The following is a 60,948-nucleotide window of genomic DNA, read 5'->3' as shown; positions in this document are numbered from 1 at the left end:
TTCACGTGCCGACCTGTATTATACGTGTAAAATGTCATGATAACATCTCGTAATTTTGTACAATACATAATAGGCAGATCCCCTTTTTATTGTTACTTCATAGAAATTAAAATATATTTTACATGTGCATACGCCTTAACTTTATTAATAGCATGGCACTATAGACCAACTTATTCTCTAAGGCATTAGGCGTATAAGCATTCCTTAAGTGCCTTCTGTATTATTCAATTCATATAACATAATGATAAACATTTATTTACGAATGACAATTGAATGTAATTCTAATATTTAGAGTTTATTTTTGTTCATGTACAATACCGGTACAAAAATAAACTCTAAATATTAATTCCAACCTGTACACAAAAACACATTGCTTGGCATTAAAATATGTTTACTTGATGGTAGGGCTTTGTACAAGTCCGCCTGGGTAGGTACCACATACCCATCAGTTATTCTACCGCCAAATAACGGAACTCAGTATTGTTGTGTTTCGGTTTGAAGGGTGAGTGAGCCAGTGTGACTACAGGCACAAGGGACATAATATCTTAGTTCCCAAGGTTGGTGGCACATTGGCGATGTAAGGAATAGTTAATATTTCTTACAGCGTCATTATCTATGGGTGATGGTGACCACTTACCAGTAGGTGGCCCATTTGCTCGTCCGCTAACCTATACCATAAAAAAATGCCCCTCCTTTACCAGAAGGTGCAAGTTTAACTAGACACCAACTATTTAAAATAATCAAGCTCTAAATCATGTCTTAAATAAACAACAAATACTATTCTTTTATTTCATACATAATGGCACTTTTTCACCTTACGTTTGTTAAACCTTTAATTTTAAAAGCCCTAAAAAGATTGTCATAAGAGTTAGAGTTTAGAGTCATTCTAAGTACGCCTTTACAAGCACTTTTGAATCGTAATTTTACAGAACTATATTAAGTGAAGTTAAAACCGGTTCAGAATGTAAATTCTGCTGAGAAGTACCGGCAAGAAACTCAGTAGTTACTCTTTTCCAACATTTGAAAGACAAAGTTATGTCACTCAAATACAATTATATATGAATCCCTCCGGAAGTCAAAAAGTATTAATTCTACGCCATTCTATGTTTAATTCTGTATTGAATAAAATAATTTTACTGTAAATGTATTCTTTACAAATGATTTGAGTTCACGGATTAGTAAATAAAACAAAAGAGAGTATTACAAATATTTATTATATAAAATAAAAAATATATCATTAGGAACAAGAAATAGGCTGGTCATGAAGAGTTAGGATAAGATCTCATGTCATATATATATTACAAATCAAATTGAACTTTATCTTGTCGTTTCATTCTAACATATTGTCATTTATATTGGTTGTCTCACTTTCATTGATTTTATTTAAAGGTCGATCATATAATTTATTAAATTGTCAAAAAGCCTTCAGTTATTACATATGATTCCGAATGATCAATGTAATGAATATATATTTTTTTAATTCAATAAAAATATATCAAAAATAATCATTGCCGTTTCTATCACATTCTTCGATCTATGGAAAACAATAAAACGTCACGTACAATAGAGATCTTAAGTTTGTCAAAGAAGTAAAAACTAACATATCACACATAGAACTGTTTGTCTGCCACTTTCAAAGTCCTGTAATCACCGTGTATTTCTTCATCCAAATCACCTTGCCTCTGTAGTGACCTGCACGAATGTGTGCGCGTGAGCATGTCGTATGACGCATTCCTGTGTAGATTCCGGACGCTTTTGTGTCGTGTACGATATTTGATTTCCGGTTTTAGCTCGGTTTCGTAGTATTTACGTTCCTCTAATTGCAACCACTTAGAGTTTAATAGCAGTTTTTTTGTCCATTCGTCTGTAATAAATTATAATAATATTGCTTAAGATAGTTGTAGAGTAACTCTGCATTGCTTCAGTGGATAGTGTTAATACATAATATAAATACACACAAAACGGTCTCAGTCTCTAAAGGGATCGTATGGACCGTTGGAAACACTAAGACATAATTAATAAAACTCCTTAGTAGGTCAAGTTAGGAATAAAGTTTGTAATGTAATTCGTCATTTTTAATAAGCTTCTTTTAATTAGTAAAAGAGCAACCTTTCTGTTAGGATATTTTTTTGGTACACGGCTTGATTTATTATAAAATCAAAATACACTGGTGTGTCGGTGATTTTAGATAATGGCTCTCACGATAAGTGAAACAGAACGCAACGTCTAGCAAAAAGAAATGGCAAGAAACTGGCATCGTTGCTCTTTTCAGATAGCCTGATATTTTTTCATTATCACGATTGGCATAACGTAGGTAATGTAGGTTAATACTGTTTTAAATCTTCTAAAGATAACAATGAGATATAATATTAAAACCATTTAAAATAAGTTGCTTGTCACCCACATGTGGAATTACACTCACCATTCAAGTCCTTCATAGCTCCAGCCTTACCACCGTATTCGTACGGTAGACCTTCAAGAGAGAAGAAATCCGCGCCCATTGCCTCATTGATGTGTTCCGCGTGTGAATGAACGTGGACGATCTTGCGTCGCCATGGGTACAAGCCAATATGCAGAAGTAGAAGCGTCATCGCTTTCAAACGATGCGTGTTAATTACGTGTACTTCGGTAAACCGGGTGGGGTAAGCCGTCTGAAAGTAAATTGACCAATAAGGACCAAATTGACTAATAAAGGACCGAATTAACTAATAAAATGTCAATATTGCAAGTTTGACAAAAGGAATATGGCTGGTGATATTTTCTTGTCCTCCTGTCTTGCTTTAGACTTTCTTATGTCGATTATTTGCTTAATTTAGGTCATTGTTAAATTCATAATTGACGTTATTTCTTTTTTATTCTGCCGAAGTCATCTATTCTAAATTTTAAGCTAGATTGCTAGTTTGGTGGAGCCATTAGCAAGCATATCTATTTATCTATATTAATATTATAAATGTGAAAGTAACTCTATTAGTCTGTCGCTCTTTCACGACCAAACGGCTGAATCGAATTTGATGGCATTTGTTATCAAGTAAACTGGAAATCCAAGAAAGGATATAGGTTACTTTTTTGCCTAGCACATAACAATTAAGAACCTAAAACACGAGCGAAGCCGCATGAGACTACTAGTCATAAATAATTTTTAAATAATAAGGAGAAAATGTTACCTAAAGACGGTTTGTATATCAAATATAATATCCATTATGAGCTATTTACGATATGATACGATGCAAATTCTTAAAAAAAATTATAACAGGAATATGTTCTAATTTAATGATGGCTTTCAGAGAAATCAAATTTCTCTGAAAGCCATTACGAGAAAAATCACTTACAATTAAATATTGTTATTATTATTTTCGACGCCTGCAAAAAACTTTTAGCAAAAGTATATTGTGACAAGAATGCTCGCGACAGAAACACAGGAACATAATTAAAACTTTTGCTTTTATATAAAGTCGCCTACCTTCATACACCGCATAAAGTCTTTCCAATATGAACCCCGGAAATGATTTTTGAGATGTGATGGTTGTAAATCAGAAACATCTATGAACACTATTTCTTCTCCGGGAGTTGGATCTTCACGTAATCTGGAAAAACGGTGTTTTATCTATTAAATGTTTTAATATTCTAATCCATTAATATTATAAATGTGAAAGTAACTCTGTCTGTCTGTATGTCTATGGCCCTTAAATGACCAAACCGCTGAACCTAATTTGATGAAATTTGTTATGAGGCAAACTTGAACTACAAGAAAGGTTATAGGCTGTAGGTCTTTTGCCTGACACATGGCAACCAAGTCTTTAAAACGTGAGCTAAGCCGCGCCCGACTACTTGTATTATATATGCGACATTAACTTTGTCTCTTATTTCTTCAAGATTAAGTCTGATCCATATTATCATCATCTGTATAAAATTGGTGTGCTGATGAACAATATTGGCAATTCTTTTTAATTTACCCCTCAAGGGGCTAAAATGAGGGTGACGGTTTGTGCGCCATAGGTAAAATTTTATACATTACACGCGGGTAAAGCCGCAGGTTCAGTTAATAGAATATCTTTTGAGTCGCGCTTGTGAAAGTTTCTTACACCATAACAATGAGACAGCTATAAGTATAAGCTATAGTGAACTGGAAAAACTTTGATAATAAGGAAAGTTTTACTCTTTTGTAACGGCGACATAAAGAAAATAATACGGCTACTCCTCAAGTAACTGCTTATACAAATATAGTTATTTCAAGTATGCTTTTGTTACAATTCTTAACCTACATACTATGCACACTTCTCAAGGTACGTTGAGATTTTTTTTTAATTGTGCCGAGTAAAACCTCTTTGAATGTTTATTTGGCGTTAATGGTACTTATGAAAATGTAAATTGGTTCATGAATGTGTCGCAGGTTCATATCGTAGAAACTAGAAAGTTTTTTAATCTAGTCAAAGCTAATCTAAGCCAGACATAGATAGCAGTGTTTGGCACCACCTAGGTGGTCTGGTACTTGTTATAGACAATTAAATGCATTCAACTTTCCTCGTGAGGTCTTCTGCCCTCCCGATTAAGTATAAAAACAAAATGGTTATCTTATACTAATCGTCCCTTATCAACGACTTTATATTCAAGGTCAAATAGGAAAAATAATTATATCAGTCAATAATATATGCATGTAATTATAAAAGCACTTATATACTACAATAGCTTTTCCTAAAAAAATATTAAAATTAGTTTTATAGTTATATGTATATGTTATATAAGCACTTCTTTGAAAATTATGAAAATCAGAACAGGGCTTTTTTGTTTGTGAGATGTTAAACTGTCCATTTAAAAATAAAACAAAACAAAAAAATTAGCGAACGTAAAGTTTGCTTCCAATCTTTTCGATTTTTAAAAACAAATTTATGAATATAGCTGTATTACGAATATCAGTTTTATTATAAGCAGCTTCAAATTACCTTATGTCTAATATCATCAGCCACCTCGCCAACAAAGCCCTTGCAGACAAGGGCCGGTCCAAGGCCGTGGGCGCGGGCAAGCAAACGATGGTCACTCGCTTACCACCGACGCTGCGTGTGCGCAATGGTACTATGTATCTGAAATAATTCATTGTTATATAATCAAATCAAATTATTTTTTGGGGATTTTTATGGGGTTCCCCTACATCAGTTTACATGGGACACAATCCGTTAATGATAAAAAACATAAAAAAAATTAGGACAACTTTTGGGCTGCAGACCTGATTCGACATATTTTTGATTCAAGTAAACTTCTCAATTAAGCGTTTTTGAACCGTCGATAATTAAATACTACCACCGTTTCGGAAAGCAGCCTCTAGCGAGAAGAAACGGCAGGATATACTGATTGATGGCTATATTATCATTGTATTTATATGATAGGACAAGTAAATAGTTGATATAGGATATTTTATTTTTATTGAAGTTTAAAATAAAAATAATTTTAAACGAGATATCACATCCAATATGCTTTGCCAATGAGCTTTCCGTCCGTGTGTCTGCAGCGTTCATATTTTCGTTCAATTTATACAGAAAAAATTGAAAATCATATCAAAAATTCGCTTCAGAGCGAATTTTTGATATGATTTTCAATTTAGATAACATTTTTCGATGTAGACCATTTTCATGGAACATTTCAAGAGAATTTATGATGATGAGATATAAGATGATGTCGTCTGGCCACAGAGACTTCACTTGGTCTGGGTAGGTACCACCCACTTATCAGTTATTCTACCACCAAATAAGAGTACTCAGTATTGTTGTGTTCCGGTTTGAAGGGTGAGTGAACCAGTGTAACTACAGGCAAAAGGGATATGACATCTTAGTTCCCAAGGTTGGTGGCACATTGACGATGTAAACAATTGTAATATTGAAATAAAACTAGTTATAACGGATTTGAATCGCGTATATTAATTATTTTTAAAATCCTGACGTTTCGAGCACTTTACAGCGTTCGTGGTCACGTTTCTTACAGCGTCATTGTCTATGGGTGATGGTGACCTCTTACCGTTAGGTGAACCATATGCTCGTCCGCCAAACTATATCCAAAAAAAAGACCAATCTCAAGGTAGACTAGTCATATAAAAGTGCATAAGTGTGCGTGAGCGCAAGTTAACTATAGGTATCCTATAATCCCAGGAAACCAAATCGGAAACAGCGAGAAGAGTTGACATTAAAGTTAGCCACTAATGACTAAACCAATGAGACACGAATATGTCAGATAACTCTATACATAAAGTTATACAGAAGTATGTGTAGTAATTTTTTTTCTTATCTTATCAACGCATTGCGGTAAATAGATTAGACAATAATGAAAGCATTTTAAACCATTCTTGGTCGGGTAGTCTTTGACGCTCTTTGACAGGGAATTATGCACTAGATCCATTTCTTTAATAATTCTTTAGTATAATTGACGTTGAAGACTAATATATATATAAGTTAAATGGCATCAATACATATAATAAAATTGGAGTGTCTGTTTGTATTATTGAAATAGACCTTTTTTACTCAATGGATATGTATGTATACATGATACATATAACAAGATACTATTTTTGTCTGTCTGGGACTTTCACTGGCAGATAACTTATATTATAGGGAGTAACTTAGGCTACAATTTTCTTTTTTGTTAAATTCAAACGCGTACATGGTCTTGGGCACAGCTCGTATCAAATAAAATAAATACTTACACGTCTTGGCAACTGGACAGGATATCCTCATCGTCTGGGTGTCTCTTGTGCCAGAGGTCTGATAGACCCCCGGGTCCTCTAGATGTGTAGTATCTCCTGGCTCTTTTAGCAGCTTCTTCCTCATCTCCATCGCAGGTGATTGGAAAAAGTTCTAAGTTCAGGATCTCTTCAGGTGTTGCTTCTCTTGTCAGGTTGTCGCGAGCCCATCGTTGTGCAAACGACGCTGCTGGAGACATCCTGGACCTAGATAAGATTCCCTCGTTATACATTTTATTTATACATAAAGATTCATCACTATACAAGTGATGCTCGACCCAGTCGTAAAATATGGGGTTATGGATATATTACAACAACAACAACAGCCTGTAAATTCCCACTGCTGGGCTAAAGGCCTCCTCTACCTTTGAGGAGAAGGTTTTTGGAGAGGTTTAGGAGAACATATTCCACCAAGCTGTTCCAATGCGGCTTGGTGGAATACACATGTGGCAGAATTTCTATGAAATTTGTCACATGCAGGTTTCCTCACGATGTTTTCCTTCACCGCTGAGCACGAGATGAATTATAAAGACAAATTAAGCACATGAATCAGCGGTGCTTGCCTGGGTTTGAACCCGCAATCATCGGTTAAGATGCACGCGTTCTATCCACTGGGCCATCTCGACTCCTTCTGGAGATATTAATGGATATATTATTTAAATAATGGAATTGTTATAGATAAAGACGAGTAATTTGTCTGGGTTTTGTATTGTTTTATGGGAATAGTAATCCTAGAGCATTGTAGTTTTTATCGACACCATTGGAAGATATATACTAAAAAATATACATAGGTACTTAATTCGTTTGTTATTTCTTCTTATATCTTTCTTCTTTTATCTATCTCTATCATAGAAACGATAATAATGAAGTATTTAATGAAAAAAGCTCAGTACTTTCTTCTTGATTCCCTCTGGTCTTTTAAAAACATTTCTATAAAGCAAAATTCTCTGCGATGTTAACTGTACTTATGAAAACTAGTAACAGCATACGGTACAAGTGAGATGATAAACGCGAGTTTCTTTGCGAAAATATATTTAAATTTGGAACAGGTTTTTCATACAAACAATGTAAGAAAATCGTTGGTTTTATATCACGATTTTTTTTAATGCGATGTTTTTGCGACAAAGCTAAATGTCAGGTTCAAATTTCCTTTAACTTCCAAAAATAATAATAACGTCATTATCACATCTCTTTTTAACTTAAACTGATAAATCATTTTGGCTACATCTGGGTAGGGTACAGTTACATGAAACAATGCCTCAACTCCTGCCTTCAGGCAACATTGCGAATACATTCCACTAAGAAATGGTGTACATCCTCAATCCTACTAAAATCACAGTTTTTACATTATCTTTTGTTAAGATAAAGTATTATTATCTATTGTTAAGTAAAATTTTTATTTAATAAAAAATTTAGTTGGGTGAAGATTATGATTACCCAAAAAGTATAGCATCGAAATTCTAACGATGGCCAGTTGTGTGATTCTGTGATAACTCACTTCGTGTCTACTGTGTGATTCCGTAAGTCGACTCACTTGACAAAATACTGACAAGAGACTTTCGACGATACGCTATTTTGACTCATGTATCGTATAAATTTTATAACTATTGTTGTGAATGCTGCAACATTTGACGTTGTTTTCTGCGGTGAGTTTCGACTCTTACAGAATACCTCTACCGGTTCATGAAATTGTGACAACCGAGTCACAATGATACGTGTATTCTATATAATAATAACATTTTGAAACGCTCGTGTTAGGATGAGTACCGAGTTTCGATGAGTGCAAACCTTATCCTTAAGAGAAAAGACAACTGACTTTCCTTTTTTATTATTATAACAAAAACAAAGCAACCACTTTACAGTTCATTTTTGTTAACTTGTTATTTTTTTCTTTGATTTACCATAATAATGCAATTCTCATTTTACATCTAATTATATTTAATAGATATAGATTAAATAAAATTAGATGCAAAATTTATTTGTTAATAGTTTTGTAAGTTAGTTATTTTTTGTTTATTTTACTTTCTACGTCATAAATTAACTTAAATTCTGTGTTACTTTTGTCATTTCTTTTTTCTCTTCTTATTTTTACTCATGTGGTGTGATCCAAATAAAGACTTTATCTATCTATCTATCTTATCTATCAAACAGTAACATATATAATATATATATAAACTCTAAAAGTAAATTAATAAGAGCCGCTCTCGAATGCCTTTGACTTGGACCAAAAAAAAATCGTTTTCAATATTCTTCGGGAAAAAGTTGCGCAACGTTCTTTTTTTCTTTCATTATTTAAGGCTCACGTCGTACAGATGGGCTAAACTATATTGTAGCTATACATTAAATTCGAAATTATACTTTATATTTCTTAAACTTCAGTTTTGTTCCGTGTTCATGTATAAGATACATTAAATTAATAGTGGAATGTATGTTCGACGGAAAACAACCTTCAAGTAACTCAGTACTTACATTTTTTATGAATTCTATATGTCTAATAATAATGTACATATATGCGTATGTAATCACTGCGGCTTGTTTTTTATATAAAAACTAATAGTCGTCCGCGGGTTCGGACGCGTTTTAGGGTGTTGGTTCTCATCTCTTAAGCGAAAAAAGGGAAGAATTGGATGTATGGGTGTTGGTTGTCATGTGTCAGCCAAAAAAGTAGCTTATGTCCTGTCTTGGAATTCATCTTTGCTTCATACCAAATTTCATCAAAGTCGGTTCAGCGGTTTGGTTGTGAAAGAGCAACAGATAAACAGATAGAGTTACATATATAATAGAGTATTAATATACATTTTTTTAATTTGCACGATATTTGTTATTGAATTCAATTGATGCAAAGTCTTTAGCATTTATTATTATCAAAATAAATAAGATATAAATTTCAAATTTGTGTATAGATAAATATATATGTAGATACACAGGATACATAATCTATACTTGTAATAAAAATTGAGTGTCCGTCCATTTGTAATATTAAAATAACCGCTTTTTACTAAATGCATGTACGATAAATACGGCACATGTACCAACCTAAATTGTCTGTTTGTTTCGGCTAATCTCAGTACTAATTTTGACGGGACTTGCACTGACTTATAACTGATGTAAGAAGAAGTAATTTAGGTAATAACTTTTTAGTTAAGTTGCTCATAGCCAGTTGTAAATAAATTTATCAGTGTTATATACGTTTTTAACCCAATAATTTAATTTGGGTTGAAAATTTGTCCTTACAGTTGTTGAAATTCGCTTTCAGTATACAGTGTTCTGCTGATCGAGCAACTGAGCCGACCGATGGTCAGTAGTCACTACCGGGGGCTGCTACTAGTGTACCTTATACTATGAAACATTACCCATTCCTAACAGTGCGCAACCGACCTTGATAACTAAAATGTCTTAGTTACAGTTTGAATGTATATCTTCAAACCAGAATATAATAATACTAGGTATCTTTTGCTGTTTGTTGCTTAATATACCTTTTCAGTGGGTACTTAACGGATTGCTAGCCTTACCACCGAGCAAGTTAGTCATATGTTAACATAGTAAGGTGATTATCACTTGAATAGTTAATAATTAATTGATTACTAATGTAAAGTTGTTAAGCTATGGAAATAAATATTACAGCGTAGCATTTCGTTTCAATGGAAAACATGCCTTACTATAGCGCAGGTTTTTAACTCTTCCAGTTTTTTTCGTTTGATATTTTTTCGATACATAAAAAAGATTCCTTGATTTTGTGAGTTGTGACACTTTTTATTGGACCGTTGACGCTTACTAGGGCGTAAACTTGACATTGAGATTTCGTACGTCAGACTCACTTTTCTATAAACTAATTCAGAAGATCCGATTTAAGAAAAGTTACCTAACTTTTTTCCAGAAAATGACAAGACTTATTTGAATCAATTTATTTTCTAATTACTGGAAAAAGCTAAAGAAATCCGTTGAGGGTAAAGAAATAAAATTGTGTGTACACCTGTTTTAATGAGTACACCACTCCGAGATCCCGGGTTCGATACCCGGCCGAGTCGTCGTAGAAAAAAAATCATTAGTTTTCTATGTTGTTTTGGGTGTGAGTATTTGTGGTATCGTCCTTACTTCTGATTTTCCATAACACAAGTGCTTTAGCTACTTACATTGAGATCAGAGTAATGTTTGTAATGTTGTCCAATATTTATTTATTTATACCCTTGTTGCGGTATTTATACTAGCTCACTCACCCTTACAAAACGAGTACAAAAAAAGTGCTTGATGGAAAAACATATGACGAGTGGTATCTATCCCAATGGTTGTACAAGCTGCCATTACACTTCGTAGATTCAATAAACATTTTTAGAAATAACAAAATCAGACGCTATATAAGCAGTTCAAATTGTTTTTTAAAAATGGAATGAAAATAAAACCTCTTTCGTAAAACAAACTTAAACCGACCTATTTATTTTTAAAACACGATTACAAAGCATTTCCTTTGAACTTAACTTACCCTGAGAACAATATAACATATAGTATATTTGCCCGTTCATATTGCACACGGATATATCGAGCCACGAATACCATTATCGAAATATTTCCTATTATAATCGTCACGGATCTATTTAAAGGTATCAATCGTGATATATTTACGAAACAGCACGCCATCCTATCACGTAGTCGCCTTGACTTTAAACGGAACGTTAGATTTGTGCCGCAATAGTTCATGTAAGAGGCTGGATTTGTTGACGCTTACATGTTGTATTTAGGAACTGGGGCGAGGTGGGTTTTTTGAATTTGACATATCAAATCATAATTCGCTTGGTTCACTATACTTTGTAGATGATTAAGTAATGTCAATAAGATTAAGAAGGAACAGAATTCTAGTGTATTAATAAATAGGTGTGTATTTGTTTTATATTATAGTGTATACATATGGTATATAGTATAATTTTAGTATATAGCGTAGTATTTATACGATGTACTATTTATTGGAAAATATGGATGACAAATAATTTCAGGGATCAACGTTATATCTATTTCAAAAATGGTTAATCATCATCCTCATCATCCTCCTTATCCCAATTTTATTTGGGGTAGGCGCAGCATAACTTCTCCTTCGATACTTCTCTGTCTAACGTCATCTCATAAGTAACAATCTCTCCAGCCATATCGTCTTTCACACAACCCATCGTTTCTTTGGTCACACACCCATTCTCAAGACCTTACTCAAAAATGGTAAATTTTATAAAAAATATTAAAAACAAATTTTTTAGAGAATTTTATACTCTATTACTTCTGCAATAAAAGCAAATATATTTTAAGTCATAGAGATATTTACGATATTATAAAACGTTGGACCTTTGACCTTGCATCTACAAATGGAAATACTAGACTTTATGAGGCTTTTGCGAGAATATTTAGAATAATAAAATAACGGTTTTTATTAATTTTAAAGCCTTATTTTTAAGTAACTTTACTTTATTTAATAAACACCACAAAGTAGACAAGTTTGATAACAAGAGCTTTAAGATGTCCGACTTTCTCGTGAAAATTTTGAAAAGTTTTTAAAAGCTTTTACTAAAATCACTTTTGACAGTTATTTTGTACTGTAGAATACTGAAGGTATTTTTGCTTATCTGCATTTTGTGGTTATTTTACTAAAACCCGACCTCAAGACGTTGTCTGATTAAATTCTTTTACATTCTCATTCATTTCTTTAATTTAAGAGAGATCTAAAGAAGAGACTAAAAAGTTTTCACAAAAATATAAGCTTAAAATAAATAGTGTTTTTCTCGATACGAACTATGTTCAAAGACAACAACAACAACAATAGACTGTCAATTTTCCACTGCTGAGCTAAGGTCTCCTCTTCCTTTTTCAGCAGAAGGTTTGGAACATATATGTCACGCAGTTCCAATGCAGGTTGGTGGAATACATGTGGTTTCTATTAAATTTGACACATGCAGCTTTCCTCACGATGTTTTCCTTCGCAGCCAAGCACGAGATGAAATATAAACACAGTATTAAGTGGTGATTGACTGACGCTAGAACATATCTTGAAAATTAATATATTTGCTAGAAACATACAATATATATAGTTTAAACACTTTTAATTATAACGTCTTAGAATTTGACGTTTTTGCGACGTAAATATATGTAATGTGTCCTATCTACGATTAGTCTGTCTTGATCCGTATTTATAGCAGAGATGAGCTTGATTCGTGTCAGCAAGATTAAGTTCGTGTGTTATCTCGATCCAAAGTTATTAAGAGATTAACTTCAGGTCAGTTTGAATATTGATAAGACGTTTTTCATATTGGTAGGTAGAGGATTTTTACGGAATCTCCACAGATATAAAGGTAGCTGAAGCGAGTTCAAATTCAATTAAATAAGATTTTCATCTTCATATTTTTGAAAAGTCGTTATCGTAACGTTATAGTAATTATTATGAAGAATAAATAAATTTACAATAAAAATTTTTGTGTATTTTTTTAAGACTTTTGAATTGATTTATTTTTCAAGATGGATCTGACAGCACCAGAGTCGATAACTTAACAATATCGGCTGTATAATTTTAAAATGCAATTGATATTCTAATGATTTATCATTCTTAATAATATTAATCTTAGATAAATACTTCAAGCAAATGAAAAGCTGCTGCCCCTGAGCTGAGATGGCCCAGTGGTTAGAACGCGTGCATCTTAACCGATGATTGCGGGATCAAACCCAGGCAAGCACCACTATATATATGTGCTTAATTTGTGTTTACAATTCATCTTGTACTCGGCGGTGAAGGAAAACCTCATGAGGAAACGTGCATGTGTCTAATTTCATCGAAATTCTACTACATGTGCATTCCACCAACCCGCATTGAAACAGCGTGGTGGAATATGTTCCAAACCCTCTCCTTAATGGAGGAGGAGGCCTTATCTGAGCAGTGGGAAATGTACAGGCTGCTACTTTACTTTATTTTAACATATATAAAGTTAATCAAATTTCTAAATAATTTATTGTTAATCCCCTTTTCCAATATTCTTGCAATGCTAGTCTGAGGTCAGAACCCAGAGGTGACGACAGTTCAATTTAACATAAACCAAAATAACCTTTATATCTTTTGTAATAAGTTTCATAATCATATATTTTATTTATCACGATTTTTCTGAATAGCAAAATGTACGCTGTTTTTTATTGAAATATACATTTCTAAACATAAATCGCGTGCTAAATGTATATAAGGAAATTGATTTAAATTTGAATATTTTATATTATTGAGGAAGTTTACGAGATAAATGCAATAAAGGTTCTAGTTTTATTTATAACTAGCGACCGCTCCCCGGCTTCGCACGGGTGCAATCATAAATAATACATATAGGGTGCAATGCTGATACTAAATATGCTATATTTTTCATGTACTCTTATTATATAATATACAAAACCATGAGCTGAGGTGGCCCAGTGGTTAGACCGCGTGCATCTTAACCGATGATTGCGGGTTCAAACCCAAGCAAGCACCAATATTTATATGTGCTTAATTTGTGTTTATAATTCATCTCATGCTCGGCGGTGGAGGAAAACATCGTGAGAAAACTTGCATGTGTCAAATTTCATCGAAATTCTGCCACATGTGCATTCCACCAACCCGCATTGGAACGGTTCCAAATCATTTCTTTAATGGAGAGGAGGCCTTATCTCAGCAGAGGGGAATTTAGAGGCTGTTACTTTACTTTACTTTTCTTTATACAAAAACCTTCATCTGGATATTACTGTATCTATTTAAAAAATCAGCATCAAACTCAGTTGCGTAATATTAAAGATCTAAGCATACGTAGGGATAGACAGCGGTAAGCGACTTTGTTTTATACAATGAAGTGATTAGCGGGCCAACCAATGAAATATGTATGTATGTATATGTAAAAACCTTCCTCTCGAATTACTCAGATCAATCAAACAGCGGTAAGCAACTTTGCATTGTACTATGTAATGATAATGATAATGACGATACTAAGCTAAATGATAAAAAAATAGACCAAGGATAACACGTTCTTTAAATTTGTTCGTTTAAGTTTATATATGTGTGCACAGCCTCCAGCATCTTATGGCGATTGACCATTTTACGAGTCACAACGTGTTGGCAATCAGCCGAGTAGGTTGTAAGGTCCAACCAAGGTAACTTCCTGTACTGAGTGAAATAATTAAATATTGTGTTAATGATGTTATTTATGAAACCTTTAATTGCACTTATTAAGTTTTATTGATTTTTAGAAATAGTTTATGTTACTTTTTAAAATGTTTTAATAATAAATGCATATATATATCGAAGTCAACAATTCGATAATTATAATAAATAAATAAAAAAAAATCAGTATTAATGTTATGCTTTTGAGTTCATGTGTGTCGTAATATTACATAAATATATTTATTGTAGTTTACATAAAAATATTCTATTCTGACACAATGAAGTAAATACATTAGGAAATTAAAATTTATTGCTTTATATTTTGTAATAATGCTTTATATTTTGCCGACCTCCATGGTCGAGTGGTGTGTACACCGGTTTTCATGGGTACGCCACTCTGAGGTCCCGGGTTGGATTCCCGGCCGAGTCGATGTAGATTACCATTAGTTTTCTATGTTGTCTTGGGTCTGGGCGTTTGTGGTACCGTTCGTTACTTCTGATTTCCATAACACAAGTGCTACAGCTACTTACATTGGGATCAGAGTAATGTATGTGATGTTGTCTCATATTTATTTATTTTATTTATTTGAAGCAATTGAATGTAAATAAAGTAAGAATATCAAGTGTTTTAAAACTATTTGTTTTAATAAAGAGAGTGATAGAGAGAGGGGGGGGGAGAAGAAGCTGTTCACGGTTAGAATATGTGAATCATAACTGATGATTGCGGATTCAAACCCGGACAAGCACTACTGATTTTTGCGCCTCATTTATGCTTATGTGAATTACTAGTACTCGTCCGAGGCTTTGCTTACGTTTTAAGGTTGGTTGTTATGCGTTAAGCAAAATAGTAGCCTATGTTCTTTCTCGGAGTTCGAGTTTGCTTCATACCAAATTTCACGAAATTCGATTCAGAGGTTTGCTGGCGAAGACAGACAGAGTTACTTTCACATTTATAAAATTAATATAGAGTCCAATCCAGTGGTGGAAGGAAAACATCACAAGGGATCTTGCATGTGTAAGATGTGAATCTGCCATGGCTCCATTAATCGGCATTGGAGACGTGTGGCCTAAACCCAACAGTGGTATATTTGGCACGTACATTTTTCGTTGTTTTTTTTGACAGAGCTTACTTTAAGCACAGGCGTAAATCATCATACTCATCATCATTCTCCTGCCCTTATCCCAATTTTATTTGGGGTCGGCGCAGCATGTCTTCTCCTTCCATACTTTTCTGTCACATGTAATCTCACAAGTAACATTCTTTCTTACCATATCGTCTATCACACAATCCATCCATCGTTTCCTTGGTCGCCCTCTACCTCTATATCCGTCCACATCCATGCTCAAGGCCTTCCTCACAATACGTTCCTCATTCCTCCGCAGGTATAAGTGTCATTTATTTAAAAGGATATAATAAAAGGAATAGACGTCTTTATATCGCTTAGTTGAAAAGAAAATGCTTAACTAATATACATAAAATTTATGCAAGAAGAAAAGCAATTTAAAGAAAATTTATAAAATACACAGCAGACTATGGTTGGTTAATACTTCGCTTGCAATAAAGTGTTTAAATACGATTTACTACGCGAATAGAGTCGACTTACGTCTTTTATGACTTGACTCATAGTAAAATATTTGATGGAAGATCTTCTTCATAGAATATTTATTCTTCAATATCAGTATATTATCCGTATACCGTGCGGGTCGTAAACTTCGTACCCTCGTTTTTTACGACAGTTGCTGTACAAAATATAGTTCATACTTCTTTACGTACATATTTTTATATTAAACTAGCTGTGCCCTTGATCTTGTCCGCCTTTGAATATAACAAAAAATTATATTGTAGCCTAAGTTACTCCTTCTTATATCAGTTATATGCCAGTGAAAGTCCCGTCAAAATCGGTCCAGCCGTTCCAGAGATTAGCTGGAACTAACAGACAGACAGACAGATAGACAAAAATTGTAAATAATGTCATTTTGGTATATGTACTGTGTATACATACATATGTATTGAGTAAAAAGGGCTATTTTAATATTACAAACAGACACTCCAATTTTATTATATGTATAGATTTTACGCAATGCAAATTTAATTTTTCCACTATTGAGAATTAAAGACTACGTCGTCTTAAGTTTAAAAAGAGCTCAATTTTCCTTTATTGGTACGGAAATTGAAATATAGCCTGCTTTTAGTTCCCCATTTGGGTCAGAAATATGTAAAAGGATTCAATCATGAATGCTACTTGTATGTAGTAAATAGCTACCTGCCCGGTTTGGCACGGATGCAATACTGATACTGAATGTATTACAGAATTTGTTTATTTACGACATCAAATTAGGAACTTCTAAAATTATTAGGTTCTTTACTATATCATCCACGTAACCGCATCAAAATCTGTTTTTTTATGGTATAGGTTGGCGGACGAGCATATGGGCCACCTGAAGGTAAGTGATCACCATCACCCATAGACAATGAAGCTGTAAGAAATATTAACTATTCCTTACATCGTCAATGTGCCACCAACCTTGGGAACTAAGATGTTATGTCCCTTGTACCTGTGGTTACACTGGCTCACTCCCCCTTCAAACCGGAACACAACAATACTGAGTACTGTTTGATTTGACAGTAGAATAATTGATGAATGGGTGGTACCTACCCAGGCGGGCTTGCACAAAGCCCTACCACCAAGAAACATACATTATTGAAATCTGTTCTCTGTTACATAATTTTAAAAATGTAAGCATACATAGGATCGGGTAGCGGTAAACGACTTATTTTATACTATATAATGATAATGTATTATATAAATTTTCCTAACCTAAATTTTATCTGTCAGAATTCGCTTCTTAAAGATGACAGCTACCATCTTTATTTGATTATCTGTGCTAAAGTTAATTTGGCGTAAAGAACGTGGTGTAGAAGAAAAACTTAATGAAATAAATAATGAAAAAGCAATGAGAAACACTTAATAATTTACAGACGGGTGGTACAAGTACGGTTCAATGGACGTATAGCCTGAAACTATCTCTTAATCGAACATAAACAATATCATAATAGACAGGCAGGCAGGTATCCTGTCTGTTTTCTCTAGCGCTGAGTACGAGATCGATTATAAACATGGGCATCATATATTAAACAAAAATAACACTAATATATTTACTATGTAAGGGTTATTTCTGCTTAAGATTTAACGCCTAATTTTGCGTATATTATTGGAAATATTTCGTATTCAAATGAGCTTTATTAACAACAACAACAACGACAGCCTGTAAATTCCCACTGCTGGGCTAAAGGCCTCCTCTCCCTTTGAGGAGAAGGCATGTTCCACCACGATGTTCCAATGCGGGTTGTTGGAATACACATTTGGTAGAATTTCTATGAAATTTGTCACATGCAGGTTTCCTCACGATGTTTTCCTTCGCCGCTGAGCACGAGATGAATTATAAAGACAAATTAAGCATGAATCAGCGGTGCTTGCCTGGGTTGAACCAGCAATCACCGGTTAAGATGCACTCGTTCTAACCACTGGGCAATCTCGACTATAGAGTCGAGTTGTTAATAGTAACAAGGAATGTTATAAATTCCGAAAGTATGCATTTATGTATTCAAATAGCGTTGATACTTTTACAAAACAAGGTCAATAAGAATTGCATAGACTGACAATGCAATCGGAAAGAGATAGGATTTATCATTGAATGTTTATGATATACTAGCTGAACCCGCAGCTTTACCCACACGAAATATATAAGACACAAACTTCGAAAGCCCGTTTTACCCCTTAGGAGTGGAGATTAGTAAAATCGATCTTTAGCGAATGTCTACAATCTATAAATGAATATACCTGTCAAATTTCGAGTTTATATGTGTAATTGTTTTTGGGATTGGGATTAGGAGTGGTATTTCTCTTTTATACATCGACGTTGCTCCTGCAAAAGTCGCTATGTGTTTTTTTCATATTTTTCAATCGCTGCGCTATTGATCGTTATTAAAATATATGGAAGTTTCGATGTATGAATATCGCATAGCTTAATTTGTAAACTTTTAAACTATGACAAAACTGTTTTTACAGTTCGTGCGTAATGAAATAACGATTAAAATGGTGTAACGATCGAAAAAAAAAATACATACCGTCTTTTGCAGGATGAACGACGATATATAAGATCATTGATTTTTTTGTTTAAAAAATAAATATATAATTGTACCCGAATACTACTCCTAGTGATTTAAATTATAAAATTAATTAAAGTCTAAAATATTGAAAGACGTATCTTTCCATCCTCACGGGTTATGTGTGTCTTCAAAATTAAGTTGGACCAAACTTGAGAATTATCTAAACCGGTTTATAAAAGACGGAGTTTTTTTATTTTTTGGTGTCATTTATAATAAAAGAGTGTTTTGTATGATATTAAATTAAAATATATTAATTATTTGTAAGATTTCAAAGGTATTTAAAGGATTAGCAAATGGGCTTTAGGGTAAAGATCGTGGGAAGTCCGTAAATGAGGGCAGCGCAAAGCCGACAGGTGTAGAAATATTTATTAGAATCTAATTCCCGGACCGAACCGGTGGTAGCTTTTCTCTTTATTCAATTTAATCCTCTAACAGGGCAATTGAAAAGCTCTTAAAAGAACATACTTATCATTACGTCATATTGAATAAAGGAAATGAAATCAATAAATCCTTCTTGGGGCAAGGTATCCGTTTCTATATTAAAATTTACATTTGGGAAAAAAGCCTATATATTCATTCGAAACAAATTTTTATAGATGATAAAAAAGCGTGGAGTTAATACCTGTTGACTTCCAAGCAGGATATATAAATTTAAATAATTGTATTAACTAACTTTGTATTTTTAAATGTTGAAAAAGAGTGAAGTACTGAGTTTTTTGCCGGTTATTTTCGGTAGAATCTACTTTTCGAACCGGTAGTAGCTTCACTTAATTGTAAAATGACGATTCAAAAGTGCTTGTAATAAATAGCCTACTCGAATAAAGTTTATTTTGATTTGGTTTACATATTTTAATTTTATTCAAGTGAAAACAAAGCTTAATTATTGATTCTACAGGAATGTCTTCCATCATTTTATTCAATCCCATTGAAGCCATGACCAGATATATAAACATTTTTATGTTTTATAATTTTACTTGTTAGGTTAGAGCTTTGTGTAAACCCACTTGGATACTAACCAATCAACAGTATTGCCACAAAGTAACAGTATGTATTATTGTGTTCAAGTCTGAAAGATGAGTGAGTCAATGTACAAGCACGAAGGATATAACGTCTCAGTTTCCAAGATCAGTAGCCACTAGATCGGTGGCGATGAAATGCCAGTTCTTCTACTTTTTATTAAAATAAAAATTTAAATCTCGCCTAGAAAATAACGAAATCGATACCAGTACAATTTTCTCTTTGACAAACAATTTTCATTTCATTTCACATAAAAGAATAAATTGTATATTTTATTTAATATTTTATATAAAATAAATAAGAGCAGGAAAAAAAACCAAATATAATTACATATTACAGATGAAATTGTAATATTAGTATTACAGAGATCCAAACTATTCATATTTTTTATTTCGATTCTATGTTATAGAACATACATATATATTTTATATCATCTATGCGAAAAGATTCACGAGACATAAGTCCGTTTTAATTGGCACTACTCCAACTGGTCAATGCTTTCTAAATCTGGTGGTTTCCCGCTGTCAAATGTCAACTCACCAACTAATCTGGGTGTATGTTGTAAAATTAAAACGTTAATTGAATCAAAATTAACTTAAAATAGATCAATATGAAAAACTACACGACTACTATTATATCAACGCTTATTCATTTTTGATTTTCTTATGTTTTTGCCTGAAATTAACAAACAAATATCCACACTAATATTATAAAGGCGAAAGTAACTCTGTCTGTCTATCTGCCTGTTCTGTTTGTCCGGCTTTCACGCCAAAACTACTAAATCGATTTTAATGATATTTGTTACACAAATATATAAAATATACATGAGAAAGGACAAGGATACTTTTTAATTGGAAAAAAGTTTTGTAAACAAAGAGGTCTTACCAATGTAATATTTTAAGTTAATTCGTAAACGTATTCATATTTTCTACGCTAGTATGTTATATGTACTGTTACTATCTGGGATGACATCATGATATAATGCCTGTTATACAATAAAATTTTATCTCGCATTACTTTCAATTGGACTCAAGATAATCATACACCAGAATAATAAACAACGGCTGTGAACCAAACCAACTTTGTTACATTTTTTTATGGTATGGTTGGCGGACGAGCATATGGACCACCTGATGGTAAGTGGTAATATTAACTATTACTTAAATCGTCAATGCGCCACTAACCTTGAGAACTAAGATATTATATCCCTTGTTCCCGTAGTTACAAAGCAAATTTTTAAATACAGGTTAAATAAACGCACGTAATACTTCCTTTCTTATTTCCTTAGCGTTTGTTTTATTCATTTGAAGGCAGGCAAGGAAACGTGCCACCTGACGCTACGGGATCCCCTTCATTTATAAATGGCACCGTAAAGAATATAAATCAGATGTAACAATGTAAATTGTGTATAACAATTAGGATCGTACGTTGGGAGATTTTTTTGTATATCTGATTAAACTACTTTACGACTGTTAATGTTGGCCAGTAGAATAATTTGATAATGCGGAAAATAAATTGTCACTTATTGTAATCAATGTACATTATGAGTTTAAAAATGGTTATTCACTAACGAAAGTTGAAAATAATACTTAATTTATTCAAAAATCCATAAATAAAAATGCACTTTTTTAAACGTTTGTCACGTGATACAAAACGCTCCTGATTGGCCGGGCTTATGATGAAGTCAGTTTCTTGTAAGCCTTGCTTTTCTACTAAATGTACCACAGATTAAAATACAAGAAAGTGACGCCACCGACCCCATTGCAGCGCCATATTGCCCAAGTAGCGTTTATATATATGGAATTATGAAATATATAATATGGAATTTTTAATATGATATTTTTCGGCAAATATGTGCTAGAAATAAAAAAAAAAATTTCTGGGTTCCTTAACTTCTACTAAATAATATAAAATGGATTATAAAAACCAGTCAAATAGCCCTATATAGCCCTATAATAATAATATTAAACTAAAAATAAGTAACAAAGTCAGTACGTTATCCGCCTGATGTATTTTGTGCATGCGATAAAACTAGCTCACCATTCAAGCCAGAACACAAAAGTATGTGTCGTTTTAAGCCGAGATGGCCCAGTGGAACACGTACATCATAACCGATGATAGCGGGTTCAAATTCAGGCAAACGTCACCGAATTTTCATGTGCTTATTTTGTGTTTATAATTCAGTACGAATTCGGCGGTGAAGGAAAACATGAGCGATCATTGGAACAGCTTAGTGGGAAATACTCCTAAACTTTTCCTCAAAGGGAAAGATAGCCTTACTCAACAGTGGGAAGTTTACAGGCTGCGAATGTTGTATGTTGTTGATGATTTGATACCTACCTACCTTAATGCCAGTGGCATTTACCCCTAAGTTAACATATTAAAAATACTTAAATATTTACATTTGTATTTGTTAGTATCAGTTAAAATTAAGCTCGAAACAGCCTAACGAGCTGTATAACAAACAGCAGGCTATTTGCCAGTAAGCTCGTTACTCAGACAGCGTTAATTTCACTCCGGCGTTTAAAGTGAAAGCGAATTTAATTGCAAGCGTAACAGAATAATTAAATTTAGGTAATTAATTTCTTTATTCGTTAATTTAAAATAAAAATACATTAATTTACGACAATAATGCAATTGCGGCAATATTCAAATGAGATTATTATTAATTAACGTTGTTTTATTAACGTTATAACGTTTAAAATCAAATTCGCTCGTTTCTATCGTAATTATTACAGTATGGTTCGTACTGTAACTGGTATCATGATGTAATCATGGATTTTTTTTATTTGCTTTCAATCTATGCACTAATTTGAGAGACTAAGACTTTAAGACTTTAAGACTTTTTTGAGTAAAGCTTTAAAAATATCACCAAAAGCGGTTTAACTGGACAAAAATTCATGTGTTTGTATATTTCAACTGGAATGTTTTAAGGAATAGGGCTTCAAGTTTTTGGGGAGGCAGTATTTTCTTTAACACAAGTATAATAGCTGGCCGATCCTTCACATGTACAATAAGAATCTTTATACGGGTATAATAAGTTTTATATTGAAGAATAAACGTAACGACAAAACATCTTGTTTATTTTTTCCGGCAACGTAAGTTGTAATTATCTATTATTCCCTACTATACTATGTATTTAACATATATTTCTTTATGTTATAGGGGGCAAACGAGCAGGAGGCTCACCTGATGGAAAGCGATCACTATCGCTCATGGACATCTGCAACACCGGGGGGCTTGCTGGCTCTTTTTTTGAAGGTTTCCAAATCGTATTGTTTCGGAAAAACCGCTGGTTCCACAGAGTGGTTGTGCGAGGTAGAAAATGTCTTAAAAATTGCGCTGTTGTGGATTCAATGTGGATTGACATCAAGGAATTTAATATACACACAAAACCTTCTCCTTAAATCACTCTCCAATTTGATGGAAAATCATATTAATATCCGTTGCGTAATTTAAAATATCCAAGCATAAGACGAGAAGTGACATTCTTTATATACATTGTTTGTATGTTATCTATTAAAAATATCATACAGCCTTAAATTTGACTAGTAGTATGACATTGTATAATTTGTTTCTCATAAAATTGAGTATGTTTCAAGGTCAGAATCATGAAGGCACCAGCTGTAAATTACCGTGCGAACGGTGGTAAATTACTTAGAGTCAATTATAGATTTATAACACTGATTTTGGTGTGCTAACAAAAAATATACACCGTGATTTGTAAACAACGTATAAAAACTGTCAAGAGTAAACACATTATTCTATTATTTATTTTTCGTTGTCGTTGAATACTTATTGTAATGTAATTCGTTACGCTTTATTTTGATTTTTAATCCGTAAATAACGAAAATTATAACGTTATTTAGTATTTTAATTTAATCTTTGTACATTTATGTTTATGATTTTCGTTCCTAAGTGCACCTGTATCGTTATTTTATTATGTAAATAACCTTTTTGTCTATTTACTTCAAACCGGCTGCAAGCGGCATTAGGCTTTAGATATTCCTAAATGTAGGAATTGTCATTAATGTAAATGTCATGCTCCAAGCAAGAGGTTTTCAACCTTTCATGACCTTGGACCACTTTGATAATTTAGTTCTCAAGAGTATAGAATACAATAAGATGATATGTTTTAAATAAATGTCAATTCAAATATTCAAAATATTGTGATATTAACGTATTATTTACAAGTCCAGTAATCCATTTTTATTGGTAATATATGAAGTATTTTCAAATCACACATTTTCAAACAAGGATAAAAGAAAAAGCATTTTTTTTTCTTAAAAAAAAAAACTAGCATAGCACATGTAATTTCCCTTTGATAAATACTAGAATATTTTATCTTTGATAAATTAGATGTTCTATTCTAGTTTACTCATACTGTATTAAAATAATCTGTTCCCCTAAAATTTGCAAAGCATTTGAAGTTTTCATATATTTTAAAATTTTTCACAACCTATGTAGATATGTTTTATTTGGGCTTATGTTGTGATTACGATACGTGAAATATATCAAAGTGTTCGTCCTTTTGTTTATTAGAAACGAAACTCTTGTGCGGTTTATGAGTTAGTTGACGGATGTTAGGCTTAAAAGGTCAATGTCCTTCCTTGGAAATTAAGCTTGCTTTAAATCAAATTTCATCATATTTGGTTTAGTCGTTTGTGATTATAATACCATTATATATAAATTGTTAATATAATTGATAAAATACTTTATTGTACACAACAAACAATAAACAGAAATCGTCAAATAATGCTCAAAACAAAAATTATAACAATTATTTTATCTGCTGTACAAAGGACGTAGTTATGGCTAATTACAAATCTCTTCCAGACTGGAAGAGATAACTTGTGTCATTTTGAAGGAATATGGGTCATTGCTGTCTTTTTTCATTTATTTTTTTACCAGAAAAAAATAATATAAGTCCTTGACCCCTAGATACCATGTGCTGCCTTATCGTATATGACGGTGACACAAACATTAATCCGAAGAAGATAACTCGAGTTGACTACAAAGGCAATAATCCCATAAGTCATATACCATAATAGACGCTATCTTCTCTTGAACTCAGGTTAATCCCACCATTGTTAAGGGGCAATGCCGTGTGACAATATCAATTTAAGTATTTTTTTTGTTTTCGACCTGAATTTGATGACAATTTGCGTTGGATATGATATTAAACAAATTTGTACCTAATTCTGTCTGTCTGTCGGTCTTTCACGACCTTTGATGAAATTTGTTATGAAGCAAACTTCAGCTTTCTTGGTGTTAGGGCTTTGTGCAAGCCCGTCTGGGTAGGTACTACCCACTCATCAGTTATTCTACCGCCAAATAACAGTACTCAGTATTATTTTGTTCCCTCAGTGAAGGGTGAGTGAGCCAGTGTAACAGGCACAAGGGACATAACGTCTTAGTTCCCAAGGTTGGTGGCACATTGAGGATGTAAGGAATAGTTAATATTTCTTACAGCTTCATTGTCTATGGGTGATGGTGACCGCTAACCATCAGGTGACCTATATACTCGTCCGCCAACCTATACCATAAAAAAAAAACTTAAACTCCAAGAAAGGACATAGAGTACTTTTTTACCTGACACATGCAACCAACAACATAAAACGAGCGAAACCGCGGTCGACTACTGGTATTGATATATGACGACGACAAGACGGTTATTAGATTTTCATAATTAAAAAAAGGTTAAGGTTTTATTGCAATATCTGTTCATAATATTTTATGAAATTTAAACATCGAACGATGAATTTCACGTACAGTACGACACAACTTAGATGTAGCATCGGCAAAATTCGTAAAACCAATCACATCCGAATTAAGTACGCTCTCCCAAATTATCAATACTAATTTGTTAGGTGAATATGATCTTTACACAAACGCAATAACCTAATATATTTGACACGTCGATTTACATGCACCAGCTTTCTCGCGAAAGGGAGCTATATCTATCGGTTGTGTAAATCGACAGGAATCGGTTTTATTGAATTTGCCGATGCTACATTTAAGTTGTGTCGCACTATACGTAAAATTCATTGTTCGAAATTTAAATTCAATAAAATATTATGAACGAATATTACAATAAAACCTTAACCTTTTTTGATCAGAATTGCAACATCGGCCGGAAAATGCGTGTCCGACGCGCATTGCATTTGTTTCGTCGCTTTTATCTCGTAACGACCAGACGTAATAATTGCTCGCTCCAAATTAATGTTATTAAAACCGCTTAGAAACTGAAACGAAGAATTATCTCAAATTAGAAACGCACCATGATTTTTTTCGCAAGTTTACGTAATTGTTTTGCGAATCATCATTACAGCGCATAAAACAAAGTCGCTCACCGCTGTCTGTCGCTATGTATGCTTAGATCTTTAAAATTACGCAACAGATATTGATGCGATTTTTTGTAATAGATAGACCGTTTCAAGAGGAAAGTTTTTGTATATAATACATGTATAATATAGTAAAGAAATATTCATAATTTTAGAAGTTTCTAATATGATGTCGTAAATAAACTAATTCTATAATATATCTAGTGTGAGCGTTGCACACGTGCGAAGCCGGGTCGCTAGAAACATAAAACTATGTCGCAATTCAATACAATACATTCAACGTATAATGTTATTCATATTCGTATACGAAATAATTCGACAAAGTTCTAATTCGTCACCATTCAGTGTATTGACTTCATTTCATCATGAACCGTTATTTCTTATGATGGGACGATTTCATACAAGTCAGTGACATTTACGAGACAAAAGATGTCCTCAATACAAATGACGCGTAAATATTGTTTCCGTATTTGTCAATTTAAATATAATAATAATAGAATTGGATTAAATTAAATTTCGAATCAAATTAAAACAAATAAAATTTAAATAACTTAAGTTTTGTGTATTTTGTTTTCTATCCCTTGTTTTTATTCATTGTTTATTTTATTTGAAATGAATATGTATACGTATGTATTCATTTAAAATTTTAGTAATTATTATTAAATTTAAATATAGAAAATTTGTTTGTATGTAAGGAGGTAATCTTTGGAATTCTAAAGTATTTTTCATTGGTAGAAAGCAACATTTTTCCCGAGGGCACAAATTGTATTAATATAATATTATTTTCTTTATTAAAAAATCGCATCCGTATAAATTTGTAACAGGTCATTAGTTGTATGTAAAAAAAAAGATATCTATGTGGGATCAACAGATTTCGAATTCGTTAAATAAATATCAAAAATCAAAATATTCTTTTTTCAAGTAGGCTTTTACAAGCACTTTTGAATCGTCATTTAACAATTAAGTGAAGCTACCACCGGTTCGGAAAGTAGATTTTACCTAGAAGAACCGGCAAGAAACTCAGTAGTTACTCTTTTTCAACATTTAAAAAATACAGTCATATTAGTAAAATACAATATATGTATGTACTGCATCCTGCCTGGAAGTCAACAGATATTAATACCACGCTTTTTTATCATCTAAAAAATCTTGTATCGAATAATATGCCTTTTCTACCAATGTATTTTTTACAAACGATTTGAATTTACAAAACGGCTACGTTAAAAATGTGTATCATGAAAGTTAGTATAGATAATTTTTATTTAATAAGACCCATTATACTTATATTTACAGGTAGTTTTATCGGAATAAATCCTATACACCCTCAAAGTTCACTGACTGACGGCACGGCCTTAACGGATGGGTTCCTTATATGTAATGAAGTTGAGGAAACGATTTCGGGAATCTTCGGGGAATTACTTTACGGAATGTAAGTCAATATTAAAGTTTGACAACACTTTTGGATTACATATGTGGATAATGAATTCGCTTTTCTTTATATTTTCACTAGCAACCCGCTTCAGCTTCGCACGAGTGCAATACTGATACTAAATAATAGAATTTACGACAACACATTACAAACTTCAAAAATTATCAGTATTTCTCTACTATTATTGTCCATGTATTATATACAAAAACCTTCCTCTCGAATCGCTCTATCTATTAAAAAAACCGCATCAAATCCGTTGCGAAGTTTTAAAGATTTTAGCATACAAAGGGACAGAGGAAGCGACTTTGTTTTATACAATGATGATTGGAAATGGTGTCAAAATCTTTTGAAATAATTGCATAATTTACTAGATATGAGATGAATTTACAGATGCCCGTGTATAATATCAATGCCTTATAGTCTAAGGCATGCATTATTTAAGAGCCAGCTGTTTCTTGTTCGTACTACCCACGCTTCAGATATCCTACTGTCAAACAGCGATACTCAGTATTGTTGTGTTATTTGAAGGGTGAGTGAGCCAGTAAATCTATCGTCATGTTTGCATTCCACTCGTACAAAGAAATGATATAACTAACCTAACTTCTTTTATACTAGCATTAATATAAAAATAATTATGTATGTAAATATTTTGTATTAATTTTTAATCGTTTAAGATTGCACCTTGGAAAAGTCATATGTGTGGGCGAGGATGATGATTGGCTGAATAATGATGATTAAATAAAAGAAAAATAAATCAACCAATAGACAAGAGCTATTTTCAGAATTCGGTACAATGTTTTTGTACCCTGTAAACATCTTCTATACTACATTTAATAAAATTGGAGTGTCTGTTTGTAATATTAAAATAGCCCGTATTTACTCAATGCATATATATGTATGACACGGTGCATATACCAAAATAACATTTTTTTTAATTTCTATTTGTCTGTTTTTTCCGGCTAATCTCTGGAACGGCTGAACCAATTTTGACGGGACATTCACTAGCAGATAAAAGATATAATTATGAGTAACTTAGGCTACAATAAAAATTTTTTTGTTAAATTCTAACGCGTGCAAGGTTGCAGGCACAGCTAGTATCAAATACCATTTGTGCGATACTTATTGGTATTACAGTAGGAAACTTTACGCACGTTCAAACAAATATACAAATTTTCAATTTTTCCGGAAGGATACAAACAATGAAAAAAGAAATCATATGATATTGTTTACGTATACCTGATATAAGCTTATTTGTGATATTAATGATATTTGTTAATCGGTTGTCGTTTTTAGACCAGAATATTTTCTTTTTAAAACCGGTGACAGATTTGATTTTTGGTAGAATTTTGAAAAAGAGTGAAACGGAAAGTAATATCTCTTTAATGAAAAATAAGATGTTCGAAATTTGAATTTAAATATGACTAAATTTGAAGTATTATGCTTCTACGGTGAATTTACGTTAAGTTTAAATTTATTAATTGGAAAACTGTGTAAATACTAAAAACATATGTTTGATTTGAGAAATACTTTTAAATAGATTTGGGTTCAACTTCTTCTTTATTCAAAAATACTTAGAGCATATTCCGTCACGCGATTTCTGTACGGGCACAATATTTCACACGTGCAGATTTATTGCCTACACGAAAATGAGAAAAATTACAAACTCAAATTAAGTGAAAAATTATCGCTACTTGCTCCGATTGGAACCCACTATCTCCAAAAATTTCGACTTAGTTACCATCTTAGTCGAATAATAAATTAAAGTATATACATAACCTCGATCAAATTAACAATATTTAATTATTTTAATTTAATTAATATTAAGCGTAAATAATATATAACACTTCGATAAAATCCACTATCATTTTAAATTCACATAAAACAACCATCACCGTAAATATATAAACAAAGAACATACCACTTCGCACGTCACCACAGTACTGCGCGGGCGCACGTCAGAATGCCAGTGAGTCAGTGAGTTGTGTAGTGTTGACTTCCATGTCGCCTTGACCTTAGTGAATGTTTGGGATGTCTGATCGACTCTGAGGTCATAACAGTCAGATTTTGGAAACTCAATATTATGTCATGACGTTGTCTTTTGATATTTATAGACTATAATTATCGCACGCAGTTTTGCCTGCCTGAGGTGCTCACCTATTAGGAACAAACTTGCATTTTTTTTGTACAAATATTATTATTAGTAAGATTTATTAATTGAGGTGCAATAGGTTATAAATTGTAGAAACGTAGGTAGAAATATAAATGTACTAACTTAATTAATAAAATGATGTATGTGCCTCCTGTGTTCATAAATCTTACATCCGAATTTGATTGGTGAATTATTAAAATAGTTATAAAGTTATAAATAATTAATAACACAAACCAACAAGGAAGTGTTTATGTCCGTCGATAAAAAAATAATGTACCGTTATTATATTTCTGGGCGTGTTCGATGTGTAAATAATAATAATACTAATGTTAATTATATGACATATAAAAAAATGAAGGTAATAATTATGTAATTAACGAAAATAATTAAATAGAAAACATAAAGGTACAACAAGGGTAATGCAGATAACTTAGTTATTAAGGCTCTCATGGATATTGATGCCGTTAGAAATTGTTGTCCAACTCTGGGAACTCAAATATTATAAGCACTTGTCCCTGTGGTAACACTTGTTGTTTCATCCTTTAAACCTGTACACAACAACATAGAATATTGTTGTTTAGTGATAGAGATACGATAGTTGTTACCGAGACAAGCTTGAATTAAAGCCTAACACCGAGTAAATTAACACGTTCAATGCTGAGCTAGGTCTAATAGGCCTCGTATATTTGGCACATACGATGCCTTGCGGTGCGGCTAAGAAAATCATAGATAATAGTCGTGCGGAGGCTGTAAAGTCTATATGATATATTGTGGGAAAGTGATAAATAAATTTATATAATGCCTATTGAAAACAGAATGATATGGTGTACCTAATTTAATACGCACATCGCGTTTTAGTTTCTTAAACGTTACGGGGTCTAATAAGCCCCGTACCGGTATTATAATAGTTTTCATACGAGTCTTAAAAGCCCCGTACCACAGGAATGGTAGAATAAAAAATGTTGTAGCAGCCAACGTGTTAAACAAAAAAGTCTTATTATTTATTTACTAACGTTTTTTGGTCACTTTTTATATTAAACATTCACAACACCTAAACTACGAGTTTACCTTCATTTTCGTTGAAGGTGAAAGGCCGTCCTTGATTTTTTGTACATTTTAACTTATCGTTAGGGTTACGAGTAAGCTCTATGTACAATCTAAAAGTAAAAGTAAAGTAAAAGTCTGTAAATTTCCCGTTGCTGGGATAAGACCTCCTCTTCCATTAAGTAGAGGGTTTGGAACATGTTCCACTACGCTGTTCCAATACGGGTTGGTGGAATGCACATGTGGCAGAATTTCGATGAAATATTTTTCTTCAACGCCGAGTACGAGATGAATTATAAACACAAATTAAGCAAATATATATAGTGGTGCTTGCCTGGGTTTGAACCCGAAGTCGTCGTTTCAGATGCACGCGTTCTACCACTGGGCCATATCAGGTCTTACAACCTACTCATCGTATATTTAACATTAAAACGTCAACAAAAAACAGTAATCGTCTTCTTCGTTTCACAGTCTCTATCCCAAGCTATGTTGGGGCAAGGGCACCGTGGCTGACACCGACTCCAAATATAACAATAATTATAACTACATGATATAATCGTTAATCGACTTTTAAGTAGTCTAATATTTTTCATTTCATTTAACTTAGGAAGACTCTAAAAAATATGTTGAATACGCAATTATTTTTATTACTTTTTCATGCATATTCATTTGTTTTAAAATAGTGTTTTGTTTGAAGTCGGTTTTTCTTTTTGTTAAAATTTTATTTATTTTTTGATTTTAAGTGAAGCTGATGTTGACTAACTATTTTTTTTAATACGGATAGATTAAGCGTTCCGTTTATATGAGTCAGAAACTACTTCGAGGACAATTTCAAAGGAAACTTGCGAATAAAGCAAAAATAGACTTTCGAAAATGCGGATTTAATACGTCACGCGGCGTAAACTACAAGGATCCCTCGAAAGAGCTGTAATCGAACTCAGCAAAAAAACTTTGAAAAAGACCAACTATATTTCGTACATCATATGACATCACATCACATACACAAAATTTGATTAAAAATAGTAAGAAATTCTGCCCCATATCGCACCCTAACTGCGAGCCGTATAGGAGTTCCATCACTACATAGTATAAAACAAAGTCGCTTTCTCTGTCCCTATATCTTTAAATCTACGCAACGGATTTTGATGCGGTTTTTTCTAAAAGATAGTGTGATTCAAGGGGAAGGTTTGTGTATATAATACATGAACAATATAGTAAAGAAACACTGATAATTTTAGAAGTTTGCGATGTGATGTCGTATATAAACAAATTCTGTAGTATATTTAGTATCAGTATTGCACCCGTGCGAAGCCGGGGTGGGTAGCTAGTTGATTATAATATTCGACTATGATAATTACATAAACATAACCACATTACGGAAGGTGACTCAAATATCCAAATAACCTATAAATAAAAGATTCGACCGAGTATCGCTAACGTGCTCCTCAGAATTGTTCCGTTCCCTTCCGTTCCGTTACTTTGTCATGGATCCTGTGCTCAGAACCTTACCAAACTTTCACCAAATGACCCTTGAAGTATATATTTTATAATAAAAAAAGAATTATCAAAATTGGTTAACGTGATTTTCAGTTATTCACCTATTTGTCGCGCATACACGTAATGCAAATTTAAGACTTATGTCGTTTTCACATGGATACCATCATCGGAAAAAAAAATAAAAAAATGGGACCCCACGGGAAGCACTACCTTTCAAACAAAAAAAAAATATCAAAATCGGTCCACCCAGTGAAAAGTTATGAGGTAACAAACATAAAAAAAAAAAAAAAAAAAGTACAGACGAATTGATAACCTCCTCCTTTTGGAAGTCGGTTGAAAACAGTAATCGTCTTCTTCGTTTCACAGTCTCTATCCCAAGCTATTGAAGATTTTCGCAGCGCGTCTTTCTTTCAATTCTCCTCTATTATTCATCATCTGATCCTTCACGTCCATCTTTCTCTCCTTTCTCCATCCATGTTTTCTTCTAAGAGGATGACCCTTCCCTACCAACTCCTTACGTTCATGGAAAATAGCAAATGTATCATAATGATTGTAATTGTAAACAAATTGGTGTATTCTTTTTTTTTTATAATATCCGGTTAGGCATATGACTCCACTCCACCTGATGGTAAGTGGAAATGGAACCCAAACGTGAAGACGACTAGTACGTACAGCAAGAATGAGCTGCACTAGTCACCCTCGCCATGCTGGCAAGATGCCTCTTCACGCCTCGTTTGAAGGCACCCAGGTTATAAGACGAGGGGATTTATGAAGAGTGATAAAACTAATATATTATAGGAGGGATATACCATCACTATAATACATTTCATGCAGTGTGAGTGTCTGTGTCCTGTGGTGACCACAGGTGGCCCATTTACCAGTCTGTCAACCTATTTGGTAAAATTCGGAAAATTACCAATACTTGTAAATATGAAAAAATAATTATGCAAATTTATGTCTGCTCATTTTATTAGAAAGTTAAAATTTTACCGCTTCAAGGTAACTTAATCTAGGTTTATAGTTATATAACACAACAGTTATTCAAATTCTAGAAAAAACTGCAAAAATTTTGTTATGAAATCCTCTTTAGAAATGTCAAATTATAATGAATGTGGATGGCAGTTCAGTTTCACTGATTTTAAATCTATACTTCTATTTTATATTATAAATGTGCAAGTCTGTCTGTCTGTATGTCGCTTTTTCCGCTGAACCGATTTTGATGAAATTCGGTATGAAGCAAACTTGAACTTCCTTTTTTGTTTTTTTTTTTATGGCGTAGGTTGGCGAACGAGCATATGGGCCATCTGATGGTAAATGGTCATCATGACCCATAGACAATGACGTAAGAAATATTACCTATTCCTTACATCGTCAATATGCCACCAACCTTGGGAACTAAGATGTTATGTCCCTTGTGCCTGTAGTTACACTGGCTCACTCACCTTTCAAACCGAAACACAACAATAGTGAGTACTGTTGTGTGGCGGTAGAATAACTGATGAGTGGGTGGTACCTACCCAGACGAGCTTGCACAAAGCCCTACCACCAAGTGAGTTAATAGGCTACTTTTGCCTAACACATGATAACCAACACCCTAAAACACGAGTAAAGCCACTGACGACTACTAGTATTATATAAGTTTCAGCAATTGTCTGCTTCGTTGGTTTAATGGTTATATGGGTAGAGGTTCAAACCCCAAGTCAGCCGATAAAATTTGTTACGGTATTACTATGGAATTATAGTCTCAATAGTGACCTGGGGGAATTTGGAGCCGCAATACATCCGTGCCTCGTACTGCAGCTGAAATCTTTGCGGTAATATCAGATTGCTTCTCCATCAGATTAAAGAGTAAGAGAGTAGAAAGGGCACCTGTATTTGCACACACGCTTTTGTATTATGTATCCTTATAGGATAGCTTGCTGGTCTTCCTTGAGATTGGCCTCCGTGGCCAGAAATTACTCAGGACCAGAAGCGTCTCTAGCCCTTGTGGCACCCGTACCCTGGCGCCCTCTACTAAGTGCGGGATCAGAATGGAATTTTTACAGTTACGGTGCGGTTTTAAATGATGTCGGGAAGCAATGAAGAATAAGTTATTGTGTTTCTATTTATAATCTTGGAGCTAGAGACTCTCTTCGGGATGTTTTTAACAAAGTGGGAATACTGACTGTTGCGTCACAGTATATTTACAACAATATTGTGTATATTCACAGTAACATTGATCACTTTAATAAAATCAGTGATAATTGTTATATGTGCACTAGGAGTAAGGATAAGCTTATAACGCCAAGTTTCCGACTCCTCAAAGTCAATAAATCCTTCTTGGTGCAAGGTTCCGTTTCTATAATAAAATTCCGCAGACATTTTTAACAATGCCGTCTCGTAAATTCAAATCGTTTGTAGAAAATACATTGGTAAAAAAAGGATATTATTCGACACAAGATTTTATAGATGATAAAAAAGCGTGGAGTTAATACCTGTTGACTTCCAAGCAGGATATATTAATTTAAATAATTGTATTAACTAACATGACTTTGTATTTTTTATATGTTGAAAGAGATTAAGTACTGAGTTTCTTGCCACTTCTTCTCTGTTGTTGTTGTAAAATGACGATTCAAAAGTGTTTGTATTGTACTTGAATAAAGTATTTTAATTTTTTTGATTTTGTATAGAGTAGATGAAGACGCAGCTGGTGACGCGCCTTGCTTTGCTAACACGCGTCCTGCATCGGCCGTAATACGGGTGCACGGTCTTTGAGAACGCCCGTGACGTATGCGACGTATTGACGAATCTGTTCAGGAGCACATCTTGATCATAAGATACCACACCATAACGTCAAATCTCATAAAAACAGTGTTAAAATATTTGCTTAAGTAAATGATTAAAATACGATTTCTGCTACCATGCATAAACGATATAATACAAATTTAATCCTAAAGTAAGAATAATGCCGAAAGATTTTTGAATACATTTAGCAAAATCGCATTAAAAAACTTTCGCAGAAATAACTGAATTGTGAGGCGCACACGAAACGCCGCGGTGGCGCTCCATTATCGCCAGGAAATTAAAATTGCTGCCATTCGTTTTAATTTTTTTTGAATTTTATATATCGTTGCTGAAAACGTCGCCGAAAATGCATACATTAAAGTCCACATAGTTGTAATATATTGTACATAGTTTAAGTTAAACTAAGAGGGAGTACATATGTTGTATTTTTGACCAAAACTTTTGGATTAGAATAAATTATATTGAATAGAAAGCTCAAGGATTCTCGGAGTTGAACTATTCGCAACGTTTGGCAAACCATATGGATTATTTATTTCATATTGTTATATCCTTATTCATTTTTAGAATGAATTCGTGAGGAATAAAAAAGTAAGTAAAAGTTACAAGTGTTCTAATGCTAGTCTTAGACCTATCGAGGAATAGAATTGGGACTAATGCCACTCCATTATGCCTCCGCCAGTTGGTAGATACTCGTGGATGAAATACATTGGAATTATATACGTTCAGATTTCCTCGCCGCCTAGCACAAGATGAATTATAAACACAAATTAGGTGCATAGGCATTGTTGTGAGTGTGGAAGTTGTTTTGATTTGAACCGTCAATTAATGCTTTCGTTTAACCAATAGGCTATCTTAACATATGCACAAGACTATAAATGCGAAAGTACCTCTGTCTGCCTACGATTAACAAATCGTTCAGACCACTGAGGTGAACTTGATGAAATTTTCTATGAAGCAAGTTTGAACCCCAAGGAAATCCACGGAGGCCAAAGTTATGTCTGTGTTACTGACCAACCCCAAAAACGCGAGAGAAGGCGCTGTCGGCAATTATTAGATTATAAATAAGGAGGTACCGTACAAATTTAAGGACACATAAATTTGCTTGAAATTTGATTAAATAATAGTTACGAAGAATACTTCACTTCTAAGGTTCTTATCTGTAAAATCAATGTTCCGAAGAAGTGCTATTCTTAAATAAACCTTGTTAAATTACTTGATTAATCTTCAAAATTGTTTATAAGTCTACTTGAATGAAGTACTTACAATGTAATTGAATCACTCAATACGAGGCCTTCACATTCTACCGCCAAACAGGAATACTTAGTATTGTTGGTTTCCGGTTTGAAGGGCGAGTCATTTTAACTACAGACATAAGATGTATTTTAACTCGCAACGTTGGTGGCACATTGGTGATGACAGGTATAGCTGAAACTTCTTACAGCGCCAATGTTTGTGGGTTGGTGACCAATTACCATCACCATTCCAAAGCCTGCTTCTAAATTATTATACATAATAATCTCAAATGTACCAATTCTTCAATAATAAGATTTTGGTTTGTGGTTATTTTTTTTACTATAAGTATTTAAGACGGGATATTTACCATGTTATTTATTCCATATTAAGAGCTCGATATTTCGAGATTTTCTGCGAATGTCTTGTTCGTAGTATTTAAAAAAATATATTACAAACAGTGCCCCAAATTATTAAAGAAATTGCTAATTTTCCTATTTTTCCCTCTTCTTAAGCTTATTACTTATGTTAGGAGTGGGAAGGACATTTGTCCAAGAGTTCAGGATCGATCCTGCGACTTTTCATCGCTAGGCTACTTCGAATTTTAATATAATTTAAGACAAAACCTAGAGAATATAATTGATTTTTTATATATCATCATGATCAGTCATGGAGATAATTAAAATATTGAATGCACGAATTAATTCGAAATAGAAACATTTTTTAAGTCAGCAATTCGATAGGTCAAGTGTAGCTCAAATGCTATTCATATAGGCTACGCCTCAAATCAATAAAACTGCCAAAACTCTCTAAACATCTGGCGCGAATGTACAATTACAATACGCATGCGCACGTCAATGTTGCCAGCAATGCAATGATATTTACCAGGAAATTTAGGGAATTCTTACGGAAAAGTCGTTGTCAAATATATATTATTATTAATATAGAAATCTTAATCTACAAGTGGTTTGGGATGTATGAAACCATGTGCTGCGCAATTCAGGATAAGACCATATCTCTCTCCCCCATATTGGCCTGTGGATATAAGTGTTTGATTATCATGATATCATCTAGTATTTTAACGGTTTAACTTGATGCAGGAAACCAACTAGTGAAAGCAAACCCAAGACATTGACAGCTTAAACATGATTAATAATGCTTTATTATAAACCAATAATTTGAACTGAACTAAATCACATAAGTATACAGTATCGTGATAAGGTATAAAGAAAGATATCTTAGAATCCCTAAATAATATTAAATACGTTAACTGTATTAATTTAGTAATTGGTCACTTCATTCATAATAATATACGTTTCTAATTAAATATTAAGAGTACATAAACAGTTATTGTTTGTGAAGTAATATAGAGTTTTATTATATTATGTTTTCTTTCTGCAAAATATCGTTAAGATAAATAGGAAAAATTTAAATTCCAATATGGCAACACCGCAATAAATGTCAAAAATAAGAAGTGGAGCGAAATTTAGGTGATGCAAGTGAATTCTTTTTAATTATGAATGAAAAAATAAAGGACAGATATCGAATTTGTTCTATATTAACCGATAAGACGTTCTAATATGATTATTTCAAATTCTTTATTCGAAAATTGTTCCGAATTTTTAAAAAAAGAACAAACCGCGTGTTCGTCTTATGTGTTCTTACAATGTATGAGAAATTTGTTGTAGTTATTGAATTGTTGTGTTAAAATCGTAATAGATGCAATGTTGTTAAATATCTGTGTTGTATAACATATCGATTGTTGAACTAATTGTTGTAAACGTGTTGTGTCAAGGTTGTGCTTTTATCGTTGAAATTCCGCTGACTTTTAAAGGTAAATATTTCATTATGTAAATAGACATTTATAATTAAAAAAAATATTGTTTATCACTCACTACAACTAAGTATATAATGCATATACATATGTTCAATCATATTGATATTACATTTTAAGGTTTTTTTTGAAGAAAAAATAAAATAAGATGAAATAATATTTTTTAACAAAATAATTTATATGTTTATTGGTAAACCAACTTGCCTTTCCCTTCAAATATTATTGATATATAATTATATAATTTATGAAAGTATTGAACCAAAGTTATAAAGTAATGGAATTATTTAAAATTAATATCGAAATTTTAGTAAAAGTTTCTTAGTGAAAGTAAAATTCTAGACCGCTACGCTTTGAAACATTAATATCTGAAACTTGTAACGCTGTTAATGAAAGGAAACTATACGAAACTCTTAATAGCCTGTCATAAGATGCCAAAAATAATGTCAAAACTTGCTAACGAGGGCCTCCAATATCGGATAATGGGATGCTCTTATTATATTAATAGACTCGACTCAAGAATACCTTTCTAGTATAAAATCTCCTCTGATTTTATGTGTGAGATTTTGACTTAGATTTGAAACTCGATGAAACGAAAATGCGTCACAAAAATACGTAAATAAATTTAATAAATAACGTTCATTTTATCCGTTTGCATTATGCCCAAAAAAAATTCTAGATTTATTTTTAATGTTAATATAAAATTAATTTTATAACGAAAATATTCTTTATCTACGATGAACCACGAATAAGAATACTTCAACTTTTTTTAAAAAGCAAGTATGTTTTTTTTTTTGTTTTTAGTGTTCAAAGAACCTTACGCAACTGCTTACAATAAATACAAAGTTACAACTCAATCGAATGAACGATACGTGAATACATATATAAGGTTTCACCCTATTTCCCGCGATTTCATTCACTACAAAATATCTAATCCATCTCTCTCTGTCATGATAAATTTAACATTTGAAAGAAGAAGACAGCAATGTTTTATTAATCAAACATTAACACGCCTTGTCAACTTTTGATAGCAATGTCGTTTAAACATTGATATCATTATCATCTTTATCATTACATAGTATAAAACAAAGTCGCTTACCGCTGTCTGTCCTTATGTATGCTTAGATGTTTAAAATTACTCAACGGATTATTTTAAATAGATACAGTGATTCGAGAGAAAGATTTTTGTATATAATACACGGACAATATACCTAGTAAAGAAACACTGATAATTTTAGAAGTTTTTAACGTGATGTCGTAAATAAACAAATTCTGTTCTATATTTAGTACCAGTATAATTGTATCCGTGCGATGCCGGGGCAGGCCGCTAGTTTCTTATATTCCTTAACATTAGTGTGCATTTCATTATTTAAATCTACGTAGCCTGTGGACATAATTAGCTCATTTAATTACACGCCCGAGAAGTTTCCAGGCTGTTACGAAAGAAATATGTGATAGTTTTTCTCTGTAGAGTTTTGTATTTTGCTGAAAATGCGGCTTTTCCTTCGGGAAATTTATTAAACTTTACCTATAGCACACAAACCCTCATTTACCCCCAGATGATATAAAGTAGTCTATTTCTTTCCCTGGAATATAAACTATATCAATAATATTAAATACGCCAGTAGAAAGTATAGTATTTATTTATTGTTGGTTTCATTTTTATATTATTGCCCTGAAGTTTATAAATCGAATCTTTTACAATAATTTTTAAATGTCGTTCCATGCGCGACTTTTTCTTGTTTTTTTAATAATCCGTTTTCGCGGGAAAACATCTTGTATTATTTTATACAGCCATACCAATGACGTTCTAAAATCGATTACACTTTTACGAAAACGGATACACTAAAAAAATATGAGTTTATTACATATATAATTATGATATAAATGTATTAGCATAACAAATATTTCTAACAATAATAAATTTCATCAAAATCTGTTTCGTGATTTAAACGTGAGAAGAATACACAAAGTTATTTTCGCATTTATAATACTAGCGACCCAGCCCGGCTTCGCACGGGTTCTTGATATGTTTCGTTATATTATGATCAAATTAGATAAAATCATTATTAACAATTTATAGCTGATGTGTTATTCTGATGTAGAAACCTATATTACTGAAAAATTTCATCCAAATCCGTTTAGTAGTTTTTTCGTGGAAATGTAAAAAACATAAATACACCCATCCTCACAAACTTTTGCATTTATGATATTACTAGTAGTAGGACATACATAGATTTGTACTCAGTACTGTTGTGTTCCGGTTTGAAAGGTGAGTGAGCCAGTGTAACTACAGGCACAATGGTTGTAACATCTCAGCTCCCAAGGTTGGTGGCGCATTGACGATGTATGGAATAGTTAATATTTCTTACAGCGTCATTGTCTATGGGTGATGGTGACCACTTACCATCAGGAGCCCATTTGTTCGTCTGCTAACCTATTCCATAAAAAAGTGCAAAATACAAATATAATATCTATGACGGCTAAAGTTTTTTTTTTTATATTGAGAGGCATCGGTATAAGGGTCGTCAGTATATTATCGTAGCTTTCCATTTAATTCACCTCTGTATCTACAATTATATAATGTTTTCAGAATATATAATGCGGTATAAGAGGCGTGCATCGCAGACTACGAGGGCGTCTCGCCACTCCGACAAAAAATACACAATCCGTAAGTTTCTTACTTTATATAAAAATCTATGTATGTACATTGTGATCTCGTAAAGCCTTATCCAATTAAGATCCATCATCTACATACGTAAGATTATTTTAACGGATGAGGCGGATAATATTGAGTTGAATTAAAAAATATATGTTTTTATTGGATTTGAAGATGCTGACTTTTATCATGATTAACATTTTTTCTCCTTCAGATGTTGTGATCTTTTATAAATAAATAAATATGGGACAACATCACTTACATTACTCTGGTCCAATGTAAGTAGCTAAAGTACTTGTGTTATGGAAAATCAGAAGTAACGACGGTACCACAAACACCCTTAAAGGTTTGGAAGTCCACCACGTTGTTTCAATGCGGGTTGCTGGAATACACATGTGGCAGAATTTTTATGATATTAGACATGCAGGTTTCCTCACAATGCTTTCCTTCACTCGAGCATGAGATGAATTATAATGACAAATTAAACACACGAATATTCAGTGCTTGCCTGGGTTTGAACGCGCAATCATCAGTTAATGTGCAAGCATTCTCACCACTGGGCCATCTCGGCTGATACTATACTGTAAAACAACAATTATTTATTCCATAATTCCATTTATTTTTGAGAATGGTTGAATCATCTTATACATGGCATAACATCTTAGTGATTTATTTTGTCACTGAAAAACCTCTCTACGCTATTGCACCCAAGATGTGGGGTTACGCACAGATCCATCTCTGCGAGCCCCATCGACACTTAAGGCATTATATCTTAATGATTGATGAACGATGGATTAATTACATCAGAGTTTTTTTTTTACATTGTTTACTAGCTGTGCCCACGCCCGTGTACTCGTTTAAATTTAACAAAAAAAATATTGTAGCCTAAGTTACTTCCTATTATATCAGTTATCTGATAGTGAAAGTCTCGTCAAAATCGGTCGAGCCGTTCCAGAGATTAGCCGGAATAAAAAGACAGACAGACCGACAAAAATTGTAAATATACGTAAATATTTTGGTAAGTATACGTACCGCGTATAAATACATATGCATTGAGCAAAAAAAGGGCTATTTTAATATTACAGACTCCAATTTTGTTATATGTATAGATGGGTGTGGATAAGTCATCATCAAGAGAAAAAATTATCTACGTTCCAATAACAAATAAAAAAGTTAAGCATTAACAAGGAAAATTCCAAAATACTAGCTCATCAAGTATATACCAACTGTACGTAAGGTATACGTTAACTAACGGAATTACTGCAGGTATGAAGGACAACATCCCTCAAAGTTAATGATGTTATGAGGCAAGTTATAAGTTTTCTTATGAACGCGTTCAAAATAACAAACAAACTCCTCAGTTATACAATAGTAAACTTGAACGCAGTTCATTTATATGCGTGTCATAAACAGCTGTCGTCAATAAATGTAATATTTATAATTTGCATACGCCATCTTTGATTTTAATATACGACGAAGTTTGTGTATTAATTTTATTTATGAGTTCCTGTGCTCGCTATTATTCATATTAATAATTTACTTTTGTTATTTAATTGGAAAAAGAGGTTATTGTTGGTAAATAAATCACAACAACAACAGCCTGTAAATATCCCACTGCTGGGCTAAGGCCTCTTCTGTTTTTGAGGAGAAGGTTCAAAACATTTTCCACCACACCGTTCCAATGAGAGTTTGTGGAATACACATGTGGCAGAATTTCTATGAAATTCGACATATGCAGACTTCCTCACGATGTTTCACCACTGAGTACGAGATGAATTATAAACACAAATTAAACACACACACATATATATAGTAATGCTTGCCTGGGTTTTAACCCGCAATCATCGGTTAAGATGCACGCGTTCTAACCACAGAGCCATCTCGCCTATTGGTAGATAAATACATTCTGAACGAGTAGTACATTTCATTCAATATGATCTTTTAAAAATATTATTAAAGGGCGCTTGCAAACCTATTTGGCTGAAGTATATTTTGTTTTCGTTTATTATTTATATTCAATTTATCCTGTAGTCTCGACCGTACCGATCAATCTCCTGTGTGTGACATCGCACGTGATATTGCCGAAACAATTTGTGCCCCGTTGGCACAAATAAAATACATTAAAGCAAAAAAATATTTTTATCCGTCTCAATATCGAGTAAAAATTACGTAATGCTATTTTTGTGGCGTTATGAACTTATAAATATTTGAATATACTAGCGTCGACTGTGGCTTCACATGGGTGTAATGCTGATACTAAATATATTATGTACTACAGAATTTGTTTATTTATGACATCACATTAGAAACTTCTTTGTTATTGATACTTTACTATATTCTCCATGTATTATATACCAAAAACCTCCCTTTTGAATTTTAATTTTAAAGATCTGAGCATACATAGAGATAGACAGCGGCGACTTTTATTTTATTTTATTTACATTTCAAAATTATCAAAGTAAAGTTCTACTATTTACTGGTAGTCTCAACGTGCATATTATTGAAAATATAAATTAAACATTATTTAAACTAAAATTATATAATAGAAAATAAAAACATACACTAAGCTATACGATTAAAATTAAGATTAAAATTGAGCACAAATTAAATTCTTTACTTTTTGATTGAATAGAGGGCGACTATCATGACATATGTATGTCTAAATCATTTACTTTTATACTGACGTGATTAACAACGATAATTTCGATGTAATGGAATTCCTACTTTGTTTTATACTGTGTAATGATAATTATGTCCATAGTTGTATAATACAACTATGTTAGCCCAGAACGTCATTATTGCAAAATATATTTTATGCTAGTCCCTGAATGGGATTCGCCTGTAGCCGAGTCAGTTGTTTTGACAAAGTTGCACAGGTAACTGCGCACTGTGACACTCGATTCTACTAACTTACTTATGTAATGCTCGAATATGAACTTCTACAATACAAATGAATAGTTTCTCAATGGTAGAATATTAAAAAAATTAAGAAGTTTTTTAAGACTAAATCAATAAATAAATTTTAGGGTCGGAGACTGGTATTCTCTCTATTTGACCACTTGTAATCTGAGGAAACAAAATTTTATACGAGCATTCATTTCATCAAAATCGGTTCAGTGGTTTAGCTTTGAAAGAAACAAACAAATATACTTTCCTACATAGTTGGAGCAAAACCTTGCATTCATAATATTAAAGTATTCATTTTTGTATGAAAATTTTTGAATACAATGTCAAACTAAATTTTCAAGCAAAATAACTTTTGTTATTTAATGGTGAAATGTTCAAGAAAATTGTGTTTGTATTTTCAACTATTTCTCATCAATAAGTTGAAAAGTTTACCTCGTATCTGGTCCACTGGCCGCGGTCCAATGTTTCCGAATTATAAAGTTACTGTCACACTGCTAACTGCGCTCATATTTAAGTTACAAAAAAAAAAAAAACATTTTTATAAATTCTTCGATTTTCGTTTATTAATAATTTAATTATAGTTAATAATTTATTAATCCCCGACGTATTAATTTTAGTTAATAATTTATTAATCCCCGACGCAAAAAGAGGGGTGTTATAAATTTGACGTGTCTGTCTGTCTGTGGCATCATAGCTCCCGAACGAATGAACCGATTTCAATTTAGTTTTTTTTGTAATGTATAAGTATGTATGTATTAATATTGTAAAAAAAACTTCGACTTGGGGGACTGCTCCTAATTAATTAGTGTCACATGCTTACCTATCCCAGTTTTTATCTAACACTTATTATTATTTTGTACAATAGCGCTTGGTCCCCCAAAGCGATTTTTTTTAAAATATTAATACATTTTATACATATAGGTACTTTAGGATTAATTTTCTTTTATTATTTTTTACTTTTTAAAGGTAGCTTATGTTTTTTGTGGCGGGGGTTTCAGAAATTTTTAATTTAACTTTTAATGTACATTGTATTTAATTTTTAATTTTGTATAAAGATAAGAATTTAAGAATTTATTAAGAATGAGATAGAAAAATATTCTTTGTATTGAAAAGTATATTATGCCAAGGGTCATATAGGGGCCGCGGTTTTGTTATTGTATTTATTGGGAGAGATATGCCATAAGCTGGCTGGCAATTACAAGGATCATGATGATGATGATGATGATGATAAAGCAATGGTGATGTCAAAGAAACATGCATTCGCGTGCATGAGCCATATTAAATTTAATGAATTTTATTTTAATTTGTACACGATATTATTTAATTAGATAAATATCAACGGCTACTGATTATCCATTTTATGTGTGTATACAATAACTTACCCCTGACTAAGTAGTAACTTAGTAGTAAAGTAAAGTAACAGCCTGTACGTTTCCCACTGCTGAGATAAGGCCACAGTGGGAAATTTACAGGCTGTTACTTTACTTTACTTTAAAAGTTACTTTACTTTTACAGGTTTCTTTATGATGTTTTCCTTCACCGCCGAGCACGAGATGAATTATAAACACAAATTAAGCACATATATATAGTGGTGCTTTCCTGGATTTGAACCCGCAATCATCGGTTAAGATGCACGCGTTCTAACCACTGGGCCATCTCAGCTTTAGTGTAACTTGTAAAACCTAAATATGAACCAAAACTTCAAGGAATTTCATTTTATAATATTCAAAAATGGAATATAGCTGTCCACGCTATACTAAGACGATACATACTATTTCCCAGTCAACGTGTATCCTTACAAAGTATGACAGAGATAGGAGCCGTTACCTTTTTATTTGGATAATAGCCAAATGTTACCAAACAGCCTCACCGGCGCCTTGGGGTAGCGCAAGAATAACATCTCTACTGCAGTCTGACATAAATATTATAATCGAATAAATAACAAGGTAATACGAACTTACATATTGCTGATTTAATTCGATCTTTATTTTTAACAATAGGTAATATCTTATTGGAATGTTATTTCTATAATATTAGTTATTAAAATGAAAAAAAGATTTATTAATTGAAGTTGATCTGTTCGTGTGTATTTTACATGGCTCATATATAAGAACATAATATATGGCTTATATAACGTAAAATAAATAAACTTTGTTAATATAAATGTGTTAAATTATAAAAAAATAAATTTAAGACATGAGGCTTCGGTATAGAGAAAGAAATTCGTGCAAAAAGTATCCGATTGGATTATATTCCGATTCTGTTGACTTCGAAGCAGGATTATATTAATTTAAATAATTGTGTTAACTAACATGACTGTATTTTTTAATCGTTGAAAAAGAGTAACTGCTGAGTTTCTTGCCGGTTCTTCTCGGTAAAGTCTACTTTCCGAACCGGTGGTAGCTTCACTTAATTGCAAAATGACGATTCTAAAGTGCGTTGTAAAAGTCTACTTGAATAAAGTTTGTTTTGATTTTGATTTTTGTTGACATTGATTCAACTTTGACCGAACAAAAAATGTATTTTTGCTTTTATTAAATAGAAAAGCGTCAACGATTGCATATCGATAAATCGAATTGGAACCTATTCGATACTCGTTTAATTTTAAATGACAGGGTTTGGAACATATTCCACCACGCTTTTTCAATGCGGGTTGGAGGAATGCACATGTGGCAGAATTTCGATGAAATTAGACACATGCAGGTTTCCTCACGATGTTTTCCCTCACCGCCGAGCACGAGATGAATTATAAATACAAATTAAGCACATATATAGGTATAGTGGTGCTTGCCTGGGTTTGAACCCAAATCATCAGTTAAGATGCACGCGTTCTAACCATTGGGCAATCTCAGCAATTTTATTATGCTTTACATAAAACGATTTTCGTCTTGAGAAATATCGCTTTATAAAAAAAAAATCATAAATCATCATCGAGTTTAATTAATAAATCATGTTCTACCATAATTAATCACATCATTTAAGTAGCGTGATTAATATATTCATCGTCAAATTGTATTTGATGAATGTTTTTGACTGATATTTAATTTTAATTATTCGTAAAATGTACTATCTTCAAGTAGGCTTTTACAAGCACTTTTGAAACTGTACTAAGCGAAGCTACCGTCGGTTTGGAAGTAGATTCTACCGAGAAGAACCGGCAAGACACTTAGTAGTTACTCTTTTCCGACATTTAAAAATACAAAGTCATGTTATTTAAATGTAATTATATATGTATGTAATATATCATGCAAGTATTAATTCAACGCTGTTTTTCTTGTATTTTTAAACGTTTAATACTACGCAAGACGAAAATCTTGTTTTATAATCGTGCCAAAAGATCTTTTTATAATGGAAAATTCGTGATTCGTTTTATCCCCGTGAAATAATCCTTTATAAACTTGTTAAGCATATTGTATTTCAGTAAAGAATTTCCTTTAACGCCTTTTGCAGGTACACGATATTATTAAATATGATAATATATAGCGCCAGGCAGAAAATAAGGGGCTAAATTACACGGGTTCTGCAGGAAGATAGCGTAATAAAGAGGCCACGGGCGATACTTGACTTTTAAAAGCGGAAAAATGCTGGTAAAAGGTTTTTCTGCCAAAAAGTAGACGTAATATGACAAATTAAATAACCCATCATAACTTTGTACCCTTTTATTGCTCGAAAAATAAAAAGCATGATCTGAAGGTTTTGGGTTTGAATTCAAACAATTACAAAAGTTTTTTTTTTTTTTTAATAATTCTACTCTTGATATGTGTTTAATAAAGACGTCCAAAGGAAACCTGTATGAATCCGATGAAATCTGTATCACACTAGCGACCCGCCCCGGCTTCGCATACAATGCTGATACAAAATATACTACAAAATATCTAACTGACTTTTTTTAATGTCTTTATAAAATGTAATTTATTTTTTGTTATCCTATGTCAGATGCTCTCTTCTCTCTGTATCCTTTGTCCGTCTCCTGGTCCTATACTACCACTCCACAAAATTTTCAGCCAAATCGGTTCATCCGTTTTGATTTATAAGTAGTGTAACTAACGCCACTTTATAATGTATACAGGGTTATTGGTAACTCGTTTATGTTCGAATACGAATGTCCACCAGCGTCCTTTCTGGTGATTTTATTTCGATTGATTTGAAATAATTTCCATCTTATTATATATTTTTGGAAAGCTAAGAAAACGGTAATGTTTTTGAAATAATCTGCAGGCCAAGTTTTATAATAATTTTTTTTAGTTTTTAAGGCATTTTTGAGAAAAAAAAAATCATAAAAATATTGAAATAAATTTGTTTTCCGTCTCGCGTTTTTAAATTTGGACCGATAATTATTGTTAAAAAAATTGTCAAATATCCAGTGTTTAATCGTTTTTATAAAACAACAGAAAAAAAAAGATTTTAATTGATTATAAAAAAATTTATAAAAAAACCCTAAAAAACGTGATAACTCAAAAATGGTTTACTTTTGGTTTATACACATGGGGGTTAAAATTATAGCAAATAGTTCGCCTATCACCTCCTAAAGGATATACGTCGAGTTACCAATAACTCTGTATATAGATATACATACACATTTTCAATTCTGATTGAATAGTGAACGCTTATTGGTTGCTCATTGTCATCGGTTGCCTTTGACCAATGACGGTGCAGCTCATTCGTTCAGGATTGGTGTTCGTTTCATGTAACGTTTATAAATTTACCATGCTTAAATTATTCTAAACATTAAGTTAATTAAGCATTAAGTATATCATAATATATTCCTATACAGAGCAACAACCCTTTGAATTGATTAACTAGCTTAATAGTTATCTGCCACTGAAATTAATAGCTCGTTATAAGACGTACAAATCTTGTTTGACAGCAAATCTATATAGACATAATTCCCACGGGAAGGCTGTCTGTCTGTTGTATATGGGGTAGCTTTATATCAATTTATTAAATTGATGACGACATAGATACAGCCACGTCGGCTTACTTAAACAATTATATTTTATTTATGCAATAACAAGTATACCCAACTTCCGAAAAGCGCATTTCGCTGATCGTTCTGATATTTGGTATAATAATATATTTTGACCTGATTTATTTTTTATTTTTATTTTTCTGATTTATTCTATTTAGGCTTGTTATGTCCGACTTTTTTTTCAGTTTATGTATAATTTTAGATGTTTTAATGAACATATATTTGTAGTATTATACCAATATCTATTCTGAAATTATAATAAATGTAATTATTTATCAGTCTGTTGCTCTTTCATGCTTCAATTACTGAATCGATTTTGATGAAATTTTTTATGAAGCAAGCTTGAACTCCAATGAAGAACATGGGATTATTATTTATGTCACGATCAACCCCTAAAATACATCACGTATTTTAGGTAGTCCGTCCGTTAGGTATTTTAGGTCCGTGGTGGTGGTGAGTCGTGATGGCCCAGGAGTTAGAACGCGTGCATCTTAACCGATGATTGCAGGTTCAAACCCAGGCAAGCACCGCTGTTTCATGTGCTTTATTTGTCTTTATAATTCATCTCGTGCTCAGCGGTGAAAGAAAACATCGTGAGGAAACCTGCATGTGACAAATTTCATAGAAATTCTGCTACATGTGCATTCCACCAACCCGCATTGGAACAGCGTGATGGAATATGTTCCAAAAACCTTCTCCTCAAAAGGAGAGGAGGTCTTTAGCGCAGCAGTAGGAATATACAGGCTGTTGTATTTTTTTGGTCAACCCCTAAAACTCATCACGTATGTTTGGTTAATCACCACTACGGGTGATATCTACCATCTTTATATAAACACATATTTTTTTAAAGTTAATAACTCCGCACGTGCAATAATGATCAGAAATTCAGAATTTATTTGTTGAATTCCCTCGGGACCAGCTGGACCCCAAAGTTTTAATGTAGTTTGTCCCTTCGAGTTACTGTCGTGATAAATTTGATCGATCGAATCAGGGTAGGTAAAGTTACCTTTAGTAACTGTTATTTTGTGTGGCCTATACAAATTTAGAAAATTGCGTGTGTCTTTTTCTTGTATAAATATTTTCTTTTTTTTTATTAACTTGACACTGGCAACATTTTATTAATACCAAGAATCCGAATTTTTTTAAAGAAATATGCCATTATTTTTGTAAAAACAAACAAAAATATATAACAAATTTTAAAACATTCAGTGATTTTAAAGCTTAAAATCAAGTACGGCTGGATTAACAAAGCGAAACCATTTTAATTGATGATCTTTCTTTATAAGATCAACTATTTAATCTACTAATCAAACAAAGAAAAGTACTGCTAAGTTTCTTCCCCGGTTCTTCTCAGGTCCGTGATGTTATATTCCGAATTGGTTTAGATTTTGAGGCAAGTAGAGCTGAGATGTCCCAGTGGTAAGAACGCGTGCATCTTAACTGATGATTGCGGGTTACCAGGCAACCCAGGCAAGCACCAATATATATATTGGTGCTTGCCTGGGTTTAAATTTGCTTAATTTGTGTTTATAATTCATCTCGTGCTCGACGGTGAAGGAAAACATCGTGAGGAAACCTGCACGTGTCTAATTTCATCGAAATTTTGCCACATGTGCGTACCTCCAACCCGCATTGCAACAGCGTGGTGAAATATGTTCCAAACCCTCTCCTTAATGGAAGAGGAGGCCTTATCTCAGCAGTGGGAAATGTACAGGCTGTTACTTTACTTTTACTTTAGTAGATTTTTGACTACCAATAAGCAAGTCTAATCACTTGTATACTGAATAAAGATTTTTAATTTTGACCCGGGTTGGTGGTCATATATGCATTTCTTTATTCAATATTTCAGCTCAGAAATATTCATGTGTATGGTGTTACGTTAGTGACCTTACATCAGTCCATTCATTCATTCTTTAATTAGGCTTCAATTAAGTTCATAAACATATTTTATAAGTCCGGTCACAAAACTTTTAAGAGACGTCGTTATTTGAAAACATTTCAACAACTCGTGAAACATCCCACGCTCTTAACGTTGGAACTCCGAAACAGGCTTTAAATAACACGCGATACTTGAATTTATTTGGATGAAGGCATTTTCTAAAGAAAAACGATCACATAAAGGAATCACTTTTATTTTCAAGCAAAACTTTTCCAATGATTTTTTGTATATAGGAATGTAGTCTTAACGTCGTAAGTATTAGGATATATTTTGCAACAAATGCTTTGTATTTGTAGTACCTTTCTTTATTAGATTTAATTGATTATTATGTCATTCATGTCTATTTGTAGGCTTGAGTATCTAAGGGCGATATTATAGAGAATGACTAGGGATTAATTTAATCCCCAAACTTGCTGCCAAATATATCAATGGCGCAATATAACCAAAATTAAGATTGGAAATAACTTAACTACTTAAATTTCTACTTGTTAAGGAATCAGAAAGCTATTATAAATATATTTGATAAAATGATGATGATGTAGCTGAATTGAGGTCGTTTAATCATATTGATATGCTTTCCCCTTTAAAAGATTTTATAAATTTAAAGTTTAGTCTCGATATTAGTATTAAACTGTATTTAAATGTTAAAAAGTTCTTTGAGTATAATAGAGCCTTAAAAGCGTCTGTACAAACTATTTAATATTAAAATGTAAAGAGCTGAGATGGAGTGATCTTAATACGATAGCATCCAAGCACCCTTGTCCGTTTAGTTGAATAACTCTACTCTGAGTATAAACTTTATAATGAAACAATTATTATTTATTAATACTTTTTATTTGAGTGCATTTTAGAAACAATATTCATTATTTATTATGTAAGCCGAGATGGCCCAGTGGCTAGAGTGCGTGCGTCTTGATCGATGAATGCGGGGAAATTAATCCACTGGCACCACTGAATTTTGATCTGCTTAATTTGTCTTTATAATTCATCTCGAGCTCTGTGGTGAAGGAAAACATCGTGAGGAAACCATTTGTATTTACCAACCGCATTGGAGCACCGTGGTAGAATATACACCTCTCCTTCTCCTCAAAGACAGAGGAGGTCTTAGCCCAGTAGGGGGTAATTTACAGGCTTTTACTACGACTATTACGTGAATACTAACAACAGCTAAAATACTATCTTCAAGGGTTTTTCCAGATAAATAGAAATCTCTAATGAATTAAGTTACACACATCATTTAAGTTATAATGAAAATATTGTACGCCTTCTAACTTTTGTATTCAAGATCATTCTTAGTAATGCTATATAGAATGGCCTGGAATAAATGTTTATTATTATTATTAAACTAAACATGTCTGCGATGATTGAAGTGGTATCAAGTTATTTATGAAAATATTATTTATATCTAACTGCGCCATTTGTTTGATGTATGATAACAGATTTCAAGGTTTATTACTGAAAATATATGCCCAATCTATACCGAATCGGTATATAAATAATTAGTCAGATATATATGTCAAAATCCTGCACCTGATCTTATATAAGTGTTTGGTAGATATTTATTCCACCCTTACAAGTTAGAGGGTTATTGGTAATTCGACGTATATCTGTTAGGAGGCGATTGTGGTGACTATTTGCAAAAATTAACCATTTTTGAGTTATTATGTTTTTAGCTTTTTTCAAAATTTTGTCGAAAATTCAACTTCAAAAATTTATTTAAAAAAAAAGTGTCAATTAAAATATATTTTTTTCTTTTGTATTTTTTTTTCGATTTTCTTCTAATTACCAATAACCCTGTGTATAAGATTTTCCCAATCAAATTGTCATATGAAATTAAATTACGTTAAAATATTTTTAATAAGGTGGTCGAGTGGTTCGATTTCCGGCTGAGTCGATGTAGATTATCATTATTTTGTCTTGAGTCTGGGTGTTCGTGGTACCGTCGTTACTTCTGATTTTCCATAACATACTTATTTATTATTGTTATTTAATATGTTTCTAAATTTATTAATGATTCTCAGAAACCTACAAGATTTAATTTTAACTTTTACTTATGATTAATAATTGTTATATAAAGTGCCAACGTCCTATATTTTCGCTCATGAGATTCACGTCCCAACGCTCGGTAACCTCGTTATCTCCTAATTGCTATACCGATCCTTATCCTTTGCCTTAAAATGTCCGTATTACGTGAACACGCCATATTTCATTATCTTGATTATGATTTATCAACCTAATTATTATTTCGCAAATATGTATATTAAAATATTCACATATGAGATTATATAATGTAAATATACAGAAATGACGTGTCCCGTATCCCGGAAACAAAATGGCGGTGTATCCGGAAAAATCTGTTACCAATCGCAACCCTAAGTCCGTAAATTTTCCTTTGTTCAAGCCTTTGTTAGTTCATAATAAAATTATTGTGTCTCGATTATTTCCGAATTTTTTGTATCATTTTTATTACTGAGAATAATTTTTATTTATCCTTTGTGTTCTTAAAATAGCACACAATTTATTCATTTATTTACTTTGAAATTATTATTGATTTATATTGTCATGATTTTATGACGTGTAACATTTTCTTTCTCGTTTTCCGAACGGCTTAAAAACAGCAAACAGGAGAATTGCGCGCTTTTGATTTGGCCAATGAGCGATCAGTATTTGAATTAGCTGTCAGATTCTATAAATCTATTTTCCGTTATATTTAAATTGTTTATAACCACAATAAGATATCGGGTGTTACTCATCACTACATATTATATCTTTCAGTCTGCATATTCGTGATAAACTTCAAAATTACCGAACGGATTTTTTCCAGTTATCACTAAAAGATAGAGGAATTTATACGGAATTTATTAAGATTTTATATAAATAAGTTCAATTAGGAAGATGATAGTTAAACATGCCAGAAAAAAAAGAAACAAAAAATATAAATAAAAAACTTATGTCAACCCGTGCGAAGCCGCGACGGGCAGCTAGTATTTGCATATATATATGAGTACTTAAAGTCTCGCTCTTTCTAATTTTGTTTGTAAAATTGTTTTGGTATTTTAGGTTTTTTTTATATAAGTAATTATATCAATGATTATTCGAAAATGACATATTTACGGCAAACACTGATAAGAAGACCGAAATAAAAACACAATTGAAACAAGTAACTTATAAACTGTTAAAAAGTTTAATTAACAACACAGCGGGGTTACATCATAAGTAAAGCCTCTCGTCTTGTGTCGGCAAATTAAAAGCCTATGACAACAGCCCCTCGAGTTGCAGCGCAGATTTCCAGTGGCTGCCTCACAATAATGGACGAAGTAACGACAACGAAGGCTTCGTTTTTATTTTCTTTTCTTGTTGAACATGTAGTCCGTGGCTTTGGTGTATCTTAACTTTAATTTGTATCAACGAAAGCATCAGATTAATATAAGGATAAGTTTAAGACATATTAATGACATAATTAATTAATAAAATACAAAAGCCGGTTAAATGAAATAAACATTGTGCATGTGTATACCTATTAACCAAGAGCCCATACAGAATTGATTGAATTTAATTATGTTTAAACTGTTGATATTATGTTTAAAAGTAAAGTATAGTAACAGCCTGTAAATTTCCCACTACTAGGTTAAGGCCTCCACTTCCATTAAGGACACGGTTTGAAACATATTCGATCACGCTGTTCCAATGTTCGTTGGTGGAATGCACATGTGACAGAATTTCGATGAAATTAGACACATTTTTATCTCGATGGAAAAACTTTACGCGTTTCCTCGAGGCACTGAGAGCAAGGTTATATTGCCCTCGGAAGCGCTGAGCGCACGGAAATACCCAGAAAATAACCAGCGGTACCCATACCGTCTCTTCAAGGTCGACAAGTTATTGCTGTTATCTATAACGCCTTTTTGATGACGTCGTCAAATGGTTTGCGAATGGGCCTTATATGGGCCTGATAGTAATAGTACCACGCCTACAAGCAGAAGCACCGTATGAAATTTTAACCATTTTTTACATGATTAATGGACCACCTGTGGCATTTACTCTGGCTCACTCATCCTTTAAACCGGTAGAATATATAAATGAATAAATAGTTACACCCGTACACCAGCTAGCTATTATATTATACATGTTCATATTAATTTAGACAAAGTTATCTGCAGTGCGATCTGTTTCGCTCAGGGGCTGGAAATCTTGTTAGTAATATACATGAAGCGTTGAGCGCAGCCAAGCTGAAAAATAGCTCGCCTGGTATATCAATTTTGGATTTGATATATATTCTGACGTTAGTATTACGGCATGCAATATACAAATGCCTGGAAATTCAAATGTATTTCTAATAGATTATAATGTTATTCATCTCGTGGACCATACCGTGAGGAAACCTGCATGTGACAGATAAACTTTTACTTCGTGTGTATTCTTAAAAACCGTACCGTTGTAGCCTAAAGTACTCCTTATTACATCAGCTATCTGCTAGTGAAAGCCCCATCAAAATCAAATTTGTTAGAATAAACTACAAATTCTTAAGAAGAGATTATTTTTTTTATTTATTAGTAACATGACTCAAAAACGTACTAACTAAGCTCAGTCATAAAATACATCATATTTTAAAATTAAACAATTATTTCGGGGTCAACCCATGTCAACGTTTTCACGTCACTAATATTGTTTCAATTTTATGCGACATTGTCATGACAATAGTCAACGTACGAATAAAATAAATTCCTTTCAAAATTTTCGATCAAAGCGGCTAACTATGTCGTCATTTTTGTTATGGAATAGGTTGATGGACAAGCAAATGGGCCACCTGATGGTAAGTTGTCACCATCATCCATAGACAATGACGCTGTAACTTGTGCCTGTAGTTACACTGGCTCACTCACCCTTCTAACCGGAACACATCAATACTGAGTACTGTTGTTTGGCGGTAAAATAACTGATAAGCGGGAGGTACCTACCCAGACGGGCTTGCACAAAGACCGACCAAGTCTTTTGTAATCTGAGTCATGTAAGTTATGCTTCTCATATAATTAACACACATTGAAAATAACACAAATTGCGGTTATCGAGTTATTCTCGGGTTATCTTTAGAGAATAAAATCAGAAGTGAGATTATCCATAAAACTGTCTGAAGTTATGGACATAACTTGCAAAAGTGATTCGGTTGTTTGGATCCCCCATCTAAACAAGACCGATGTCGAGCGATGGCCGTTAAAGCAGAGTTCTTGAGTTAAGAACACTCATCGGCTAACGCGGTGTTGTATGCCCTACAACGAGTTCATCTGCAAGCTCGACTTTCATAGAGATGTATCTTCCAAAGTGGAGTACAAGCTGTACTTATAATTATATTTATGATTATTATTATTGACGACCTCTGTGGTCGAGTGGTGCGTACACCGGTTTTCATGGGTACGCCACTCCGAGGTCCCGGGTTCGATTACCGGCCGAGTCGATGAAGATTACCATTAGTTTTCTATGTTGTTTTGGGTCTGGGTGTTTGTGGTACCGTCGTTACGTCTGATTTTCCATAACACAAGTGCTTTAGCTATTTACATTCGGATCAGAGTAATGTATGTGATGTTGTTTCATATTTAAAAAAAAAAAACTAAATTAATATTATTTACGAATATTACATGGCGTTATGTCATATCTTTGATATTTCTGAATCTATGCATATAATAAAATTGGAGTGTCTGTTCATTACCCCACCGAATTCGTTCTGAGCCGAGGTGCGATCTCATAGGAGACACCCTCAGGACGAACTTTAAATCCGAACTCAGCGGCTCAACCTCAGGGCTGAGGACATTAGTACTCGCCCGGAAGTCCAGTGACGCTGTAAAGGCTAGTAGGGCATTTGGCCAACAGCAATACTTCACAAATAAAAAAAAACTTTTTATTATATTAAAATAACCGCATTATAGTGTATGTTATATGTAACACAAAGGATAATGAATGATACGTGTGCAGGGGCCAATCTTTTTTGTCATGTTTAAATTTTTAGCACTAAGACCTTTTGTAAAAATAAGCGTTTAATAATAAACATTATTATTATTATTTGTGCTCATTTCTAAGTTAATGCTATACCTTATTGGTTTTATTGTTTATTATATATTAGTTAGATAAATGTATTTTATTTCTTATCTCTACTCATTGATCATTTTTATGTATATTATAATACATATTGTGCAATGTGGTAGTGCATGATGCCAACCTATAATTTACACCTAAAATAGAACATTTGATTAAGAAATGTATTTTTTTTTAATTTATGTGATATTATATCCACTGTCGGTTATCCTACTGAAAATAAATAAAATAATCCAGATAAAACATTAAGTAGTTCAATTTATAAATTTAAAGTGCAAGTAAATCAATTTTATATTTCATCATTGAAACAAGAAATTTCAATTTACTTTACAATTTTTCATCAAGCCTGCGGCGAGCGAGGAAATGAGTGGTTAATTGTCTTTGCGAGTTGGATGTCGCCGTAATTGCTTGCTATTGTAGTTTACTGTAGAGTATTCTATAAGAATTCTTACCTATTGTTAAATAAAATCTAAAATAATTCAACTTAATAACTAGCCAAACTTGGTTTAATTCGCGCATAATTTATAAAATTTTACTTATGTCACATAACTGTCACCTTCAATTTACGCCCTTAAGGGGTGAATTTTAGGAAACAATATCATTTTTTTATTTTTATGGTATAGGTTGGCGTACGAGCATATATGCCACCTGATGGTAAGTGGTCACCATCACCCATAGACAATGACGCTGTAAGAAATATTGACTATTCCTTACATCGTCAATGTGCCACTAGCCTTGGGAACTATGATGTTATGTCCCTTGTGCCTATAGTTACACTGGCTCACTCACCCTTCAAACCGGAACACAACAGTACTGAGTACTATTAATTGACGGTAGAACTGATGAGTGGGTGGTAATTACCCGGACGGGCTTGCACAAAGCCCTACCACCAAGTATTATTGTCCTTCTCCAGGATTCTTTTACTAAATCAGTATCCGTAATAAATTCAATCAAAATCAGTTTATGTGGTGGATGGAGATTATGAGATACGTTTAACAAATAATTAAAAAAGAAGCATTTAATTTTGAACTACGATGATTACGAATGTAGTTCAACTACATAAATCTGCATGAATCATTGTACGAGAAAAAATAGTCTTGGTCATTGCAAATAGACTATTATTGGTTTTCCCCCGTTAAATGGAAGAAATCTATTGAATTAAATTGTGCACATGCGTTAATTTTAGGCAATTACATAAGGCATGATCAATAATTAATAGCGAAATAGTCAGGATGAAGGAATTCTCTGCAAGGATACACATCTGTGACTAGGCGACTGTGAAATTTGTTGTGTTATCTCACATGATTACACAGATGCGGTCGTAACTTCACTTAGTGGCAATCTACGAGTATATTGGATCTAATGGTGCGCTCATATGTGTAGTATAATTCTAATAACGCTAAGTGTATGAATACGTATGCTTCAACCCGACGATAGATGGCGCTGATTTATAATGTTACTTTTCTGAATCGCGGTGTCCAGTTATTCGAGATTATGTATTATTGCGGGTAATATTTCCATGGTCTAATCTTCAATTTAATCTCCCGGTAATACTCAGGCATAAATCTATGGTTATATATGCGCTAGAACAAAAAACCTTAATATATTGAAATCCACGCCTAATTTAGTAGGGACGGTAAGTGGATGGTAAGTGGTCAACTGGATCACGGCAATGCCAAGCATTTTTGATGGGCTTTGATGGACTCAATATATGATACCTACCTTGCATGGAGCTATACCACCAACATATGAGATCGTTAAAGATAGGCAAAATATTGAGAGTAAATAGATATATCAAATAAAATGTAATTAATTATATCAAGGGTAAGTTATAATTTTTTTTATGGTATAAGTTGGCGGACGAGTATATGGACCACCTAATGGTAAGTGGTCACCATCATTCATAGACAATGAAGCTGTAAGAAATATTAACTTTTCCTTACATCGTCAATGTGCCACCAACCTTGGGAACTAAGATGTTATGTCCCTTGTGCCTGTAGTTACACTGCCTCATTCACCCTTCAAACCGGAACACAACAATATTGAGTACTGCTATTTGGCGGTAGAATAACTGATGAGTTTTGTGGTACCTATACAGATGGGCTTGCACAAAGCCCTACCAAGTAAAGGTAACAAAATCATTAAATATTATTTATAAAACACTATTTAGTAAATAAACTATATAGTAAGTAACTTTAGGCTATATTTAACGTTCTTGCTATCATTGTAAAGCATTTGCTTGTGTTATGAATATAACATTAAATCTGAGATACGGATGTTTTTGAAAACACTCAACCTTCAAACTTTATGTTTTTAATCAATATCGAATCTTGACATTTACTAAATATAACACTACTAGCAGAATTTGCGGCTTAATTCTCGTGAAATTTATAAACCAATATCAAACCGCTGTTTTACCCTCTCAAGGGAAAGTTTTGTTTAATCCGTGGGGTTGACACCCTATAAGGAACCCGCCTGCTAAATTTCAAGTTTGAAGGTATTATAGTTTCTGAGATTTCTTAATTGATCAGCGAGAGATATTTAATTTTTTTTTAATTATTGATAACTAGCCCTGGCTTCGCGCGGGTGCAATACTGATACTAAATACATTACAGAATTTATGACATCACATTCAAATCTTATAAAGTATAATATATTCAAAACCTTCCTCTCAAATCACTCTATCTACTAAAAAAAAACCGCATCAAAATTTGTTGCGTAGTTTTAAATATTTAAGCATACTTACATAGGGACAGAGAAAGCGACTTTGTTTTATACAATGTATGATAATATTTTAACATATTTTTTATTACTGGAATGTTTAGTAATTGCGTTTTTTTTCCGCTCTTTATATACATATATACAAGTTTTTCAATTATTTGAAATCTCTAGTTTTCTAGGTGTATTTATAAATCTTTGTTGTTACGACCTTCTTTGCCCTATTGAATTTTCATTTCCGTGCCTTTTGCTCCTCAGACTTAACAAAAGAAGTCATTATAACGCAGAAAATATTAGATTGTAGGGGACGATAAAAAATATAATTAGATTTTTATATATATTTCTATTGTTAAAATAAACAAGAAGTTTGTTATATCAAAACTAATATTAGGGAGAGAAAAAATATTAAAAAAGGCTTTTTTTTTAATCTGTGTTAGTTTAGTTATCATAATACAATTCTAAAAATGTCGCATTGTATATTCTTGGTCTAATTTTTTTTGTTGTATATTATTTTCTTTATATATAAATTCCATGAAGCGAAATCAGGGTCGTTAGATAATAATAACATTTCATACAAATACATAATTACATTTCAATGAGACTAAAAATAAATGAAACAAATAGAATTGAGCTATTTTCAACAACAGTTTTCTTTATATAGTATAAAATATGTATGTATGCTTAGATCTTTAAAATTACGCAACGGATTTTGATGCGGTTGTATATAAGAGATAGAGTATTCGAGAGAATGATTTTTGCATGTAATATATATAAAACTAGCTGACCCGGCAAACTTCGTACTGCCACAATCGAAATACTTAAATAGTCCAAATGTGATGAGCATAGAAACCATTGCACGTAGCGACACTGGTGATCTAACAGTAACAATAAATAACTGATACTTACATTAAAAGCGACACTATCTATATTTTTTTCTATATTTTCAATGACACAGGAATCATGAGGTTGTGTGATAAATTACCATGTCGCTATAATTAAGTCCTTACAACATAAAGTTTGCAAAACCATTGATTGTAAACTGGCCATACCATAAGTTTTAATTTGAAACTCATTTGCAATACAAATCAATATAATATCACTAAATACAACACAGATAAATAATATAGGTGGTCAAGTTTTATTATGGTGATGTTGCTTATAATATTTTGAAAATATTGTCTGATTTATATTGCTCATAAATAGTCACGTTACAACGATTAGATACTTACATAAATTAAAATTTTAACAAAAAGAATACCGACTTCAAACGAAACAATATTTTAAAACAAACTAATATGCACTA

The 60,948-nt window shown here is 32.7% G+C and overlaps 1 protein-coding gene across 1 annotated transcript; it reads right to left on the bottom strand.

Annotated features, from left to right (window-relative positions):
• Positions 1 to 1,196: 1,196 nt before the first annotated feature.
• On the bottom strand, positions 1,197 to 29,852 carry LOC124533210. Its single transcript, XM_047108400.1, has 6 exons — positions 29,750 to 29,852; positions 6,689 to 6,931; positions 4,941 to 5,078; positions 3,461 to 3,584; positions 2,423 to 2,651; positions 1,197 to 1,864 (listed from the first exon to the last, which is right to left on the bottom strand). The coding sequence occupies exons 2-6, from the start codon at positions 6,922 to 6,924 to the stop codon at positions 1,605 to 1,607; spliced, it is 987 nt and encodes a 328-aa protein (XP_046964356.1). The 5' UTR covers positions 6,925 to 6,931; positions 29,750 to 29,852; the 3' UTR covers positions 1,197 to 1,604.
• Between the last annotated feature and the right edge of the window lie 31,096 nt (positions 29,853 to 60,948).

The sequence above is a fragment of the Vanessa cardui genome, chromosome 10 (assembly GCF_905220365.1).
Source record: "Vanessa cardui chromosome 10, ilVanCard2.1, whole genome shotgun sequence".
NCBI classification, from domain to species: domain Eukaryota; kingdom Metazoa; phylum Arthropoda; class Insecta; order Lepidoptera; family Nymphalidae; genus Vanessa; species Vanessa cardui.
This window is presented reverse-complemented; position numbering and strand designations above follow the sequence as displayed.

Excerpts from the sequence above, each read along its gene's own strand:
- LOC124533210 (XM_047108400.1), bottom strand. The coding sequence starts at position 6,924 with ATGTCTCCAGCAGCGTCGTTTGCACAACGATGGGCTCGCGACAACCTG. Across the intron at positions 5,079-6,688 it reads CTGTCCAGTTGCCAAGACGT|ATACATAGTACCATTGCGCA; the intron begins GTAAGTATTTAT and ends GAATTATTTCAG. Across the intron at positions 2,652-3,460 it reads ACTTTATGCGGTGTATGAAG|ACGGCTTACCCCACCCGGTT; the intron begins GTAGGCGACTTT and ends ATTTACTTTCAG.